The sequence below is a fragment of the Papaver somniferum genome, chromosome 7 (assembly GCF_003573695.1).
Source record: "Papaver somniferum cultivar HN1 chromosome 7, ASM357369v1, whole genome shotgun sequence".
Classification (NCBI taxonomy): Eukaryota; Viridiplantae; Streptophyta; class Magnoliopsida; order Ranunculales; family Papaveraceae; genus Papaver; species Papaver somniferum.
The window spans coordinates 74117991-74190079 of NC_039364.1; the positions used below are offsets into that span (position 1 = coordinate 74117991).

Consider the following 72089-nt stretch of genomic DNA (forward strand, 5'->3'; position numbering starts at 1 on the left):
AAAATAAGCTTGGTTAGAATATATTTGAAAGAATAACAATTACAAAGCAAGGGGAACTGTATCGACAATTTTATATAGTAACAACAAATAAATGATACGGGTCAAAATTGACATATGAAAAAAAATTAATTATTATGGAGGTCGTGTCGTTACGACACGAGTCAAGCTCTAGTAAAAATTAAAATATGCAATTTCTTTTCCTAATAAAATAAGGTTGGTCATTTAGAATGGTCGGAGCCCAGATGGTGGTTAGGCTTCAAGACTTTCTTGTTAAGTATTTATTAATGAAGTTTTTTTTTTTTTAAATTATTATTATTGTTAACCGGAAGTCTGGTCACTAGTTGGGCTCCGAAACCCTTTTGAATAACAAGTCTTACTCTATGGTGGAAAAAACTATCCGTTTTTACAATGGCGTAGTGAATAGCTAGACAGTTCTTCAATCCCTTGAGAAAAGCTACATGTCTTTACCAAGCTCTCCAAAAGTCGAGAAATTTAGGATACTAAATCCATAACCATGAGATCTGCAAATATCATTGTATTTGGCGCATTCTGGGTAACGACATTAGAAACAACAAGTATCTGTGTGTAAGTGCAAACTCCTCTACCAGTGAAAGGTGACGGCCGCAAGTCACTACCTTCTTCGAAGAGAAACCTCGTAAGAACTTCTTTTCGCGTTGATGCACCTGATTTAAAACACATATCTGCAAATGCATCTCGTACTAAGTCATGCCGAAATTTAAGACCCACCACCTCACTCGCACAATGTAAAGCATAGTCACCAAAAATGCCTATTGCTCTATCACAACTGAGATAGAAAATTCCATCTGCGAATAGAGGGATACCGAGTATGCAACACAGGATTGTCTTATATTGGCTATGTTGAATCCACTGATTAAGCTCATCAAAATGGATAGCCAAAAGATAGTCCTATGTATGTTGTTGTTTGTTACATTGGATATATCCTTGTGACGCTCAGACATATGGTACCTTGAAGGTAAATTCTTATTTATGGTATCGAAGTATGGGAATGCTTAAGATTTCATGGGATGAGGGGAAATGTCGTCAATGCATAATTTGGAGGATAAATACCACATACATGTAGGTAATTCTCTAATGCATGTTGAAAACCAGATCCAGTACCAACAACTCCAGAGTTTAGCAAGATTGTACTTTGCAAAGTCTGAGTTTGAAAGCAGGAGGCTAAGAAACAATACTGGATGGTATCAAACATGGAGTATATGCCAACCCATCATCCTTAATCGCTAAAAAGATAATGCGTTGTTGCAAGGGTCCAAACCGGGTCCATCACCAGCAACCAACTATAGTACATGCTTGAAAAGGTGATGATCGAAGTGAGGTTAGGCATGTTCAACAGATGAAGGGAATGTATGCACGATGTGAATTAGAACGAGATACACTGATGCAATTGCAGAGGAGCATCTTGAAGTTTCGAGTAGACAACATCATCCAGATGTTTTTATTGACTCCTTCCATAATCATATCATTGCAGTAATTAATGTATACACTCACATGACCCAAGTAACTTGACACCCGTTATAGCTTTACTAATATTGGTATGGAAAGCACCATTCATAGAGATCCACACGTTGTTAGTTTTCCAGCATAGTTCAATTTTAGAAATATTCAAATGCAGACCTAGAGCTAGACCTTCACTTTGTATAATCTTTAGTGTTTGAGATACTTTCATTGTGTCACTTATGGTTGTTCTATCGTATAAATACCAAGCCTGGAGAGCGAGTATATACAACTCATCAATTTTTTCACCAAAAGGTATAAGGTTAGGCGAAAAGAAGAGAACCCAATAAGTCTCCCTGCTGGACACCTTGAGCAGAAGAAATGATAGTCTATGTAGTACAACCTAGACGGTGTAACGTCACAAAACTCAACCCACCAACGAGATTTACAGGGTAATTGCATCTTACCCGTGCAATCATGGCTGATCAATCGAAAAGTATGGAGGCGTTTTGGAAATCTCATAAAGAAGCTTTGACATGGAGTTCAAGTGACCTTTTGCTTTTAAAGGTCTGCTGACAGCATGTAGAGTGATTTCTCCACCAAAAGGGACACCTGCGCCAAATTGAAGATCACCTAAATAAGTCATCATTCCTCTAACCACAGATGTAGCAGCAATTTTAGAGACCAACCTTCTTCAGTAGGTCCAACTGGCTTGAAGTAAATGTTTATTAATGTCACCTCGTGGCTTGATTAAGGTTGTAAGAGGAACAATAGCCACATGCTCACCCAACTAAGACGGGCATTTCCCTGCAAGACATAAATTGATGACACTGGTGACAGATGTGAGCAGTTCATCGGCGAAAGCACCAGCTGAACCACTAAGAGCATAAAGTAAATGTTATGCACGCAATCAATCTCTTCCGCAAGATGTACTCCTTTGGAAACTCCTCAAACAACTAAAAACAGTGTCAATGGTGACAAGAATTTCTTCTGCATCGATCGAAGATGGGGGTGTGACTTGTGGTGTAGTTTAACGTTTTCATTTAAAAATTGAACAATGATCAATTTTAAGCTTTTGGCCTCATTTAATAGCATTTCGACCAACGAAAGGTGTGCTTTTATAGGTGGTTGTTTGGGTACCACTTTAGAAATTGCTAGTAAGTCGAAAAGTAATAAGTGTGGCTAGATTTCTTACTTTAAATCCACTTATGGAACCACATAGATGGTTTTTTTTTTAAAAAAAAATTATAGCTTTTTGCTTCACGAAAAGCTTTTCTTATTTCTCGTGTAAGAATAAAATAATCATATGGTATGTCTTTATTTGTTATCTCTTCTCATCTTCGTTTCCTATTTCTCTATTTCGACCCATTTTTTTTTCTCTTAGTTGATTTTTAACCCGAATTATTTCTCGCATGCAAAATCACACCAGAAACCCATTGAATTAACCCTCTAGCAAGACTTTTTCCAAAATGTATTTGTCCCTTTGTTAATTTCTATTGGTAAACTAAATTTTTAAGACTAGACTATGAAGTTTCATATATTGATCCAAACCTTGAAAGAAAACAGGTAATTATTTAGGCCTTTGGATAAAATTCCCTAATCATGTTCTACACTCGTGTTGAGACGTTAGATTCTATCTATAAAATATCAAATAATAACTTTATTTTCCATCATGTTTCTTATTAATTTCTTGATAAAACGCACTTATCAAGTCCATCTTATCTTTCTTGATTTCTTTTTGAGAAACCTTTGCTTTTCATCTATAAACCTTTATTTTGTAAAGTTGCAATAAATACCCTTTGATCATACGAAATATTTGTCCTAAAACAAGGTGATTTTGTAAAGAGTTTGAATAAAGAGTAACTCAAATGTAAAACCCTTTCTGAGATTATATATGAGAATTCCTCTCAAATGATAATATAATGCATTGATTATCAAATAAAATATAATTACAAAAGAGAAATAACGCTAATTAAGTTAATTAACCCATGAACAAACTCCAATCCTCTTAACACTCAAATCATGGACGGTCACCATCACGGGAATTTCTTAATTTGTCTCTGAAATTGAAATGGGAATAGCAGGCTCTAGGATTTTAAGATATACTAAGCTTAACAACTGTGCTTAATTCATAAATATATTAATGGGCTAAAGCAAGCTTCGAGAGCATGATATGAAAAGTTAAGTCATTCTTTATTAGAGGTGTAAAACGTGTCGGCCCAGCACAGCCCAGCCCACGAAATCACGTGTTTAGTGTGTTATGTGCCTGATGTGTTGTGCCGGAGATTATAACGTGTTGTGATGTGCCATGTTAGAAGGCGTGTTGGGCTGGGTTGTGCCAGAAAAATAAACGTGTTGTGCCGTGCCAGATACATTTATTTTATATTTTCCAGTATAAATGTATTCCAAATATTTATAGGGGGGTAGTCAATTGGGATTAGTAGAGACACTTAGAGACTTTTTATGCAAGAGATTTTGGGTGACTCTTCGTGAGTTTAGAGATTTTGAGAGACTTTCTGAATGATTTTCAATGAATTATGGCGATTTATTGAGACAACAAAACATATATGAATGATTTTTGTTAAAAGGAAAGAAAAAATGGATCTGAGGAGTGCGAGAATCGTAGTTGACTCGGTAACTACGCCGATTCAGTATATTTTTTTCTAACTCGGACAAATATATCCCCACCATTGACCACAAAATACACACGTATTACCTGAACAATTTCACTACTATCATTAGTTTCGTATGTAAATTAGGTTTAAACTCCATCATCACGATCCTTCTGCGGAGTACTATGCATCTTCCTAATTTTTGCGTCATGTAGAAAAGAATCCACGTACAGTATTTCCCCAAACTTTCTCATCGAAGAACATAGATTATTATTTAGGAGGAGGCTAGGACCTCATCCATGGTTATAGGTTTTCTTATGATACCTTAACAAGAAATTAAGTGTAATATGTTTTTAGATTTATTGGGGTATGCTTATCCGAGTATGTTGGAATCAATTCATGGTGGAGGGCCATATATAACAGACCCTCCTCCTCTGGTGAAGGCATTTTTTGTTACCCTATCATTATCAAATCTGATCCAAATCAAAACTTTGTCATGGGAATTATCTCTTTTCAAAGGAACTGAGAGAAAAAGCACGCCATATCATCTTGTTCTCGTTTAACTTTTCTAAGTAATTAAAATCCCACCATAATTTGGAGATGCAAAAAAAGAATCTTATCTCATGCATTTTGCAGCTGGAAGTGCTTAGATGACCGTTAATGGTGGTGGTAGAGTTGGAGATAGGGTGTGAGTTTTTGTGGTTAGTGGGCGAATTTAGTAGCGTAAATTTGTCCCGGTTAGAAAAATGTACTGAACCCTTCCTAGTTGACGAGTCAACTACGATTTTTGCACTCCTCAGATCCATTTTTGCTCTCCCTCTAACAAAAATCATATGAATTTCATCTTACACACATGAGATAAAAAATATATTTATTTATTTTAAAAAATGAATATGGATATTTCAATGAAAATATATTAGTCCGTGCATGGCTAACAGAAATTGTAACCATTTTGTCAATAAAATCAAAACGAGACGAACAAAGGGGATTTGAATCTCTAGTAAACTTATTGGGTTTTGGAAGACAATAATTGTTTGTTTTTTTCATTATATTGAATTGTGGCTTATTTGGTTATTTTTTTTAATATGTTGATATTTAATCCTAAAGAAAAGAGAAAGAACAAAATCTCTCAAAATATCACCTAAGGAGAGACTTCTTCTTAGCCATTTATGGTATGTTTTGTAATAAAAGTCTCTACAAGTTTCTCAAAACCATAAGTCATTGATTTCATATTCAAAATCCAATAATAGAGAATTCTTAAGACTCTTAGAAAGTCACGATCCAATAACAAAGATTCTTTGAGATTTTAAAGAACTCTCTATTGACTAACAAGAGATTTTAGAAGTATCTAAAATGCTTTCAATATCTCCACAAATCTCAATTGACTAATTATGTATTGTATGTGTTATAATGAAAGTCGATTTAATTTAATGGCTATGATATTTTATCTACAACTGATATGAAAAGTTAAGTTAATTTCGTCTACAACTCTTTTATTATTTGTCTACAAGCTCAGTTCCCTATCAAGCAGTAGGGAGTCTTACACTATTTTTTGGGTTTACGGGTAAAACAAAATAATGGTGATTTATTTACTCACAAACAAAATATGTTGTGGAATTGCTGAAGATGCACGACATCGAGGGTGCAAAACTTTGTCATACTCCTATTGCTACTTTGATAAAACAAACCAAAACTAATGTCACTAGTACAAATCTTCACATAGGCCAGTTTTTTTGTTTACAGCCCAGCCACGTTTCAGGTTATTTGTGTGACTACATGTCATCAATATAACTATAGCCACGTTTTGTGTTACCATGTAGCCATAGTGCACCATTTGGTCATGGGTTTAATCCTAAACCCATCAACTGTATCCATAGGGTATCGTTTGGTCATAGTTTTCAGTCTAATCCTATCATATGTAGCCATAGATGCGTATATGGCCACATTAAATAATTATGTATGTGTCGAAATTGTAGGATGGCAATAGACACACCTATTAATCCGTGGCGGAAAAAGGATTTATTTAGTCACATTGGTTTGTTTATGTGTCCATAATATATGGTTTATTAGACACACATGTACTGACGAATTGATACATTTAATCAAACATGACAAAACATTGACATATGGTTACACCATTTCTTTATTTTTTGGGAGGATTATGATATGGCTATATGAAAAACAAATTGTGACCATAGCGTCGGATCCATTAGACACATGAGATTGAATTTTAACTTTTAAAATACTAGCCATGGTTGTAGTCATTAGTAGATGGCAGGTGGTATAACCGGTTACAAGCTACTTTGAAAATCAAGGTATAACCGATCACAAGATACATTGGATGCAAGTTGTAAAAAGGTTTTGTTTAAGGTTTCGATCTCGGAGCAACTTTTTTTATCAAAGTCGCCAAAAAAGGGTTTGTTCAAGGTTTTGAAAAATGTCTCGATGGAATCTTACCTACGAATGGTTGGATTCATCGTTTTTACTAAGTTTCCGACTTATAACAGTCAACTCCCAGCCAGGTTTGATTTAACTCCTAAGTTTCATATATTATCGATTTCGATGATGTATCCTGCTACTTTTGAAGTCAGAACCCTCCCGGATCTTCTTGGTTCATAGTTCGTATGTCGTTATACCACATTTGAAGTTTAAATCGACATTGAGCTTCATATTTATCGATTTTGATGATGTATCCTGCTAAGTTTGAAGTCTGAACCCTCCTGGAGCTTCTTGGTTCATAGTTTGTATGTCGTTGTACCACATTTGAAGTTCTAATCGACACTAAGCTTCACATTTGTCGATTTCGATGATGTATCCTGCTAAGTTTGTAGTCAGATCCCTCACGGGGCTTCTTGGTTCATAGTTTATATGTCGTCGTACCACATTTGAAGTTCGAATAGACACCGAGCTTCATATTTATCGATTTCGATATGTATCATGCTAAGTTTGAAGTCAGAACCCTCTCAGAGCTTCTTGGTTCATAGTTTGTGCGTCGTTATACCACATTTGAAGTTCGAATCGACATCGAGCTTCATATTTATCGATTTCAATGATGTATCATACTAAGTTTGAAGTTAGAACTCTCCCACAGCTTCGTAGGTATTGCTTGTATGTCGTTATACCACATTTGTAGTTCGAATTAACGTTGAGCTTCATATATATCAATTTCGATGATGTATCCAGCTAAGTTTAAAGTCAGAACCATCCTGAATTTCGTGGTCCATCTCTAGTAATCTTATAACCTGAGTTTACCAGTGTGAACTTAAAGCTACTTCATGACCTGTATGACTTGTCAAAATTACTTCATGACCTATGCGACTAGTCGAAATTCAAACCGGAAGCACAAAGAGAAAGCAGAAAAACACAAAAAGAAAGCACAAAGAAGCACACCAATTATCGAATTCATTTTTCATTTTCCCGATTCATTCTTATATATTTTTTGGATTTTTTTATATCTGAATGTCGATAACAATGTCCTAAATTTATTAATTTTTTTTTTGAATTTTTTTCATGTCGAGGTTGATAATTAAACCGAAAACATGAGTTCTTATTAACACAAAGAGAAAGCACAAAGAAACACACTTTCCTTGATCCGTATGACAGTCTTAAATCAAATCTTTACCGTCTATAGATTTTTCATAATCCGTATGAATGCATTTCATCAAATCTTTACCGTCCAATTCCTTTATACAAAACGATCAATATTTTTTTCTCTCGGTTCCCTCAGTTTTTCTAATCTGTTTCTCCCATCTCTTCCTCCCTTACTCTTTCTCGTCTTCCGCCTCCTAACAGAAGAAAACCCTAACCCACAAATCTCTAACTACCGCCAAATCTCTTTTTCGCTCTCAATTTCTATGTAAAAAACGTATGGAAGTTGTAGATTTCAAACCCTAAATTCCAAAACAAAAGTAAAAAATGTTGAGCTGAAAAAACAAACCCTAGATTTCAAAATCAAAATCTTCGAAAAAAAATAAATCTTTGGGATGGGTTTTACGCGGATTTCAAATTACATCAGATCAGTAATGTTGGGTGGTGGATGAATTTGGATTTGAGTGCAAACACCAGCAACATCTGGTCTTTATAAACCAGAAATCCACCCATATAATAAGTTTGTGCCTCAAACCCGTTCTTCTATTTTGTTCTTTTTCGCCGGATTCAATTCAACTCAGCGCTTTGAATAATTCTCAGATGATTTCTCAAGCTCCTCCCAGCAGCAACACTATCAGTGAACCCCAACTCTGTCCATCACCAGGCCTTCGAATTCTTCTCAACAAAACCTTGTAAATCTAGAAAACACAGACCCACTTCGTTGATGAAAGGGAAAGAAGAGATGTTACAATTGGTTTAACAATTTCAACTTCAACTAGTTCAATAAGGGTTCAATGCTTTTCTGGACAGTTATGAGCAGTTTTTTTCTGGAATCTCACAGAACAAGGTTGCAAAAGTCGCATAGAAAAGACTCAAAATTAGCAGGATGATCTCATTTTGCAGATGATGTATATATTCGAGAACTTTTAGGTGCCAAATCCAGCTCAGTCTGGAAATTTTTGTGTTAACTAACTGCGGTTCTTCCGAGCAGGTGATTTTGTTCCAGTGTGTTCGCTTTTGAATCTGTAATTACATGAAACCCAGTTTCATACTTGATTGGGGGAGGAATATTAGTCAATAACAGCTCTTGATTCAAGGAGTTTCAAAATCTGTATGGTATGTTGCTGTATTTAGTTTTACTGAGTCTGTTATTTTTCTATTTGGTGAGCTAAATTTTAGAACATCTAGAGGTTATTAAGATATAAGGTTCTCGGTGCTTGCTTTCAGTAAAATCCAAGTTTGAAACTCAGAACTTGTCTCTTGTTTGGAAGAATTTTTTGATCCCCAGTTTCACATTTCTCTTATCTCTTACTTTAAATTATATTATTTTTCTTTTTTGAATGATGGGTTGATTGTTCTGGGGATTTGTTTTCCAGACTCCAATGATGCATCTGTACTGTTCAGCAAGAGTATTTGATGTGTATTTAAATATAGATCTTGCTTTTGAAGAATATACTGAACGCATGTTGAGAAACCAGACTGGCCTGAGACTTTTCCATCCATTTTGCGTTCTTAGTACGTTGTCTTACATTTACTGTGGCCACGCATCTTTTCAAGATGCTGAAGTACAGACCCAAAGACAAGGATGTTAAGAAGGGGAAAGTCTACTGATCTCTTGTGATTTTTTATTGCCCACTTGCATAAATTATATCTTTGCAGTTTTTTCTACTGCTTATACTGACAACATCTTTTTAGCGGGTATGAATATACATATTTAGCTATAATGCAATTTTCTTATTTTGTTTTACGTGACTTTGGCAGTGCTGATGTTGAGAAGCTGGAAAAGCTTGTGCTGCACAGTCCAGTTATTTTGACTCTTTTCGAAGTTGGAGATGTCAAGGATGAGATGATTCCAAAAAACGTTCAACAGTTCTGGGTGAGCCAGTAGTTTATTAGTATTTCTATTTTAAAAGAGTAAGGGTATGCCACACATGAAGATGAAATCTTAGAACTCATCTTGTGCATCTTTTGCTGGCAGATTTCATGCAGTACTCGTGATAAGCAACTCTACATGCTGTCACTCTTGAAGTTGGAACTATTGATATGGGTTTCTGAAGCTCTTTCTAGAACAGGTAAGGTGTAAATCTACTCCAAAAGCAATTTTTCTTGTTTTGTTGATACGCTTTCTTCACTTCTTCGGTTATAATTGACTCAATCACGTATTGTCACAGTTTGGAATCAACAGCTGTTTTAAATGCTGAACTGCCACAAAATTCGCGTCTACACAGTGTCTTTTTATGCTTGAAAGAGGGATTACATCCCTATTTATTGAACTACCTATTGACCGACAAAAGGTTATAAAACTAAATGTATCTGCAAAAGTGATTCGAAGGTTCTTTCTTTAGCTGTTTAAGGTTCAGCTTAGGTTAGGCATAAATTGGATAGGTATATGACACAAGTTATAAATCAGATTGGGGACCCAGAAACCAATGAACTTGATCACATGAGCGTCAATATAAGGAAAAATCCTCCAAGAGTAGGGAATTTTTGAAGTTCAGGCTTGGTGTTGTAGGTTAAAAAGGTAAAGATATTCGTTGTGGCTTTCTATAGTTGTCTAAAACATACATTACGCTTTGTGTGCACATCTCACTCTGAGAAAAAGGCCTCTGTATATAACGCATCCTATAGATAGTTGGTCTCTCTATAAATTTATACTTGATCTTTTTTCTATCTCATTTTAATGTAGGGATTTTTTTGTGTCATAGAGGGGGAAGTCCCTGTGTTGCCAGATACCGTCCCTCGCAAAAATAGGTTTTGGTCTTGCTTTTTCTCCACTACTAGGCGAAAGCATTTTTCCATATTTATGCATTTCTGATGGTTAAAAATTTCAAGCTTACAGAAGAGGTCAGTTCATGTTGTGTTCACTCCAACTGTTTATGTTGCTCTTTTGAATTCCTTTGACAACTTTGGTAGTATGCATGCAATCTCTCTTATTTATATCAAATCTATCTATTTATCTGAAGTTCTCTTTCGGCTATGAAGGGTTATATATAATCATATCGATGTCATGCTTTAACAGGAAAATCAAAGTTAGACACTAAAGAAAAAGGATTATGTAGATATATGTCATCCACTCAAACATTAGAAATCGGGAACAAGGGTAACTTCTTTATCCTTTTTGGTATGTGAAACACCCAGAGAATCGTTTAGTAGAACTACGATGGGTTAAATTGATCATGGTGTTGGGATATTTATGTTTTAAACATAAAACTGTAAAGGGAGGGTAAACTTAGAACATATATATTCTGACTTGTATATTCTGGTTTTGTCATTAGATTCAACTTCCGAGAGCCGTGTTAAGTTACTTCCAGAACTTATTGCAACACCTCAAGGTTAATTTATTGAATCTCATCGTCAAAGCAGACCAAGCTATATCCTAGAGGTTTACTGATCTATTTTTCATAGGGAGGTATGTATATATTCGACTGTCTACCCATATACATGTAATGTTCAATCAGTTTGTCAAGATGGATACTTCATTTGGTAGAGTTTGTCATTTCCATGTGGGGATGGTGTTTTTTTCAGATTCGCGCTCTCGTCGTCTGTATGACGACATAACAGGTAATGCACCAACAGGATGAAGAACTTTTGTTCTTAGTTTTGCTTAACAGCGGAGAATGACATTCGAATCTATCAGTTTCAGTAGTTTATCATACTCTATCTGTAGTCTCAAACTCTCATATTTTTTCCCTGCACTTCTTCAGGCCCAGCTATCCCAACCTTTCGTCTGTAAGGAACCATGTTCCTGGGATATCAGTGTTAGCTTTGACTGGTACAAGTGCTGGCTTTGATAGCTACAACTGTTCCAAAGTAATGAGTTATAATTTGAGTTTCATGATGATGTCAATAGAGTGGACTAAAGCTTAAGAACACTAAGAAGATAAGTATGATGACATACCCAAAGACCAAGAAGATTAAGAAGATTGCTAAAGCTTCAGATCTGCATTATGGGGAACTGAAGAATATGAGAAATAGTAAGAAAATGAAGAGTACAACAGTCTAGTTACAGATAAATATATAGTCGTGGTACTATGGATTTACTATGTGAATTATTAATTATTGAATCTCCATCTGAAATGGTGATTTTTCCGAGTTCTGCTTACTACTAAACTTATCAAAGATATGTGATGTTTTCCTCATGTGATTAATAAAAGATATTTTATATCAATTTTGATATATTAATAATTCTGACTACATATTCTCTCAGATAAGGGTAGGTAAAAGTTAACCATTAGCTACATTAAAAGAGGGGCCAATAGGTCCCTGAAGATAAATTGAGCAATAAAATTGCAATTTTCTCGAGTGACTAAAAGCTAATATTTTCCACGTTGAATACGTTTTGTGTCATTTTATAAAGGTTATCACCATGGTTTGTGGTATCCTATGTGTCCAAAAGGTGAACAATAGCTACATTGAAAACACTTGATGTGTCCAAAAGGTGAACAATAGCTACATTCAAAACACTTGATGTGTCTTTCGAAAAAATTTAGCCACGATGCTACAAATATTTAGTGGCCATAACTTATTAATTGGCCATGTAAAATGTTTATCATGTGTCCAAAAATATGGATGGCCATGGTACCATAGATTAAACATGACTACAAATCATGTATTAGCCATGTTAAATTATTTTCCGTGTGTCCAAATGATAGAGATGTCCATGGTTGAGAAAAATTAGTGTGACTGCAACTCATGAATTGGCCATGATAAAATGAATTTTGCGTGTCCAATTGATGACAAAGGCCACGGCTATAATAAAATTCACGTGACTTTAAGGTAAACTTTAGCCACATATAATTAAATTGTGTGTCTATAAGGATCCTATGGCCATGGTGATAGTGAAAATGCTTAACTACAAAAAAAAATATTGAGTACCATATAGACACGGTTTTAGAGTTATGGCCATGGTAAATCATATTTTATAGCCACTCAAAGTTTATGTAGCCATAGGGATACCTTTTTGTCTCGGCACCTGATGCCACATTTTTGGAGTGAAAAAAATCCATGACCAAAATCCTATGGACACGGTGATTAAGTGTGGCCAATGTAAAGATTTGTACTAGTGTGGTGACCTCCTTGAGAATCCAATTGAACATAGATCAGTTGTTGGAGCTCTACACTACCTGACATGGACAAGAACATAAACTTCTTTTGATGTTAATCTTGTTTGCCAACATATGCAGCATTCTAGATTCCTCATCTGGTAGTTGCAAAAGAATTCTGAGATATATAAAAGGAAGTCTCATTCATGGTCTACATCTTGCTAAAGGTGATGAATTTATGTTGGGATTTTTTTACGCTGATCGGACAGTATTGATGACATGATATGTATTGGGGGTTATTTTCTTTTTCTTGGTCTACAAAACAAACAACAAAAGATTGGTACATGTCATTGAATAACGCTCCCCAGAAGCATTATTTCTGATGACCAAAGCATGACCTTGATGCCAATTGTGTGGGATACATTATTTATATGTCCCTACTTTTGACATCCAATAAATATATCCTTATACAACAATAAATATGTCCCTACTTTTTAATAATTTTATCCATTTAAAATTAGATTACCTTAATACCCTCACCCATATGATATTTTCTTTATTTCAAAATGGAAAAAAATTCTTCATCTACCACTTCACCACCACCACCACCACTAACATTCAACTACAATTCCACCACCACCGTTGAACAACCACCACCTACCAACCTCCACCACCACTAATATTATACCACAACTCCTTCACCACCACCAGTCCTCCATCACCTAGTCCGTCGCCGCCACCACCACTAGTTCGCCGTCGCTGCCACCTTCGCCGCCACCACCACCACTAGTCCGCCGTCGCCGCCACCTTCGTCGCCGCCGCCACCATTGGTTCAGATATTTTTGTATCAACAAAAGTAGTTGATGCAAATAAAAATAGAACCAACAGTAGAAGTTGATCCAATTTAGGGGATCAACAACGGTAGTTGATCCAAAAAAAAAGGATCAACAGTAGAAGTTGATCAATGTAAATGGAGTGAACTTGGCGTGAGTCGAACATGCATCATCTGAAATGGAGTCATTCATGCTACCATTGCACCACAAGTTCAACATTGGAAGAAATTTACATGATTTAAACTACAGGCATGATTATACTTATCCAAGAAAATATTGTCAACAATAGGAGTTGAAAGGATCAACAACAGTAGTTGATCCCATAAAAAATTGGGTCAACAACAAGAGTTGATCCCATAGATGGACCAACAACAGTAGTTGATCCCATAAAAAATTGGGTCAACAACAAGAGTTGATCCCATAAATAGGATCAACAACCGTAGTTGATCCATAAAAACCGAAGTCTATCCATTTACTTATCACTCCAACACACATCTCCGGTGTTCATCACCGTCAACACTCTTATCTGCAGCTCAGCCATTTCCTTGCTGCTCAAACAATAGCAGCATACACAACATCACAACCACCATCATCTCTGTAACCGACTTCATCACCACCAACATCTACAATCAAATCCATCTGAATCTTCAAACAGAAAAACCACTTCAAATCCATAATCATCTGAAACCCTAGCTTCCACAAACAAAATCAATTCCTTCTGAATCTCGAAATGAACCAAAACCCATCTTTCAATTTCATAAACCTCTTCCTAAATCAAATCTCCATCTCGTCAGATCTGATTTTGAAAATTAATCTTCAAAATTCCGAACCAGTTAGCAGCGACGAAGGTGGTGATAGTTGCAGAGCTGGTGACAATGAAAATGGTGGTGGTGGGAGTGGTTTAGTTTGATTTGATTTTCAATCACAGAACTCTCTCTCTCTCAAATCTCAAATCTCAAATCTAATGAAACGAAGAAGGGAAGAAGGGAAAGGTTAAATAAGAGATATTGCAAAATATATTTGTAGGAATTACCTATAGGTACTAATATAGTGGTAATAGTTAGTGGCAGGTCCACCCACTAAAGCCCAGTAACCGGAGGTCCATAATTAAAAGAAAACATAAAAATGGATCCAATTTTTTAAGCCCAGATCCTGTACACGTGCGGAACTAATACGACGTATTTTAAAAATTTCCAAAGCACCCTCCAGTATATAAAAGCACAAGAACCATATCTCTTTCAATTCTATTCGTTATCTCAATTTGTGTTTCAGAGAAGAGCTCCGGAAATGAAATCTTTTGAGATTCTCGCTCGATTCGTGAATTCAAACTCACATCTTGTAATTGGTAGGTCAATTTTCTTATTGCTACTCCTAAAGTTAGTCAATTTCATATTTGATTGTTTTTTGTTTTTCATTTTTGAATTTCTTTTAAATCTAAATCATCTTGATCGTTCTGCTACTCATTAATCATTCGAATCATCTTCATCTATCATAGTTGGTGATCTCCATATATATGGTCCTTTTTGATGTTTGGTTAAATTTTCGATCTCCATACTTGGTTAGTTCATTTTTGTGAAAATAGTTCAGATCTAGATGGATAATCACGTTTTTTGTTTATTTCGTTATGAGATTTGACTATACTAGTTTCTTTTTATTAGTTCTAGATTATTTTTTTCAGTTGGTTCTGTAAGAACCATCAGTACGTATATGTTGTACTGACAAAATACCTAGCTTTTTTTCTTCTTAGTATCATGTAAAATTCTTTCGATTTTGTTATATATGTATATTCATCACTAGGTTTTTGAACTCAAGAGATTGAGATTTAGTTTTTGAGTTCGGTGATTTTATTGTTGATTTGTATTTCAAGAATTAGGTTTTTAATTAGAAGAAGGATAGATGGTGGAAAAGGGGGAAGAAGAAGAAGAACAAGAGTATAAGAAGAAGATTCAAAGAATTGACGGTTTGTATTTTGTGTTTTTCTTTTATTTATGTTTCTTTTTGATCCACTTCCTTATAAACTCACTCATAGTTACTTAGTTTGTATGTTTTTTGAGATTGTTTGATCCGCCAGTACATATATGGTATACTAAAAATAAATGTTTTGATTTTTTTTATTCATAGATTCATCACTTATTTCTATGATCCAGCAGTACATATATGGCGTACTGGAAAAAATAAGTGTTTTCATTTAGTTATATCTATAGATTCATCATTTACTTTGACATGCAGTTTAATTTTAGGTTGTGAATCAACACTACATATGTGGAATATCGAAATAACATGATTTTTTTTGTATTTATAATATTTTCATGCTTGATTAGATGCTTTATGTTGAAATTTTTACTAGATCTAATTATTTTAGCTTCATTTTGTTGGTTTGTGTTTGTTTTTAGTTTACTACACTACATGAGCTATCAGTACGTATATGATGTACTGTTTTAATTAAGGGTAGGTATATTTAAGATATATTGAGAATATATTCGATGTACTGAGAATATATTGAGTATATATTTGGTATATTCGATCTACTGAGAATATATTGAGTACATATTTGGTATACTGAAAAATCAGATGCTAGTAATCTCCACACTACTATCCAACGCAGTATGTTCGAACTAGAATAAAACATGCAGTACATAGCGGTTGTACTGGATTTTTTGAGCAGTGCATAACAATTATATTGGATTTTATTATTGGAGTAATTTTTTTTACTGCATACCCTTCTTCCCACTACTACCCGACGTAGTATGTTCGAGACTAGAATAGAACATACAGTACATAGCAGTTGTACTTGATTTTTGAGCAGTGCATAACAATTATACTGCAGTTTTTGAGGTTGAAGATGTTTCTGATATTGCATTTTTTCTTTCTTTACAGGCATGGAGAGATAGTCCTTGTAGTTCCCGCCTAGATGCCATCTACATGGATCTGAAAGTTCAGCAACAACAAATCAATGTGTACTAAAGTTGTATTCGGAAAGCCTTCATACACAGGTTCGCCTAGAATTACAATATTTTAGAAATTTGATTAGCAAGGGTAGTAATTTTGTGAAAGAGTAATGTTATGGAGTACTAGGTTTAACCTTGTGCACATGTTAATGCCAATATTGCCACAATCCTAAATCTCGTTTAGCTTATATTCGATGGTCACAGTGTATATATATGAGTGAAGCCAATATGTATTGACGATTGTGGAAGGAAGAATAACCATATTAGCATAATGCATAGGTTTTTGATGGAATTAGGTGTGTTTTTGAATGCAATATCTGTTAGGATGCTTAAAATCCACTGAAAATATGAGTGTAGTCAATATGTACTGATGACAGTGAAGAATAACCTTCTTAACATTATGGATAGGTTTTTTTTTCATTTCTTTCATTAGCTGAAATATTTTGTTTTCTCTTCAATAATGCTCTGGTATTAGTTGTTGTCCAGGGAACATCACCAATGATGCTAAAAAAGTTAAGCTAGGGTTTTGGAAGAGCACTGGGTATTACTACAGGTTCACATTGTGAAAATTATGGAGAACGGTCTTAATACGTGGAGTCAAAAGTGAATGAAAGTATTTTCTGTCAGTTTTTTTTCTTCGGTGTAGCCATTATGCATAATTTTCTCAGTATATATCATATGTACTCTTCTTTTTTTACTGTGTATTTGAGAGTTTTCTTAGTATATATCAGATGTACCCATTTTTTGTACATATGTACCCATTTTTTGTATATATCATATATCAGATGTATTCATTTCTTGAATATCTATTTAATCTGTATTTAGGAAAAAACACTTGATAGCTTTTGCTCAAGTATATAAATTGTTAGTTGATATCGATCTATTTTAGTTTTTAGTACAACCAATGTATGACATTTCTTAATGTCAAATTTGCACTTTTAAGTACAATTAACATATGTAATTTCAGTACAACATATACGTACTATAGGATTATACTGTAAAAATCGACATAGTTTTTGTTTTTGTAAGCCATAACATAATGGAATCAAAATCTATAGAATCGTTGAATAAAATTACTATTATTCATTGTATTACTTATGTTCTTCTACACGGTTAAACATAAGAGTAAATAAAATTAGCTTACCCCAACATTGCAGGTACATTAGCAACCAAAATTTACATCACGGGTCCAAGATTATAACAAAAAAGAAGAATAGAAAACAAACAAAGAGGAAAAAAAATTAAACATAGAACTAAATCTTCCACTCCAGTGCTACCAATACCAAGACCACCACCGCCAATACTGAACTATGTTTCCCGGAACCACTACCTGCTGGATCATATTGTAAAAGTCAGTTTCATGTCAAAATGAGTATGTAACGAAGTTGGACAAGATCTAAATAACTTTCTACTGGATGTCATGACAACCTTACATGCAAAATTAACTAGTTTTCTTTCAGTATAACATTTATGTACTGCAAATTCATAAAACACACAAAATCATATATGTAAGTATAAATATAGTTCTTTTTATAAGTATGGGTGTTATGTACTGGAAATTTATAGTGCTTCACACACCTACAATTATATACAAAAGCTTATTGTGATGTTCAAACATTGTTTTTTATCAGTATGAGAGATATGTACTAACTCATATTGTCTAACAGGTATATATACAATCATAAATGAAAGCATAAACAAAGTTGTTTAATGAGCACGAGAATTATGTACTGCAAATTTACAGTGGATGATACACACCTACAATCATATATTAAAGCATAATAGTTGTTATTTAATTAGTATGGAAGTTATTTAATTTTAATAAATAGTGTCTAAAACATACACAATCACATATGTAAGCATAAACATAGTTTTTTATATCAGTATGTGAGATATGTACTCAAATCCATATTGTCTAACAAATATACAATCATAAATGAGAGTATGTTAATGCCTATTTCATTAGTATGGGAGATATGTACTGATGAGTCATTGTCTCATAAACCAAAAATATCAAGCATCAATGATTTTTTCCAATATAAATTTTTTTACACCAGTATAGCAAATATGTACTGGTAAATCATGGTCTGTGGAAACAAAAATAACAAGCTGCATGTTACTTATTCATGATTTTTTCTAGCATTTTTCCCCCACCAGTATAAGAGTTATGTACCGGTGGATCATTGTCTTATAAACCCAAAATAACAAGATGCATGTAACTTTCATGATTTTCACCAGTATGTGAAATATGTACTGGTGGATCATTGTCTCTTAAACACAAATTACAAAGAAAATTGAAATAGAACACATCTAGTACCTTTCTTATTTGAAGCCGATACTCCTTTGTTGTTGTTTTTTGTTCACGGATTTGGTTTTTCGTCTTGATGATTCTTCAAAATCACCTTCTTCCGATCTATGAGCAGTGATATCATCCCCGTATTGCTTCTTGATCTCATTTTCTCTATTTTTTTTCACCTAGATGGAATCTAGGTATTTTTCTGAAACTTTTCTGACCTAGATAAGAAATTAGGTATCATAAATGATATACGAGTGATTATCGATGATTTTTTAGTTGTTTGTTTTCTATGATTCAATTAAAAACATTCAATTGAACGTTTCAATGGATTTCATCAAATGTTTTCTGATATTGGTTCTGTGAAGAGGAGAAATAGGATATCGGGAGAAGGCGGCTGCTTCACACGTTTTGTTAGAAGGGGGGGTGTCTTTTTCATGTTTCAAAGCATATTGGACCTCCTAATAACAATAAAATCCGGTTGGACCCTACTATAAATAACCTTATGGACTTAGGACCAAACAAGAAATTTTCCATTATATTTCTATTAATAATTTCAATTATGCCATCAGGGATATTTATAAAGGAACCATTTTTTGGGGACCACTCAAAAATGGTGGGGGACTACTTTGTGATAAGAATGTCTACCCTATATTATAAGGGGTGTCCTAAAGTATGGAAATGACTAACCTACCCTATATATAATCACCTCCTCCCAACACCACCACCACCTATATATATAACCACCTCTACCCATCACCACCGCCGCTCACCACCACCAACCACCACCTACCACCACCGACCACCACCACCACCGACCACCTCAAATCACCACCACCGCCACCTCTATATATAGCTTAATTTAAATCATTAACAAAACAAAATCAAAATTATAACAAACCCATTACTTTTCATTCGTTTTCCTTTGAAAAAATGAGATGTTATCATCAAAATGAGTTGAAAATGGAAGCTGCAGATAAAAGTTCGGCTAGGAATTATCTGAAAAACTTTGTCGAACTAGCCGAACTCAACTTTAATGGAGGTTTTTTCTTTCAGAGAAAAGTTCGGTTACGTCGCAAAATTTTTTTCCTTACGTCGCAATTTTTTTCTCCTAACCGAACTTTTCTCTGAAAACCTATATATTGAGTTCGGTTACATCGCAAATTTTTTCATTTTATTTTCCCAGACGAACTTTTAGTTCGGTTACGTCGCAATTTTTTTCTCCTAACCGAACTTTTCTCTGAAAGAAAAAACTCCATTAAAGCTGAGTTCGGCTACCTGTGTTTTTAGAAACATTAACCGAACTACACTTGCAGAATGAGTTCGGCTACCTGTTCTTCAAATGTTGTAACCGAACTTTGTTAACGAAACCGAAATCAATTTGTAAATTGTTCATTTTTAGGAATATTTTGGCCAATTCAAGCACCATTAACTAAATTTGAAGTATCCGTGAGTACCCAAAACATCATACTCTTGTTGTGCCTCTTAAAGAAAAAGATCTAAATTTTTTTCTTCCAAAACCCTCATCTTCATTATCATCTTCATCTTCTCCCTCTCTACAATTCTTTTTTTGAAAAAAATCAAATTATTAATTTAATCTCACTAATCATTACACTAATTTAATTATCAAGGGTAAATTTGGTATTAGAAGAAAAGTTAGATAAGGGGTGACTCATTATTACTTCTAATATCCACCCAAAAAAAATGGAGAGTAGTCTCCTACCATTTTTGAGTAGTCCCCAAAAAACCGTTCTTATAAAGAGGCTTAGGGATATTTGTGAAGGCCCATCAGAAGGAGGGACAATAGTTCAATTTCCACAATTTTGTGTGGCGATCAGTATTAATCCCACACGAATCTTGCAGTTGTAGCTGAAGAGGAGCACTAGGCTCAGTACAACAGATTGCTATCTAAGTCGATCTCATCTGGTCTTAACAAAGCGTGAGACTTCAAATGACAAAGTCGCCTTAATATGACTGTGACATTACCACTAGAAAGCATGATATCCAACCAAACAACAAATTCTCACCAAACGCTCAGAACTTTAGCAATGAAAGAGACACCTAAAGAGAAACTGGATATGCAATTTGAGACATCTAAGAAGAAACTGGATTCTGGATATGAAGTTTTCAACCATGTACAAGGGTTATTACACAAAAAGGTTACATTTTTCATTACTTCCAATTGAAAGATTCATAATACAAGCTCGAAAAAAATTTAGAAATCAAACTACAGTGAATAGAAAGGAAAAAGCAAATGACAAATTCTAACTCGAGGTTATACAAGTACCTTCTTTTTCTTTTCAAGAATAGGAGGGTCGACGTCAATCCCCATATTAGCAGCAGTTCCTGCTATAATTCTCATTGCTGAGTCAATAGTTGTACAGTTCAAATCTGGTAGTTTTTCAGTTGCAATTGCACGTAGTTGGTCGACCGTGACTTTCCCAACTTTTTCTAATTGTGGATCTTTTGATCCTTTCTCCACTCCTAACAAACACCCAAGAACAATAGAAGTCAAGATCCACCAAGTGTTATTCAAATTAGTCAAGAAGTGAAGATATGATCTTCCAAATTGTATAACAAAAGACAACTAGATCAGCAGTGCAGGTAGTGGAACTCCTAAAGCATTAGCAAAAAAAAAAAATCCTTAAGTATAGCAAGGGAATACATCAAGGTAGCTTGAAAAAGAGAAGAAACTGACCGAGCAGGGCAGGTGCTACCGAACCCATACACAGAGTTGATAAATACTCATAGCTAAAACATCTAATTTTACAAATGAAGAGTATAAATATTTCTATGTAAAGAGCCAGATAAGTTTCATATCTTGATCATTAGCCAATATGTTGATATGCAGTCGGTTTTCTATAGTACAACCATGAATCTATGTGATAAGGCCTCCCTTTAATCTTTATGTATCATAGCCAGGCCATACAAGTCTTGATGATCCTGGGGGAAAAGATCATATACTGACGCCCAAGAATCCGTGGAGACCGTTGGATGTGCTGGCCAAATTAACTTGTGACTAACCCATCTTTGTCCACTAGGGTTGGGTTGCTTTGAATGTCATGATCTAGAATCCTAGCCCACTTAGGTCAGCGTTCTGTACCTAGGTTGAGTTCTAAACCTTGGGTTGATTCATAGATGAATCAGAGCACAAAAGAGCCCTAACCACCATACTCTCAAGCCCAATACGGAATGAATATGGAAAAGTGAATCAATGATGAACTTAGTAAGCAAGAACAGAAGTAAACTGGACTAAGATGAAATAGAATGTGACATGTTCCTTATTGGAAGGGTAACAAACAGTCATCCGTAGACTGACCCGATAGGATACCAAACCCAACAATATGGTATACTAGTATAAGAAGGAAACTACAGCCAGATGTAGGTGTTTGACAAAATTTAATCGAAAACCACTTCCACCATTATCATTACTATAACCCCGGCACAATGTGGCATCATCATCGTCAAGTTCAACACCATTACCATGGCCACGAAACCACTATTTATTTGATTTATGTTTACCTAACAAACTCATTAAGTTTTTTATTTTATATTGTAAGTAACTTACAGCACTAAACTACTATATTTTTTGGTGTAACAATGGACGAGCTCTCAGTTTTGGTTCCCGAAAGGATAACAGGAATAAAACGAAGATCACAAACTGCAGCTGCAGACCACTTGTCAACCTTAAATCACCAAGAAAAGTACAATTTCAATTGGCATTTTATGTCATGTCGCCTAACAAACCCTCGAAAACATTTGTTTTAAAATGGAACTAACTTTCAGAACTTAAATCCTAGATTTTTTGGAGTAAAAGTGGATGAGTTCTCAGATTTGGTTCCTGGAAGGATATCAGTAACAAAATAAGGATTACAGCTAAACACCACTTGCGAACCTTAAATCACCACGCAAAAGTACAATTGGCCTTTTATTATGGTGCCCAAAAACTCTTAAAATTTTTATTGGAAACTGGAAATAACTTTCAGCACTTAATTACTAGAGTTTTGGGGGTATTTGTAGACGAGCATTTACATTTGGCTTTCGAAAGGTATCATATAACAGATAAAAGAGCACAGACTACAGCTAAAGACAACCTGCGAACCTTATATCACCAAGGATAAGAACAATTTTGATGGGCCAATCATGAAAGTAGAAGATCCATCGACAATGACTACTGATTTCAAATATTTTAGGCCAAGAAAATTCACGTTTATCAGTTCAGTTCTTAGATTTAAGTTTCAGATTCTGGCTTCCTCAAGAGTAGAATATGAAGGGTTTATATATCCTCTAGGCCAGAAAAGATAAATGCATTGCTACCGAAAACATTAACCAAAGCAATAAATTTTCTTTAAACACAGGTAATGTGTATACTAACAGCAAGGAAAATGAAATATATCAAACAAATTAGTAATGATAGACAAAAAGGGAATACCTGCAGCCTTTAGTAACAGAACAGAAGCAGGCGGAGTCTTGAGGATAAAGGTAAAACTTTTGTCCTGTCAATAAAAGATAAAATGCATCTTAATTTTCAGGTTTAGGTATCAGAATTCACTTTTGAACTACAACTCACACATCAATTCATTCAATGACTACCAACACAAATTCAAAATAAAAAGAATCACTTTAACCCCAATTTAGTAAGTTCTGAACTTATAAATGAACTTACATCAAAAACCGTAATCTCAACAGGAATAACATAGCCAGCTTTGTCTGCTGTCCTTGCGTTGTAATCCTTACAGAAGGCCATAATGTTGACACCCTTGGAACCGAGGGCTGGCCCGACAGGTGGTGCAGGTGTAGCCTTTCCAGCTTCTAGAGCGAGCTTAATCACTCCAATTACTGCATAATTAGGGCAAAAATCAGAAATTGAGACCTCATAAAACAACTAGTAGTTTAAAGAAATTGTAACCTCGTGTGCATATTCAAACTCAAGCAATGTTCATAACTTAGAAGGAAACTATATAAACGATGAATACCTTTCTTTGCTTTTCCTTTAGGAGGTGCCATGGATTTTATAGTGAGGGACCTTGGAGCAGCCGAAAGAGATGATTGTTTTTTGTTAAGAAATTGACGAGAGAAATTGGCATTTGAAGATAAATTAGTACACGAAAATGAGAAGAGAGAAGAAGAGAGTTTGACATTGTTTGAAGATGGAGATTGAGATAGAGAGAGATGACAAGAGAGGGAAGCCATTGGAGAGGTAGACACAAAACACCAGAGAATAGAGGAAAGAAACAGAGATAAGGGATAAAGTTCTTCGCAACAATTTCTTACTCATTTGATCCTTAACATCATGCCCGTTAAATGTATCTAGTCTGTCTCATGGCACATCGAAATAGCTCTTTCGCAGTTCTACATGGATGACACGTGGGTAGATTTATTTTGTTTTATTTTTATTATTTTAATATCTACTAAATTTGGCAGAGTTTTTATAGAGTTCTTAGTTGGCAACCGGGATAAATTTAGCAGAATTATACACCGAAATAAATTTATTTTAATATCTATAATTTTCTTAAAATTATTTTACAGAGTTTTTAGTTGTCAACCGAGCGACCAGTTAGGCACCAACCCCCTTTTGAATAGTAACACTCAATCTATGAAAATAAAACTTCCTAAACCACTACCAGCATCATGACTAACTAAACAGTTCTTCAAATGCTTGAAAAAACATATAGTAGTATCTTCACTGAGCTCTCCTAAGGTAGTGAAAGCTAAAACGCCAAACCATAACCATGCGAAACACATTCATTCAAATATTTAGTACGTTTACGCGAAATTGCTTTAGATATAACTTGGCCTGGGATGAAAGAACGAACTCCATCACCAGTGAAGGGTGAGACACCTGTGACATCCATACACACATCTTGGTCGTTTTCCCAATTGAGAGAAATTACATCCAACATATCTTAGAGAAATTGAAATCTAAAGCAATTTGGTGGAATACTATTCCACCCTTTCGAAAGTTTCTTTTTCTTTCCTAGTTACTTTATTTTTCTATTTTGGAACATAATAACATTTCCAAGATTTAACCCGTAGATAGATAATAATTAGTGGAAATTGGACAAATATTCTTATTTTTCATGTGCTTTCACAACTACTCACAAGAAACTTCACAAATGCCCCTAAGGGTGCATTTGAAAATTTCACTCACATCATAATTTTCGTAATCCCACTTCTAACTTTTGTATCCTATATACATTTTCTTCTTCATTTATATTAAAACATATATCAATCGCTCCCACCACCTCCACCATCTCTATTGCCGCCGCCAAAACCAGCACCACCACCTCCATCACGCGTGAAACTACTATCAAACGGGTCAAAGATTGATTTTTATTTATCTATTTCAACTGATAAGGTTAAAGATTGATTTTCGAAACCAGATCCAGAGATCGATTTTGTTGTTTTGGTTTCTGAATCAATAATTTCGAGTTGAAGATTCAGCTTAGTGATTACGTTTTTAAATTTCATATCTGGAAAACTAATGATATGGTTGGAAAATCGATTTTGAAGATATATAGATGCAATTTTAATACTAGTGGACATGAAGACTAAATCGAAAGGTAAACAATCGATTAAGTATCTAAACTTTTTTATATTTTTAATCGGTTACATGTTCTCTTTCTGGCCTAGACGTATGGCCTTAATATTATTGTGATGAACTTCATAGCTATGAGTAGCTAAAAACATATTATATTGGTTAAGGAATAAGTTGAAATTTTAAACATGATATTTATGCAATGAATTAGTTTTGTCGCCATGCTTTGTCGTTTATGGTTCACTATTAATATTGTCATATGATTTAAATGCTTGTTTAGTCGATCGAGTTTGTTTTATCTTTATTGCTATATTGGGGTTTCCAATATGCAAACATTGAATAATTCTAATCACAAGTAGCATAGTTTTGAGTATTGCTTGCAGTGATATATCATAATAGTCACAAGTGTATCATAAACTTTGTTAAATCGGATTAATGCTTTTACACGTTCATTTGCGTTGATTAACCTGATTTCATAAAACTTAATGAATCTAGGGAATTAAACTTGATTAGTCCATTTTTTGCATCAGGTTATTTTCTAGATAAAATTCATACTTGTATCGTTTTATGTAAGTATGATGAAATCAGGTAATTAGCGGGATATTTTTGCGATCAAAATATCCTTGGGATTTTGACAGAGTTAAGATTGAACTATCAATTATAGTTATTGTTTCAAATACATGTTTTTGAATGACAACAAATCCTTGACCAATATCTTTATCTTATTGATTACTGCCAACTATTTATTTTGCTTTCAAAATAGTTTTTATTACTCCTAAATTGTGGAAAATTCCCCTTTGGTTACTTAAGAAATTGAAATCGAATAACAACAATAACCTCTCATGGAACGAATTCCTTCTTACTTTATACTTCATTATGTCGTGAATCTAGCAGTAAGTCAGGTGTTACTGGATGAAAATCTTGCTAATGAGTTATAACATTGAATGCAACAACATCTTGTAAATTAGTAACACGATGCACTTAATTACATATGTTAACAACAATGTAACTAACAACCAGAAGAAGAAAAAAACACTAACATAAACTTTTGTTGCCTCTTGTAAGACTAGTATCTAGCACAACCACCTAGCAAACTCTTCCACCGATCACAAGCGACTCCTCTCTAGTTTTAATGATCCCAATTATCATCGATATTGTTCCCACTTTCCCAATGCGGTTATCCAACAGTGTGCGATTTTCATTAGCACTATTGCGGTTATCCGGCAACACCTTCAGGGGAGGTCACTCTCGTGACTACACCTGGACCGAGCACGCTTAACTGAGAAGTTTTTCTCATAACTCAGTAAAGTGTACCCATCAGGCCTCGATATTTTCAAAGATCAAACTATTATTTATATTCTATTCAATGAACCCTCCCTTCCAAATGAAGATATTATAATACCATCACCTTAAATTGGAGTCGCCCTCTGCTTCGAAACATACAAGCTTGAATCTCCACTGTTCACTAGATGCCACTCATGAGACCAGTACCTGGCCCAACCCGTATGACGTACCCTCTCACTCTCGACAGGTACCCATCGTCGGATTTGATACCATTTGTAATGAACATAACCTCCATCGATATAGTCTACACTTAGTCACTGTGGTCATGCCGAAGTGTGGGGTTTTCAACCGGCACTGCTACAGTTATTCTGCGGCAGTGTCGAACCTCCACCGATATAGTCCACACTTAGCCACTATGGTCATGCAGAAGTATGGGGTTTTCAACTGGCGCTGCTACAGTTATCCAGCAACAGCTTCCTTGGAGGTCACCCATCGATCTCCAGATTACTCCTGGCCGAGCATCGCATGGTGTGAGTGGTGATATAAGAGAAATGGTAGAGAATCTATAAAAATACTTACAATCACTGTGATTCATTTATCTTCTATCGTAATTAAAGCTAAACAAAAATCACTTAACGGAGAAGTTGGATATGTATTGATGTTGATGTTAAAGAATGAGGGGATAAAAATAAGGTTGAGTTCTAACTACCAGTGGAACCACGATGGTTTTACTTGTTAGGAAACTATCATGATGGTTGTTATTCCGTGACGCACACCATGTGGTTATAGATGGTCATGCTTAGGTTGGATTTGGCTTGCCGTGACAAATTGGTTGTCATAACAAATGCATGGTAATAGATTTGAGGCTTTGAGCTTAATATTGATTCATAATTAAAAATGTTTAAAATAGTACTACGACTCAAGTAATCTTGCATGTTGTTAGATTAATGAATTAGTCTTCTTCTTGTACTTTTTATCGATTGTGTATGTGACATTTCAAAATGTTTAATTCTGGGATCCAAATAAGCTGATAGTGGGAGAGAGATTGATATTTTTTATGAGCACGGTAACATGTTATTTCAAGTGCTTATGTTATTAGATAGATTCCAATGCTCTATATTATTCCTAAGAACAAACCCTTACCCGTCTCTCATATTTGACTTAAAGTAAGCAAGTGTTCGGTGCGGTTGTGTATAAAATATATATGTCTTTCGAATTACTTGATGCTAACATGGTTTAAAATATTTTATGTGAATGACTACCACCCACCGTGACTCAAATATCCCAAACTTACTAGTTGGGGACATTTCGATATACTGGGTTGTGTAGTAGTATATATTATTCTCTTTAATAGTATTTCTAAGTGTTGACGTCTCTGTGTGGTGCAACAGTAGATGAAATGCTAGAATTTGTTCTAATTCCATGTGACTGCAAGCCAAAGTTTTAGATTATGTTTAATGGATGACAAGTACCATTTACTTATTTTTATAATAAAATTAGAGATATATATCGGTTAATTGCACAACGTTTTAAAGGTTTTTCGTTTGATTACATGGGTGCCCCACTATTGTTAGAGCATAGTTCGGTTGAACTCACCAAGCGTTGGTATGTCAAGTTTAGTTGTTATATTTTAGTATCAAAACTCATCTAGAGTCGCCTGATTAAATATTATAGTCAACTTCATTTAGGTTAGACCAGATAGTCTAGGGATGTTGAGACATACAAGTATTACTCTGAAGACTTGAAGAATGTGAAGAAGTAGCGAACTACGACGACGACATCATCCTTCCACTTGAGGTTAGTAATACTGACTTGAACTCGTTTCATTCCTAACGTATCTTTCAAGTTGTGTTATATTGAAAACATAACTGCGAATCTGTATATATTGTACATATTGTATAATACTCTAGTGATGTGACATGACCATAGTATTAGGGAAGACTATGAAGTATAACGCTTATTTTGAACTTCGTAGATATGACATCAACATAATCTTGTATATATTTTTATGATTATGTGAATGGGTTATGGTGAAAATTTCATCCTAGGAATGTTTTACATTTTTTTAAAGGAAGTACATTCATGAACTTGTTTTATGAATGGAAAGGAAAATCGTTAGGCTTATTGGTCCGGCTATTCATTGCAAATATTTGGATGACCAATATGTGTGAGATGGTAGAACCGATCTTAACTTATGTTACGTATCTTGGTATAACTAATCACAATGCCTGACTTATGATTTGACATGACTGGTTTTTATTAATTGGTGTAACCGATCCTAAGTAATCACCATGTGATGGTATGATCGATCCTTGTAATTGGTGTGACCGATCCTAGTAATTAGTGTGACCGATCATGAGTATGTATAATCGATCCTAGTAATTGGTGTAACCGGTCCTGGTAACTGGTGTAACCGATCCTAGTGACTGGTGTGACCGATCACACGAATTTCCATAATTAGGTATAACTGATCCTAGTGATTGGTAGAACCGATTGAACCCATGTATGTGATTTGGTATTTGATCAATCACATAGTGGTCTTGGAATACAGGTGAAGCAATTATAAACTTGTTTGGAAGTGCGTGGTATAATCGATTCCTAGAATGCAAAATCATGTAATTATGAAATAAGGATTTGTAGTGAAAAGATGTCAACATACTTTGAACACGAGCAATAACTCTTATCATTTATTGTTCGAAGATATTCCTTAGTACTCAAGGTGATCTTGTGCCGAAATAAATTGAGAATCTTTTAATTAAGGTTTTTCGTTTTATATGCTTTAATTACCAGCAATTAAATGCATATCTCTAGAGAATAAAAATTAGTAATGTGCATTTACTAATTGGAGATCTTCTATTGAGAGATTTCGGAAATATTGGACAAGCATTTATTGGAATTATGAAAACTGTATTTTTCCATTCATTGCATATCTTGAGAATATTTCGGTTTTGGAAATTCCTTGGTGTCCAAACATCCTTGGTCTATAAATACCTAAGTTTGCATTTCTAGCAAACTATCCTAAGAGCCAGGAAAACTTCATTTCTTGTTGTTTCTGGTGGAGCCGTCTATTCAGAGAGAAAAGTATCCTAATTAGGTGAAATCTCTTACGACCGCTCGCTTAAAAATTTCTGTGGGATCAAGAAGCTCTACGAATACTGTTGGTGGGAAACTAGATAATTGCAGTGTTATTAGTTTTCAATTTATTTGATTGGCTAACGGTTGTTGAAACTTTGATTGCACCTAGTTTGTTTATTCTTGAGAATCTTCTCTTCTGATATAAGACTCACTCAAACTAGATCGAAGTATCGACGAGATCTTTAGAACTGTTGTTAGATCTAAAGACATCTTGTGATAATCCGTTGTTAGTAGACTATGTTCCGTGCGTGATTGATCACAAGATATCCAAGTGGTGTTGTGCAGGTTATTGAAGATTAAAGAAGATTTGAAGACGAAGAAGATTTCTTATTGGTTTTCGTATCTTGTGAATTTGTGTGCACAAACCTTGATCGCTTGGGATCCAACTAGAATCAGATTTATTTGATTGATTAGTTACGTGAGATCGGCATTCTCCATATATCTCTTTGAGATCTATTTTGATTGAGTGCAAATCTATACTTGACTATTTCGGTAGTTACAGTTAGATTGATCTAACCAGACAAAGGAGTTTATTAGATTAAACACAAGAGCCTTTGTCAATGACTCATCCATATCTTGTAGCAAAGATTGATTAGAGTGGTTACCAAACAGATTCTTCCTTTGCGATCCAACGGACTTGATATTCACGTGCGTGACTCTAGAAGTTGAACGCAGGGATACTGAAGGAACTAAGTATCTAGGGGTAGTCTGCTTGGTCTCAACTATACGAAGTTGGTTTAGATTTGTATAGCAGCTTAATTCTGAGAGTATTCAAAACTGGACTAGGTTTCGGGGGTTTTCTGCATTTGCGGTTTCCTCGTTAACAAAATCTTGCTGTGTCTTTTACTTTGATTTCCTCATTATAATTGTTATTATAATAAAGTAAAATACACATACGTTAACTCCGTTATACTTGATAGTGATCATATAGAGTTTGGTTATTACCGAAATTATTATCAAGTATCACACTTTTGATTGTCGTATTGTCTCGATTTTGTATCCATAGTCAATCACACAAGTTATCTTGTTGTCGTATTGTCTCGATCTCGTATCCATAGACCATCACACAAAGTGTGAATCCCGAAGTTGTTGTTTTGTATCGACTTTGTCCATAGAAGATTACACTTGGTAAGAGGACTTATAGGTTGAAACAAAAAGATTGTGGTGTATTTGGGTACCCTCGTCTTTTTCAACTATTGCGTAAAATGATCGGAGACTTCAATTACAACTCGAATATGACCTTAGCCACTTCAGGAGAGATTAGAGATGGTTTCTCTATACGCTTGACCGACTTATAGGATTTTTTTATCTACTTTGCTCTCGCAACACAGAAGGTTCAGCGGATTGTGGTTTAACACAAAGATCGTATTTGGTGGTTGTTTGTACCAAAATTTACTTTTAGGCACAAAACACGATTGATTTGATGATAACGATATAAACTAGGGTTAGAAAACGAATTAAACATGAATAAAAGAGACACGAATTTAACGTGGTTCGGCGAGTTATGCGCACATCCACGGATGAATCCCCTTAGTGTGAGATATTTTTGTGATATATGTATTACATTGGTTTTTCTTGGGGTTAGCTAACCTAGAATTCCATATCTCCTTAGGGTTTCAACCCATGTATTTATATATTATATGTATACCCTGATTATAATATAAACTTCTTATGCAAGTAACTTGCGCAACAAGACTTCTGGAACCTTCTCTCGGGCTTGTCAGACTTGATTGGGATGAAAGATTATTTATAGAAGGTACAAACATCGCCCCATGTTAACATCCAACTTGTTGGTGGTTAGGAAGTTTGTTTTTCCTTCTTCATCGACCATCGATGACGTAACTTGCCCCCAAGCGTGAGTTGTCATTGTTGTAGTAAAATGTAGCTCGCCCTATTGTTTGGAGAAATATTACAAAGACATCCCCAACTGTGGTAACCTGCAAAAAATTGCTCACGTGCTAGGCGAGATTTTTCGAGAGCTAGTCGAGACTTGAGTACAATTTAACTAATGTAGTGTGCATGCGACTGTGGAACAAGGATTTTTGCTCGCTACGGAACAAGTTTGTAGAGCTAGCTGATAGGTTAGGCCGAAATGTTGGCTGTGTTGAGTACGAGTCTTAAAACTAACATTGGGCGCCGAGATTGTGGCTGAGACGAGATTTTGTGCTTGCATAAGTGCAAGTATTTATACTCGCGTGCAAGGCGAGATTCTATTCTTGCGAAAGCAAGACTTAAGTGCTCACATGCAAGGTGAATCTTTAGGTGCTTGCGTTGTGATGCAAGGATAGATATTAAAGGGTCTAAGCAATCCTCATATGCAATATCTTCAATGGATCATGTTGCCGACGAACCTCAAGCAACAAATCCGACGAACCTCGAACTCGATCATGTTGTTATCCACGAACCTCAAACTCGATCATGTTGCTGCTCAAGTACACATGAAATTTTCTCGAACATAAAAAAATTTCGTCTCCATCTTGTAAATCTTCGAAAGACGATTCCAACGTGCCAAAACGAGAAAGTTATTAAAGAAACAAGATTTTCATGAACCAAGCGTGCTGAAGCTGCCGTAGTATGGTATCTAACGTGGCATGGTAACTGATGTTGCACTTTTGACGTGATCAATAACTGACATGGTAGTCGGTGACTGGATCAATATTGCTGACATGGAAGTGAACATCGCATGTTAAACCTCCATTACCTATATGGCAATAGATCTCGATGATGTGACGATCACTGATTGGATCACAACTGCTGATGTGGCATCACATGGATGACGTGCCAGACACTGGCTGGATCTTTTAAGATGATGTGGCAACTGGTTGGACCCGAACGGTATGGACCAGATTGACTGGACCGGTTTGGACTAGCTAGTGAACCAGCTATATGGCTTAGGCTTGGCTCGGCTTGGATGTGGCCTGGCTCGGTTGGAGTTGATCTTTCTGTCACGCTTTCTGTAACATATATTTATGTTACTCTTTTTCTGAATTTCGCCACACTTTCTGCTTCTGTTTTGCCATGGTTTCTGCAACTTTTTGCAACACTTTCTGCTTTTATTATTGCAACACTTTCTTCATCTATTTCGCAACGCTTTCACGTGAACCCTAATTATTTTTATTTTCTTTTTGTTGATTTTTGAATCTCATGCATGATTTTAAGCTTTTTGCCGCACCTTTCTCAATGGAAAAACACGATTGTTTTACACGATTCTGCTTAGTCGAAGCCAACATTTGTACCAAAAATTACTTTTAGGAGGAAAACATGATTTATTTGTTGATGATGATATAAACTAGGGTTAGAAAAATAATTAAACATGATTAAAAGAGACACGAATTTAAAGTGGTTTGGCGAGCTATGCCTACATTCAAGGATGAATCCCCTTAGGGTGAGATATTTTATTTATATATGTATTACATTGGTTTTTCTTCGGGTCAGCTAACCTTGAATTACATATCTCCTTAGGGTTTGGACCCATTATTTTTATGTAGTCTATGTATACCCTGATTCTGATATAAACTTCTTATGCAAGTAACTTGGGCAGTAAGACTTCTAGAACCTTCTCTCATGCTCGATTAACGGGTTTTCCATCTATATTATAGACAGTACAAACAATGGTATTGATGGGGTTTTCGTGATATTATTTAAATATTCAGTTCGAGTTTTTTTGCAAAATTTAGACTAATAGGCCCAACCGAAGTCTCGGCCTCTCGAGACTCGAGCTCCCAGCCTCATAAACATGACTCATTCTTGGCCTCTTAAAATTTGATTTACGACTTCAGGAATTCATCAAAACGACTCTTAGTACCCTGCGAGATACACTGGTCATGTATGCCCAATATTCTCATGTCCATGCTGATTCCAGAAGCATGAGTAAGATTTAGGTCTCTAGTAAGCATGACTCAAGATTTGAGCCTCATGAGCATGTCCCAGTTGACTCCATGAGACTTGAGATCCACGATCTTATCTCAATCTCGTACCGACACGAGATTCAGGCGTACTAACAAGACTCGGGCAAAGCCTCATCCTCAAGTGTATGCCTGAAATATTTCATCAAAATAGATCACTCCATCCTAATGACACTGGTTTGAGGTTAGATAGTTCATCTATAATTAAGTCATCAACGAACCCTACTAAACACATCGCGCAGAGCATTTTTCTGCAAACTATAATTACTCTGATCTCCCTCTTCTATGAAGGCATACTGATACCACTTCCCTTTTGGAGAGATGACCTTGATCCAAGGATATGCTCTTAACATTCTAGGCCTTGAGGTAATCAGTAAGCTGTTTCAGAAGGAGATAATTGTCAGGACTTAGAATGGGGCAAGTTACACGCTTTGACTAACAAGTTATTTGGCTGGGAAAAATATACCTCAATTGCAAGCTTCTACGTATCTGGGCCCTCTAAGACATTAGAAAGGGACAAAGATGAAAGCCTATGACATTCGTCTTGAGAATTTCGAAGCTGCATTGTTAATTGGATCTCGCTCCAATAAGTAATATTTGTTGTGATTATCTTAGAGCTTTCATTCTTTGCATTTTTGGTTCATAAATTAATGTGTTCTTAATGTAGTAGTCTAGTTTTACTTTAGTATCGTGTTCAGTATGCATTCTAAGACTATAATGTACGAATTTCTGAACTAAATTAGTAGTTGACCGACAATGTATTTTTGATCTAAAAAAATGTCGACTTTTGTAATCGGTAAAAATTGTGAAATTTTTGTCCAAAACCAACACATTGTCGGCATTACATGTACTCATAACAAAAAATGTCAATTCTGAAGGATTTTGAAAACCAATTTTGTATGGCAGCCGACATTGTATGTAACATAACAAACAATGTCGATCCTGGAGGATTTTGAAAACCAGTTTTTTTCATACTTCCATTCTCTATTGATTCAAATGCTGTACATGTACCTATGGGATAGGGGTAGAGGAAAGGAAAGAAGATTTCACATAGTACTTTTGATCAAAAAAGAAATCTGATTTATTTCGTATCCTTCGCTCGATAAGAAAATTGGTCAGATTCTACATGATCAAACCTATAGGACTAAAGAAATGATGGATGCGAATAAAAAGAAAATATAGATAAAGAAGTAAATAAATAAGTAGGAAAACCCAGATTCCAAATGAACAAATTAAAACTCGAAAATGATCTTTCTGATCCCCGAAGAATAAGGGGCAAAGGGATTGATTGAGAAAGATCTCTTGTTCGTATTATAAGATCGTGATTGGATTGAAATTTTTTATTATAGGGGGGAAATAATGATGTGGAAAACAAGACAAGGATTCTCTACAATGACATTGTATACCAATTGAAAGGGATGTAGTGCAGCTTGGAAGCACGTTTGTTTTGGGTACAAAATGTCACGGGTTCAAATCATGTCTTTCTTTTATGACTTAGGAGCCGTGTGAGATGAAAGTCTCGTGCACGGTTTTGAATGAGAGAAAGAAGCGAGGAATCCTCTTTTCGAATCAAAACCGTGCAGCGAGAAATCCTTGAACAAGAAATCAGAGAAAATCCGCCTACCATAAGCGATCTCATGAAGGTCCAGGAAGTTCTCGCCAAGAATCAAACTGACATGGCTGCTACTCAGAAAGAACTATTTAACTATCTCAAAACTCTCACTGACAAGATGTCAGACAAAACTCAAGAGAAAGGAAAAAACAAGGAAACATCTCCAACTGCTGATCCTGAAGTTATTCCAGTCCCCGACGATGATGAAACCCGCAAAGCTGCAGAACCTGAACCTGTCAGTTTCATCACCCGAGAAGACCTGGAACGTTTTATGGAGAATCGAGGAAAAATCCATGCACCATCCGTGCACCGTCACCAACCTCCATATCCCAAAGCTACACAAAGGATCCCTCTCCCAAAAGGTTACACTTCTCCAATGTTCACACTCTACAACGGAACGGGGAATGCCCGAGAACACGTCTCTCGATTCTTGGAAGAATTAGGAGAGCATGAACACAACCATGTTGTCCGCTTGAAAGAGTTTTCAAAATCCATGACGGTCGAGCGTATACTTGGTACAACAACATTGCACCAGGGAGCACAGCTAATTGGGGAGAAATGATCAATGCTTTCTACAGGAAGTACTTCTTTGTCTCTGAGAAAATTACTCTTTCTGACTTGGGAAGGATGGCTCAGAAGACTGCCGAAAATCCGAATGATTATGTGAAGAGGTTTCGAGTTCAAGCTTTGGATTGTCATGATCCCAACGTTACTGAAAAACAACTGGTGGACTTGTGCATCAATGAGATGATCCCAGTTTCAGAGCTTTGCTGGAAAATCTTCGTTTCCAGACCTTCTCAGAACTTCATGAAGCGGCCAAGCGATCGGAGACTACTGCTCCAGTCTTGCTGGAAAGAACTAAAACTATCAAATTAGAGGAATTGAAAGACACTCGAAGTAATACTGCCAGACGCCTAATCAAAAAGCAGTACAACGTTGAAGCTTTCATGAATGTCGCTGAAGGGAGCAAGAGAAAAGAAGAGGCACAACAACATAAGAATGCCTCTCCGACGTCTCACCCCCCGATAGCTCCAAGAAAAGACAACCAAACTAGAAACGCACAACCACCGAATCAACAGGATGATCAGGAAATGCCTGACTTCCCTTTTCCCATTGAAGAAGTGATCGAGTTACTAAAAGTCTGGATTCAAGATGGTGCAACCGAATTGACATTCATCAGGAGACAACCAACTGAAGAAGAAATGAATAATCCTAGGGGAAAGACATGTTCAAAGCACCAAATTACATTGTGTCAGACATCCGTCCATCTCGGAAATACTCCTTGAACCTTCATCCACAAACAAGGATATGCACGACTGGGGACTGCTTACCAGTCCATCTCAGAGGAAATGAATTCAAAAGAATATTGATCGATACTGACATTATCATCAACATCGTTCCACTGAAAACCCTGAGAGCCGCTGGCAAACTTTGACGAGGTTGAAGCAAGAACCTGCTAAAAATGTATAGACATTCATCAAGAGGTTCCGCACTCAGGAAAGTCTCATTCCTTCCATGTTTATGCCATTTATTTCCTCACATGTTATCCTAGCATGGGGACTCAATTCTGTTAGCAACTCTGCAATACGTCATGAATGGTATCTTCACCGCATTAGTATTTCACCAAGTGGTTGAATCTGACACCACTTCGAATCGAGCATCTCACCGAGACATTCACTACTGATAGATGATGGAAGCATCGAAAAGAATACTTTGGGCATTTCTCCACAGACTTGTAGGAATGTCCACACGTATCAGAAATCTCTGATGTCTGCATAAGTGTTGAATCCCTCTATCGCAGCGGAATGCCGAACCAATAGAATATACACGGGCCGAGACGATCAATCCTAAGACATTCGACAACGCTCAAGCATCTAAGAATCCTTCGAATTGTATTCTCAATCAAAGAGTACACCTTCGATAATAACGCCTCTAGCTTCAGCAAAGTATCTCAACGTGACACACTATTTCGACATGATCAAAGTATAGGTGAATTACAATCGATAAGCCTTCACTATCCCATGATAAGACTTCTGAAGCAGATGCAACATCATTCATCAATGGATGATACAAACTCCTTCAACTCTGCTAAGTGAATGAGGGATGCACCGGGGACTTGATTTTATTGGAAATATCAATTCAATATATTTCAATAAATATTATCCACATAACAAGTCATTGCAACCTGATTCCATGAAACATCGTCAAACGGAGCCTCTCTACATCACAAGCCCCTGCACGACTGGGGAACTTCCTCTCTTCACCAATCATATCCAGAATGAAGATTGTTGCTGCTATCTACCGCGCAATAACATCGATTCCATGACGAAGCCACTTCACAGTAAAGTCCTATCAGGATAATTTGGGTTGAAATCCTAATACACCTTCATCTTAGGAATGCTCAACTCACCAATTAGTTCGTGCATGTAAATGCTCACTGGATGGAAGAGCAAAGACTATCATCTTCGGTCTCTGTATCAACTCAAATCATAGTATCGACATCAACATGTGGAAGAACTCTATTCATGGTCTCAGCATCGACAAGAATTTCTGGAGAAAATTCAATTGTGGTCTCATCAGCCTCAGACACAACATCCGGCTTCATCAATTACCCATTCTCTGAAGCGTTAATCTATGGATCGTACTTCTTCAAGCTCTAATGATTCATATCAAGATGTTTATACATGAAAACATGGTAACATTAACATCTTCCCAAAGCTTACACGACAGACGGGCATAAACCAAAGTCTTCTACAAGATGTTCTCATCGCCACCACAAAAGAGATACAACACATTTCAGGCCATGGGTTTACAAAAACGTACCAATGGGTGAAGAATGGGACGATACTTCATGAACGAAAGATGTTCGCCTATGTCTCTTCTACAACATACCAAAAGGGCGCATCAATCGGACATACGAGCTGAAAGATATGGCCTTTACCGCCAGGTCTACGAAATCTGAAAATTTTGTACGGGATTACAAATTACAAATGTGCACGCTTCGTTGGCTGACCTCTGCAACTCCAAATTGAGTGATTCTTTTCTCATGTGATGACTCAGTCTCTTAGCTTCAAAAGTTGGGGTTAATCATCGAATTCTGACGTCGTATGAGGTTCCTACAGCTTCCAGAGCATACAACATGCAAGCAGCAATTCTCAGACGGGATTCATAACTTCCACAGTCGATCGATGTTCATCAGGTCTTTCCGCTAAGTCCTTCATCAAGGTACCTCCAACTTCGACCACCTAGGTCTTCAAATCATTTTTTCTATCTGAGTCCTCTATCTAGGTCTCGCCAGAAGAAGGGAAAACGAAAAGGAGAGATTTGACAAAATACTAGGGATTGACGGTTCACTGATCATGTCGTTTAGTTTCACAGTCCAAAACCCGTGGAAGCAGACTCTCATGTGTTGATCGCTCATCATAAAAGTAATTATACCACCGGTACATGCAACGATGGTCATTACATCACCCTCTCTTGGGAGCAACCTTATGGTCCCGTGACCAGGGTTTCAGAAGCGATATTCTACGACTGACAAAAACAAGATGACACTGCAAGCACCATGTATCAATCAAGGTTTCCTGATCTCATATGAACCAATGACATTAGAATCCTTCACCAACTGTTCAAGACACAAGCGAATGGTCTAAAGACACAATATGAGTGTTTTGCGACAAATCCGTCTGAAGTAATTTTACACTGCCCTGTACAAAGCGACGATCTGGGAGCAATTGGTGAAGAATCTAGGTATGGGTCATATACTATTCTCTTCGTAGGTATGTCCTCTACAACATATCCAAAATTCACAGCAGTTGGAGAAACGAGCAAAGAGATGTGGCCAAAACATTGGACTACATGCCAGCTGAAAAATTTTTGGAAGTCTCCTGGAAGTTTACTGTTTCTCCTTTTTCATGCCCTAAACATGCCCAAAACTCAAAAATATTCTTCGTTAAAGCTTGGAAAATTTCTGGGCTTGAATATATATATGCAGATCGCGAAAATCCGACTTCGAACGAAGATTCTACGGTGTTTTGGTTAAAAGGCTGAAGTCTGAAATTTTCTGGTGACGTATTTCAGCAAAATTACTCGTATGCTCACATGGATTCTCATTCATTCATTCAAAAATCAGAAATTTCATACTTCTATGAAAAGATTACAGGAGATATGCTTACTAGGGGAGTCTCTGAATCATTTGAAGGCTCGGCAATGCCGGAATCTCCATTGGCAACGCCGCTATCTCCATTCGGTTCAGGATTTCGGGAATTCTCCATATTCCCATATCTCAAAGAAGAGCACGCTTCATCAACGTGCTTCTTATCTACAATGATTTCTTCCTGTATTCATCAACAACAATTAGTATTATTTCATTCAAGGAGATGCCACAATCACCTGCACGAAAGAGATACTTACATCGATTTCTTCATCCGATTCCTGAATTGTTTGGCCGTCAATCGATGGAGCAAAAGTATGAAAAGAAATAACAAACCTTGGTCTTGTGATCCTAATTGCACAGTCAAAGTCATGACACAAAGAGCGCTAACAACTCACCAAAGAAACGGTTGGGGACTGCACGTCATTTGCTAACCTCATGTAGTCCTTACTTCTGGGTTCTCCGCTCCCCTAGACTTTCTTCCTCCGTGGAATCTACATTGATCCAGGATTTCACTATACGATCATCCTGGGGTAAATCTAATGAAATAACCATAAGTACAACTCAGTATGAAGGATCTCTCACCATCACTCAGAGATCCCAGGGGTACCATTTCTTAAAGTTTCATCCATAGAGATGTCATATCTGGAAACACCATCTTTAGAAGTATCATCCTGGGAATCAATCATTCTTGCAAAGTGGCTATTTCAGCACATCGTTCATACAAAGCGCAGGATTCGACAAAACAATGAATCATGGAATAAAGGTGCTCACAAACACGCAACAAAAATGGTAATCCTCAACTTTTACCTATTTACGGTTTCACGAACTTAGTGATAATAACGTAAAAACCTCATAAAACTTGCTCGATTCTTCAAACTTTCCAAGACGAGCAAAGTTCATTATTTGAAGTCAACACCTGACTTTTCATGAAACTATGAATAATTCACATAACCTTTCATGTGAACATTCGCTGATTTTCTACATGTGTGCATACACTATAAAATCTCCAAACTCATACATATATTATGTCATCACGTATACAATTGTTTGCTTTCAGCAATTGCTCAAAAATCATAAATTGGTTTTCATAAAACCGTGAACAACCCACGTAAATTTTTACTGAGTGAACATCCACCGGTTTTCCGAAAATTGGACAAACGTCCATTCTACAATTGCGAAAACTCACATACAGATATTATTTCACCGTGAATAATTGTCTACTTTCAATAGTTATTCAAAATCAAAACATTGATTTTACAAAAATATATAATGTAAAACTCACGTAACTTTGAAAATATGTATTTTCTTGGTCCCTCTCGTGAGCATCCGTCTTTGAAACGAGAGTATATTTTCAAAAAAAAAAAAATTCGTGAAAGCTCATAGACAAAATTTTATTACTAACAGACGCGCATGTCTATTCAAAAAAAAAAAAAAAAACTTTTCTCTCGTACGAGCATCCATCTTTGAAATGAGGGTTTATACACTTTGTGAAATCTCACATATTTAAAAAATAGAATTTTGGTTTTCATGAAAGCTCATAGACAAAATTTTATATCATTAGACTCAGTTCTATTTGTTTTGTTTCTTAAACTAACGAACGAATGCCTGTTCTTAAAACAAGGATTTCCTTTTTGGGGTCGAGCCCGTAAACGCTAAACTGACCAAAACTGGACGTCCGACCGACCAAATCAAATCAGCAGTGCCTCATCTCTCCGTGCTCATGGGATGACACTCTATCACACTATCAGAGTCCTCACCCGAACATTTGCTCGTCCATGACACCATTTGGGCAAATTGAGGATTCTGAAAACACCTTTGTAGACTGAGTTCAACCACCGATCTCATCGACTGAAAATCACCATTTTAATGCTTACTGCGGAACATGACTGTCCCTCACTAAGCAGGGGACTTAATGTTGATGGTGGATTTTCAACAAAGGGAAAAACCGTAAAATCATGAGGCATGTTTTTGACACGGCTTTCAGGCATGCAACGATTCATATTTTACGAAGCCATGATGAATATATTTTCGAAAAATCCCACCAGCTGAGCAATTCGAGTCCTGGCATTTCATCATGACCTCTATGCAGAATAACATAATTGGGCGGTTCTCCGTAGATTGAGAGCTTAATGCCTTCAGGACGTCGGTGACACTCACTGTTCCCTGACTGCATGAGAGATACCCACCTAAACATAAAATAATAGTTGGGCGGAAGACGCCTTCAAGACGTCGGTGACACTCACCGTTCCCTGATTATGTGGAGAGACCGTGTATAGATTCAGGCGGTTCTACATAGATTGAGAGCACTAACGCCTTCAGGTCGTAAACAACATCGTGACTCCCTGACTATGCACCATTCATAGATGTGACGCTTTAACTGGCTAACATATTTTCTGCAATAGGTTAATTTTGTTGTGACATTCACTACTGAACTCCCAGAATAATCTATTATTGCTCCAATTCCATGGTCGAATCCATGGCCTGATCCCATGGAATGGCAATAACAATTGCTCCGATTTTATGATCGAATCCACGGCTTGATCTCATATAATGGCAATAAAACAACTGTACTATCTCATTACTCCGATTTCATGATCGAATCCACAACTGATCTCATGAAATGGTGATAGATAATTTTAATTACTCCGATTCTATGGTCGAATCTACAATCCCATAGGGTGGTAATGCTTGTTTTATTATTCCAAATTCGTAGTCGAATCCACAGCTGATCCTATGAATTAATAATGAACAATTATTCATTTTTATTACTCAGTTTCATGAATTATTCTCCACTGAATTTCATAAATTAGTAATAAATACTCAACAACCGGGTATCTGGACCATCACTAAGTAAGCCCCACAAAAATGGTGCGAGTGTACTCGAAAATGATGCACGACCGAGCATCCGGATGCACGAACGAGCGTCCAAAATTATGAAATAATGAGGAATCCTTCGCAGAACAGGAGAAAAAAATAAAAAATAAAAAAATAATAAGAGGCGCTCAGGGTGGGCCCACCAGCCGGTCGTGCCCTAGCCATGGTCGTTCCATGCCTCTCCCATTATTTTCTTTATTCTTTGTTATTACATGAACTCATGGAAACTCATTGGTTTTAGTAATTTTCCTTGTTTTTGCAAAACTCGTGAATTCTCCATAACTTCGTGGATTCACGAAAAATATTATAAAATAAGGAAAGGTGTGCGGGACCGGGTAACCCAGTCGGCCGTCCATGCCCGAGCCGTGGTCGGTCCAACACCTCACAATCCTTAGCTTTTTATAATTATTATTCCCTAATCTCATGAAACTCCTCCGTTTTCGTGGATTCTCCATAACTTCAAGGATTCTCCGTAACTTCAAGGATTCATGAAAAATAATAAAATAGGGAAAGGTATGCGGGACGGACGACCTAGCCGGCCGGCCATGCCCTAGACGTGGTCGGTCCTACACCTTACAATCCCTAATCTTTCATAATTATTATTTTCCTCAATTCATTAAACTCCTGGGATCTGAGCAAAATTCATGATTTCTTCATATTTTCTCAAATATTGCTCAAATCACGAAAAACCAAAAGCCAACATAGTCACACGACTAGCTAACCTCTCACGGCAATTCTAAATATTAAAACATTTTATTTTAATATTTTCAAAATATTGATGAATTGAGCATACATGCTCATTCCAACAAAGAATCGAGAATTCTCAGTCAAGATGAAACTCTTCTGAAAATTCACGATGTTGCTCAAACGCGTATCAAAAAATAATGAAACTCTCAGTATGGAAACACGGACACCACGTCAACACGTACATGCCTTCATGATCGACCAGAGTCATTCCTAGGGCTTGCACGAAGCCGGTCCCACTTGTTTTCATAATTCTGACCTAATTTGCTCAATTGCTCATACTGGGCCCGAACTCTCTCCAACCAACTGGGGAATCCTTCAAATGACCAACAACTGGTCTCGTGATCACCAAGAAACGGTCCCATGCTCTCTTGGTCGGTCCCTATCTCTCATCTCTAGTTTTTATCATCTAATGCTGAATCCAACAATATTTCAATAAATGATGAAACCGACATTTAATCATCGTTCTTCCACCAACCCTCAAACTGACTGAGAACCCTGGTGCGTGCTCACTCGAGCACTGGGAACCACATGGACGCTCATTATCCCATGTGGTCGGTCCCTCTTCACCCATGACCAATTTTCAACAATTCACCAATAGTTGAAGGATTGATCAAAAATTAGGATTTTGAACAAACGCTTCACGAATCACCATTCTGAGCAATTTCGAACACAAAATTATGTTGATTCAGCAATCAAAATCCAAATTAATGATATTTGTAATTCACCAATATTTTTGATTAATATTTTATTGGGTCACAACACCATTAAATAATTCATCGAATTGAGCAATACTTGCTCAGTTTCTCGAATATTGATCCAACCATCAATATTCAGTAATTCATCAGTAGTTTGTCGAATTGAGCAACACTTGCTCAATTTCACGTCAAATTACCAATATTCAGTATTTTGTTGAATTGAGCAACACCTGCCCAGTTGCTCGTCAAAATTATCAAATTCGTCGAATTGAGCAATACTTGCTCAGTTGCTTATCAAACTCTTAATATTCAGCAATTCGTCGAGTTAAGCAATGCTTGCTCAGTCGCTCTGGTCAGTAATTCATTGACATCTCAGAGAACTACATGTTCAATCCATGAATCGCTGAGCATTCACCACTTATGCTCGATTCAACAAACCTAGACCCATTGTTTAATTAGTCAACAACCGACTAATTAATACACATCTGCTTGCAGACTCCACGATTCGTGAGAAAACAATCACTTCACAAATGGGGGATATCACTTAGGGTTTTGGTCTGGCGGTCTACGGCACGTGGATTCATCCACAACGAGAAATGTGCGTAAGTCGTGCAAACGGTTGAAGGAGTTAGAAAAGTAGTGGGTGCACGATCAGTCAAGTCTCCACACGAGGTGGAACTGACTTTACCACGATCTCCCACTTTCCCACTCTTTCACTCAAGAAACCATCACACTTACAGGGATCAGTGGTACATCATTCTTGCAATATAAATAAGTCTAAATCGAGGACATCAGGATATCATCGATTATCATCGTCATCTGTCAACAACTCGATAAAACTTATTCACAAAACTCAACTTCAGCAGTTCACCAATATTGCAGAAATCTTCAACACACCCACAATCATCGATCATCATTGATCCCACACAATTCCCAGCTTCCCTCCTACAGACCAACCCATCTCCCTCTTTGCGACCGAATTGACTCTGGAATGGCTATTTTCTTGGTTTAGGCCGGAGTCCTACAGATTGATTTCCCGAATCTAATCACCCCCTTTGCAACAGTTTTCTCGGTCGAGAAGTCTCGAAAGCACGCTCGACTCTCCACTTTCCTAGAAAACCAGAAAACCGTTTTTCCCCATCCACACCTACATGGTATCGAGAAGAAACCTAAGGTTAAAGGAGAATCGACTCTAGTTATGCAACTAGTAGCACACACGAGGTGTGGGTATTAGGTTTCCCAGTTGCTAGAGTTCTCCTTTATATAGTTTTCAAATCAGGGTTTGCAATCCAAGTTACCTTGGTAACAAATCATTCAATATTCACCGTTAGATGAAAAACATGATTCAACCAAGCTAATATCTTTCAACCGTTAGATCGAACTTAGCTTGTTACACAGAAATAAAATGTACCCTCATTTAGGTTTATGTAACCCTAACCAAACGTGTACACCATGTTGGTTCACAAATAGTTAACCGAGGTTAGCCATATGATTACTCTCATATCAACCTTATTCATCTTAACCATAACTAGTTCAAATGATTCAAATGAAATTAGTTAAAGAGTTGTTCAATTGCTATATTATCATGGATTTATACAAGATCACAATTGAAGCAAAGTCGGTTTGATTTACTCGAATCAATACATGAACATTATAGCCATGGTTTGCAAAGATTGCATTCCTTATTGATAAATGTTTTAGGTTCATGTATAACCGATTTTAGAAAGTAACCACTTAAGTATGCGTACTTAAGTAACCGGATTTGAGTTTGTTTTAGTTTTCAAACTCAGCAGAAATTCACGGACGTGAAATTTTCGCCAGTATGCATACGGGTAAGTGTACTTTAGGTAACCAAAAGAGTTTGGTTTTGGTTTTCAAACTCAACATAAATTCACGGACGTGAACTTCCGCCAGTATGTGTACAGGTTCGCATACTTACCCAGTTGTTTGTGGGTGAAAACTATTTCTGCCGATTTTGGTAATTTTGGGTGTGTGGATAAGAAACGAATCTAAATCCTAAAAAATGCACTGCACGGGAGTACTTTTGATTCGAGAGATTAATCTGTACAATCCTGGCCTAAACCAAGAAATGGTCGTTCCAGGCTTGCTTCGGTCACAAAGTGAAGGAGAAGGGTCAGTCTTAGGTAGGGAAGCGAAGAGAGTGTTGAGACCAGAATGGTTAATTCTGAAGATGTTGCTTGTTTTATGACTTGTATCAGAAAGCGGAACTGGCTTGCAGAGTGAAAAGCTATCAGTTCTTGGTGAATTCTCGATACTATGTTGTTGCCGACCAAAAAATTGTTGTTTTGTGGAAAAGTAGGTGAAGCCTATTTATACAAGTCATATTTAAACGTACTCTGGTCTCGTAGGAAGTGGGAACGATTGGGTGATGAAAGAGTGGAGTAACTTATAACCGTCAGAAACCCATGCTTCCATGATAAAGGAAGTGGATCCATTTATACCCGTTACTTCTTGCCGCCACTAATTGTCCCGCTTCATGACACTTTCTTATAACGGGCGTATTGCACGCCGCACGTTGTAAACCGCCAGACCAATACTCTCACGAGTATTCCCCAGTTTGTGACATGTTTGATGTCTCTAGTATTTTCGTGGAAAACGTGTAGCAGGTTGCTATGTGCGGCAAGTCAAAGTCAAGAGTCTTGCCACAGGAAAATAGCATGTGATGCTATTAGGCACGTCTTGGCTGGTCACCTAAAACTTGCCACAAGTCCGTCAGTTCAGTGGCGAACTTGGATGGCTGAGATTGCATCCCATGAGGAACGGTAGCCGTTGATTATGACTACCTTCTGTTGGCGCCTGGTAACGACACAGTGGCGTTTTTGGTGTATGTCAGTGGCACTACGGCATGACTAGTATAGCTCGTGCATGCCAGTGACACGGTGGTATAAGTGGCGCCTGGCGTAGCCATAGCCACGAGATTTAAGCGGCTGGTCGCTTAAAACTGGCCGCAAGTCTGTCAGTTCGGTGAAGAATTTGGATGGATGAAATTGCATCTCATGATAAAGGTTGGCCATTGATTATGGCCATATCTTATTGTATAACAAAGTGGCGCCATTAGCATAGTGGCATCTAGCATAGCCATGGCATAACGACATGCCGGTGGCGTAGCCATGGCAGTTGTTTTGGCATATTGGTGTTAGACCCAAATATGGCTCTGGCAACATTGGCCCTATTGCTAAGTTAAACTTAAGGCCTTAGGAGAATCATTTAACCTAGTTCGCATGGCGACTTTAGCTAAACTAGGGTTTGGTGTATTGAAACCTTAATTAGCACGTGCGTTGCGGCACGGTGGCGTGGCTGACATAGCTGGAGCATGCCAGTGGCACGATGATGCAAGTAACGCCTAGCGTAGCCATAACCGCTAGATTTTGTCACATTGGTGTTAGACCCGAAATGTGGCGTGGCAATATTGGCCTTGTTTCCTTATCAATCCGAATGCTCTGGGGAACGTTACTTGGCTTGGTTGGCGTAACAACTTTGCCTAATTTAGGGTTTGGCATGCCGAAACCCTAATTAGTGTGTGTGGCATGCAGACGTGGCATGGAGACACTTCTTGTGCAAACGGTGCCATAGCTGTGCCAAGGGAACTATAGCAAGGCCATGGTGTGGAAACGGCCACACGAGTAAGGATTGTCGTGGGTGGCTATGATATGGCACCATTCTTAGGGATTTATGGGTCCCACACGGCTCGTGGCATGTTGTAGGGTCGAAGTGGCATAATTTGTGTCACGACTGGAAATTAAGGCTTTGGTTAATGCAGAGTCTTGCTTCTGACTAGAAAATCTTAATTTAAGCTTATCATGGCGTTGGCCACGAACAGGAGGTAGGTTAGCACGCATGGCGCTATTTATGGCATGTTTTGGCATGCTGCTACAAAGTAGCATGCTGCTCATATCATTGGCGCAGCATGGCACCTTTGGCATATTGGCGTGGTTTTTGGAAAGCCAATTGGCTTCGTGATCACCTGGCGCAGTTTCCCCTTTTAACACTGTGGCAAGTTTAGAGCAACCTGATTGGTCAAAAAAGAGGGTCGTCCAAGCATGGGCGTGGCTACACTTTTGGTGTGAGTGTGGCGGCTTTAGAGCGACCTGATTGGTCGATGGGAAATGGGGTCGGAAAGTATGGGCCCAGCCACAACTTATGTGCGTGTGGCGAGTTTAAGGCGACCTGGTTGGTCGAGGGAAATAGGGCCGGTTTAGGATCGGGCGTTGGCTTAAGGCATGGACACGCCTCCCTTTGTTGATCCTCCTATCCTACGGCTCCTTGTTTTCTGATTCTGGGCAAGATTTTGCACCCACTAATCCATGGTGGATTAATCACCTAGTTTTTCTAGGCTTAATTTCGACAAGTAAGGTCTGATATACTGCGCAAGGCGTAAAACCCTAACTTTTGCAAATTAGTCAGGGTAGTTGATTGAATTCTATGTGTTGAAACAGAGCTCTTTAAATTTATTGCCAGAGAGCGGCATGCTTTCTGATTGAATACCTTATGCAAAGACGTTATCCTTGATACTTGGAAATTCGTGCTACTCTGCTGCGAATGAACACAAATTTTCATGCCATATCAACATTAAGGGTCCATCCGGGGAACATAGTACATAAAGCATTCAAAGAAACTTATATTAAGTGAATATAGGCAAGGTGCCAAAATTTACAGAATATCTGGGATTGTTGCTACATGCACCATTCTGGGTAAATTTCATGAGAAAATATTGAGTTTTCTCAATAAGTGTGCCAGTGAAGAGGTTTAACACTCATCACTTTTACATGGCTATGTCTCTTTGCAGAGTGGCGGCCTATTAAATGCAGGGTTTTATAATTTTAGCCCTGAACTAAAAGCCACCATCAACAATAAGTCCCCTGCTTAGCACGTAATAGTGGCATTGTTGCGGGGTAAACATGAGATGGTGATAGACAAGAGTAAAATCAAAAAGGCAAGACATGAAGAGATTGCCAGGGAAATTCGACTAACCTTTGACGGAAGGCATGAAAAATCCGTAATCCTTGTATTGGCGACTCTGCGTAATTACGGCTTGGCCATAGGGTGCTGGCGTTGGCGTTGGAATTCTGGCTACTGATCGGCAGAGATGGCGCTGCGACTTGGTCCGTGAATCGGTGGATGGCGCTAGCCGGCTAGGTCACAGAACGTATGTAGATGGCGCTTGGCTTCAGTCCATGGAATGATGGAAACTGTCTTCAGTCCGTGGAATGGCGAGAACATCATTTGGAACTTTGGCTACCAAACAGTGAAGATGGAGCCGGCTAGGTCGCAGAATGGGCAGAGATCGTGCGACTTTCATCACGGAGTGCTGGAGTCATGGCGCTGCTTGCTAGGCTGTAGGGTGGGTGGAGATGGCGCTTCTTTGAGCGGCGAAGGTGGCGCTCCTTTGGCTACCTGACTGTTTTCTCCCGATCCTCATTAGGGTTTCGACGAGAGACTTCATCTGGTTGAGGATGATTTTTGAGCCACCGTGTAAACTCATTGTGTTTGCTCAGCATCCGTTTCTCTTTAGGGTTTCTACAGTATATATGCTGGCGCAATTAGGTTTTCCTTCTTAGTTTAAAACAAAGACTTTCTCTGTTGAATCCATATTTCCTTCATCATGTCGAGCATAAGCGAATCATCTTCGAGTCAGCTAGATTCTTCAGTTAAACGCAGGCGGCTTGCATCCAGAGTATGTCTCTAACCATCCCTTAATTTTTGAAATGATGAATCTTATTTTCCCATGACATTCATTCTCTCTTCTTTTCTCAGTGTGGACAAATACCTGATTCTGGCGACAACTCCCCCGTCCGGATCATCCGAATTAAGAAGATCATACCGGTACGTTTTTATTGACCAATAGATATTTGTTTGTTACCACCAGCGAGTGAGAAAGAGAGAGTTTCTTTTGTGCAGAGATATTTATCTGGAACATGTGTGACCATTGTCGATGATGATGATCTGACCACCCCCTTCCTTCAAACCCGAGCACACCAACTGCTGCAGATCTGGAAAATGCTGATTTGGGTATTTCTTTCCATGAATATCCCAATGCAGGTTTGTCATTCGAAATCCGCATGAAGTGTTTATCTTCTAGCTACCGAAAAGTTGGTAGATTCCTAGTGTGAAAGGAATTCGTGACTCTGTACACGAAAATATGGAGAATATATGGCCATATTTCCACCAGGAACGTGGTGCAGCATTGCTCGTCTGCCTTGGTTACCACATTGAACTGTCTCCTGCCCATGATTGTTGAAATGAAAGGCACGTCCATCCGAGACGTCATGGAATCAACTATTGAAAAGTGGGAAAACATGGTGTCTACCTGTGAATCCCTTGAGTTTAACGCAAGTTGGCTGCGGCATCACCTTGACATTGTGAAGGTTGATAGAGCCGGTATCATTGCCAACGTCGTTCCTGCCACAAAAACCATTTTGGAAGAGGAGAAGGCTCTGACCGTGGAATCCCAAAAGGTGGAAAAGGAAATCCAGGACATGGAGAGTAGGACTGAAAGATATCAAAACAGGTTGAAGATAATGCTTTCAAGGAACTACAATTTATTGGATGGGATTTTCTGAGTTATGTAGTTGTGAGACACCTGGTTTTCTTTCTGGGTCTCGAATGTTTTTTTTTTTTTTTGTATTGGTTTTGGAGAAATAAGAGAATTTTCATTAATATGCTTCGATTAAATGAAATTTGATAACTGGGATGTGAAGGAAACGGACAAATGCCTGGCTAGCCATGCTATGAGACGGCGAGGGGTGGGGTAATAATTAGGCGTAGTATGCCTTGAGACATTTTCCATTGATGACTGCTTCCAGTTTTCCTCCATTTTCCTTGATGACCTTGTAGTATCCACTGTTATACGCTTTGGTGACCACATAAGGCCCTTCCCATTTTGGGGAGAATTTTGGTGCTGACATGTCTTGTTGGATGTGTTTGGCGGTCTTCAACACCAGATCCCCTACTTGAAAAACTCGAGGTTTCACAGCTTTGTTATATGCTCGGGAAATTCTATTTCTATATGCTTGCGCAGGATCTTCTGCTTTAGCTCTTCTGGAGTCCAAAGTGTCTAGCTCCGTTACCCTGACATTCGATGTTTCAGCTTCATTCCATTGGACTCCACTTGCCTCGGCAATCCTAGCCGATGGGATTTTAATTTCTGCTGGGAGAATGGTGTCTGTGCCATAGACGAGAGAATAAGGGGAGGCTCCAATAGAGATCCTTGGTGATATCCGATAAGTCCAAAGCGCCATTTGCAGTTGTTCGTGCCATGTCCTAGGGTTATCGTGCACTGTCCGGTTGAGGATTCGAATTAGAGTCTTGTTGGTGCTTTCGGCCTGCCCATTCCCTTGGGGGTAGTAAATGGTGGGGAAAACTTGTTTAATTCCATATTATTCAAGTAACTCTCGTACTTTCTTGTTGGCAAAAGGAGTGTCGCTGTCGGTGATGATGTGTTTAGGCACGCCGAAACGACAAATGATATATTCCTTAATGAACACCGTAATTGTGGCTCCAATAGTCCCTCGTAAAGGGATGGCTTCGACCCATTTGGTGAAATGCTCTGTTGCGGTTATTATATACTCATGCTCTTTTGATGACGGCGGGTTGATCTTCCCAATGTTGTCGAGTCCCCAGCTAGAAAACGGCCACGGACTACTTACCGAATGCAGGGTAGTAGAGGGTGCGTGGATAAGATTTCCATGAATTTGACATTTCTGGCATCTTTGAACAAATCAGACGCATCGTCCTACATGGTTGGCCAGTAGTATCCCTCGTGTATTTGGAGAAACAACTTTTTTTTTCCTTGGTGCTCGCCTTCGTGCATTTCTTTCACCATGATTGGGATTTCTGCCTCGCCCAGGCATCGTAATTAATCTCCTCCAAAACTTTTACGATACAGGATTCCTTCATGGAGTATGAATATCTTGGATCTTTGCTTCACCTTGGTTGCGTCTTTCTTTCTTGTAGGGAGTACGCCGTTGCGAAGATAACTGATATACGGCTTTTGCTAGTCCCCAGCGTGGTCAACATTGAAAACTTCCAATTGATGCGGCGGTGCTTGGCAATTGGAGAAAGATCCTTGGAACAATCGAGATTGAGCCTCCATTTCTGGCCAGTAGTATCCAAGGCGTTGCAGACGACGATAAAGTGTTACCACCAACGTTTTTCCGCAAATTTCGCTATGATTACGGTTAAGCTGCTGATGTGCCTCTTAATCTCCGAGGCATTTTGACAGGGAACCATCTGGGTTCCGGCGGTACAACATCCCATGAAGCATGAAAAAGTTTTGTAAGGTTTTGAGACTGACCTTTCCTTGGGAAAGAGGGTTGTTAAGTTCTTGAATAATCGGTGTTCTCTAGTCGCTGCCTTCAGTCTCCTTAGATTTCGAAAGCCATGTTGATGCCACGGTTCGTCTTTTCACCGTCAGGGTTTCTTCCAAACCTTCAAACTGCAGCTTTGATGCTAATGTGGCTAGGAAATCAACATGTCTGTTGTTGCTATGGACAACATGTGTTATGGTCGCGTCAGCGGAGTAATTTAGCAGCTTTTGCGCCTCGGATCTATACGGGGCCAGCGTTACCTCTTTCAGTGCATATACTCCACTCATCTGGTTAACCAGTAATTTAGAATCACCTCTTATTTCCAGACGTGTGGCTCCGTCTTGCTTGGCCAATGACAACCCTATGAGAAAGGCTTCATATTCTGTTGAATTGTTGGTGCAATAAAAGTCTAGCTTGAAGGAATGCGAGAAAACTTCACCGGTTGGGGATACTAGAACCACGCCCGCTCCTCCGGTATTATCGCTAGGGGTAGCGAGCCATCGAAAAATAGTAGCCACGTTTCTTCTTTGACAAAAGAGATTTCCGGAAATTCTCCAGGAAGGTCTTCGTGCAGTGTTGTGGTATCCTCTCATGGGAAAGCTGCTAGTAACTCTGCGACCGCTTGTCCTTTGATAACTCTTGGGGAAGCACACGTTATATCAAGACCTGACATTTGAAGGAGCCATTTGGCTGGCCTTCCTATCAGGGCCGATTTTGAAAGCAAGAACTTCACAGGATCGTACTTAGATATCAGCACCACTTTGTTTGAGAGCAGATAGTGCCTAAACTTTTGGATGGAGTGAATCATAGCTAGGCACGCTTTTTATGCCTTAGGGTATCTGAGTTCATCATCCCTCAAAGTCCGACTGAAGTAGCATATAGGGTGCTCAATTCCTTCATCATCTTCTTGGGAGAGAAGAGCTCCGACAGCAGTATCACTAAAAGCAGTGTAGAGACACAACGGTCTTCCTTGTACAGGAGATTTCATGACGGCTGGGGATGACAGTATCTGTTGAATCTTCCAAAAATCCTCTTGTTGTAGCGTCATCCAAACAAAACTGGCCCCCTTCTTCAGCAAGGGGGTGAATGAAGCAACAAGCTGAGCTAAACCCGGTATAAAACGTCGGATGTAGATTACCTTACCCATGAAGCTCTGGAGTTCTTTCACAGTTTGTGGACGTGGCATCGTGAGGATGGCTTGGGTTTTGGCTGGGTCGACTTTGATTCCCTCGGAGGTCACCTGGAAACCTAGAAATTTTTCCGAATAGACGCCAAAGGCACACTTAAAAGGATTCATCTTTAGTTTGTATTCACGACACCTTTCAAATACCTGTCGCAGAACCTCTGTATGGTATGCCCGGGTTTTTGACTTAACCACTATGTCATCCACATAGTCTTCAACTTGCTTATGCATCATATCATGGAAAATTACGGTCATGGCGTGTTGGTAGGTGACGCCAGCATTTTTCAAACCGAAAGGCATCACGGTATAGTAAAAGTTTCCGAGAGGAGTTCGAAAAGTTGTCTTACTTGCGTCGTGCTCGTACATCTTTGTTTGATTGTAGCCGCTGTACCCGTCCATGAAAGAGAACATACCGTGTCCACTGGTGGCGTCTACCAGCATATCAATTTTAGGAAGAGGAAAATCGTCCTTGGGGCAGCATTTTTTCAGATCCCTAAAATCAGCACAACACCAGATTTGGCCACTCTTCTTCTTTACTGGAACCACATTGGCCAACCAGGTGGGATGGTGAATGGGTTTGATGAAACCAGCGGCTAGTAATTTTTGAATTTCCGTCTTGATCTGTTCTTCCACATCGTGTCTGAACTGCCTCGGAGATTGTTTGACCGGTTTGGATCCGGGTATTATATGTAGATGATGAGTGACCAGTTTCTCATCCAAGCCAGGCATTTCCTCGTACGTCCACGCGAATACACCTTGATATTCCTTAAGAAGGTCCACAAGTCTTGCACGTTCGTCGGCACATAGAGTTGAGCTGATGGAGACAGGCCGTGGAGATTCCTCGCTTCCGATGTTGACAACTTCGAATTCATCTGTGGTGGAGTTGGTTCCGTCTTGCAGTTGTCGTGGTGCATCCGACACCTCCTCTTGTGGCTCGCTGCTGTGGTTGCATTCCATTGGGCGGAGATACTGGGTGGTAGTCTCCCCTGCTAATTGCTAACAGCGGCGCCGATATACGATTTTCCCTTTTTCGTCACGACTTGCAATAAAAGCCCGCTCCCGCTTGGTATGAGTATGAGCCATATTTCCGTTTGATGAGGGGAAATTGGCGTGCTTTTCCTTTGGAGATATGGCGTGAGATTGGGTCTCTTTGTGCAGTGATGCGAGACTGTCCTCTTCTTCGATTGACGTCCATGTCGGGAGTGGAGTGCAGTGGGATTTGCCTGACGAGTCCCGCGAATATTCTTTCGGTTCGAACATCTCCATACCACAGATTGGTGTATAAGGAGATAATGACGCGGGAATGCGAATAACTTCTTCATTCAACATGGTCTTTAGGCACTGGTGATATGTTCAAGGAATGATCCTGTTATTGTGGAGCCACGGTCTTCCCAGTATCATGTGGTAGTCTGGCTCCTTCTCGATTAATTTGAACTTTACCTTCGACTGGAGTGGTCCCACTGATAGATTCAGGTTGATGTATCCATACGTGTTGGTTTGGTTGCCTTCGAAATCTATCATCATGGTAGGTTACCGTATAATTTTGCTCGGCCGCACCTTGGCTGTCCTGAGCGTTCTGAGAGTAATAACATTGGAGGACGCTCCCGTGTCGATGAGGGCCCTTTTGAACTCCGAACCCTGGATACGAGCAGTGACGTGTAGGGCCCGGTTATGTCCTTCTTCTGCCATCATGTCGTCTTCAGTAAATGTAACATTGTTGACGGACATCTCTGATATTCTTGAAGTCTCCGAGCGTAAAGAAACCAAACACGCGTCTAGGGCTATTTGATTAATCGTAGTAAATGTCTCCGCTCGCTGGTCCTTTGAAAGGTGCAGAAGTTCACATAAACTTTCCACCAACGCGGATACTTCCTGGTTCACCGGTTTCTGATTGGTGGTGAAGATGTTGACCTGAGAACGATCATTGGGGACGTCAGTCCCCAGTGCTGGAATTTCCGGGGTGGATGAACCACTCAAATCTGATGTAAATCTGACAAGAAAGTTGAGTATGCTATTTATCGTCTCCTTTATCAGGCTCATGTTCCTTGTGTAGATCTCCTGAACCCGTGCCAATTCGGCCAACCTTGGAATTTCTTCATTGGCTGCGCCATTAGGTGCCGTGTTGGGAGAAGAGACATCGCCATTCGCCAGAGTGTGAGTGGAATTTGGGATCATGGACTCAGTTCTAAGACCGACCATCTTCTGGAAATTGGAGTTGCAACCGAGAGATTTAATCTCGCACCGTGGTCGCCAATTGTTTATGGGTGAAAACTGTTTCTGCCGATTTTGGTAATTTTGGGTGTGTGGATGAGAAACGAATCTAAACCCTAAACAATGCACTGCACGGGAGTACTTTTGATTCGAGAGATCAATCTGTACAATCCTGGCCTAAACCAAGAAATGGTCATTCCAGGCTTGCTTCGGTCACAAAGTGAAGGAGAAGGGTTGGTCTTAGGGAGGGAAGCGAAGAGAGTGTTGATACCAGAATGGTTAATTCTGAAGATGTGGCTTGTTTTATGACTTGTATCAGAAAGCGGAACTGGTTTGCAGAGTGAAAAGCTATCAGTTTTTGGTGATTTCTGGATACTATGTTGTTGTCGACCAAAAAATTGTTGTTTTGTGGGAAAATAGGTGAAGCCTATTTATACAAGTCATATTTAAACTTACCCTTGTCTCGTAGGAAGTGAGAACGATTGGGTGATGTAAGAGTGGAGTAATGTATAACCGTCAGAAACCCATGCTTCCATGATAAAAGAAGTGGATCCGTTTACACCCGTTACTTCTTGCCGCCACTAATTGTCCCGCTTCATGACACTTTCTTATAACGGGCGTATTACACGCCGCACGCTGTAAACCGCCAGACCAATACCCTGATGATTATCCCCCAGTTTGTGACATGTTTGATATCTCGAGTGTTTTCTTGGAAAACGTGTAGTAGGTTGCTATGTGCGGCAAGTCAAAGTCAACAGTCTTGCCGCATGAAAATAGCATGTGATGCTATTAGGCACGTCTTGGCTGGTCGGCTAAAACTTGCCACAAGTCCGTCAGTTCGGTGGCGAACTTGGATGGACGAGATTGCATCTCATGAGGAAGGGTAGCCGTTGATTATGGCTACCTTCTGTTATCCCCTGGTAACGGCACAGTGGCGTTTTTGGTGTATGCCAGTGGCACTGTGGCATGACTGGTATAACTCGTGAATTCCAGTGGCACGGTGGTATAAGTGGCGCCTGGCGTAAAACTTGCCACAAGTCTGTCAGTTCGGTGGCGAATTTGGATGGCTGAGATTGCATCTCATGAGAAAGGATGTTCATTGATTATGACCATATCTTATTGTATAACAAAGTGGTGTCATTGGCATAGTGGCGTCTGGTGTAGCCGTGGTAGCTGTTTTGGCATATTGGTGTTAGACCCAAATATGGCTCTGACAACATTGGTCATGTTGCTAAGTTAAACTTAAGGCCTTAGGAGAATCACTTAATGTAGTTGGCATGGCGACTTTAGCTAAACTATCTAGGGTTTGGCATATTTAAACCTTAATTAGCACGTGTGCTGCGGCACGGTGGCGTGGCTGACATAGCTGGCGCATGCCAGTGACACGATGATGCAAGTAGCGCCTAGCGTAGCAATGGCCGCTAGATTTTGGCACATTGGTGTTAGACCCGAAATGTGGCGTGACAACATTAGCCTTGTTGCCACATCAATCCCAATGCTCTAGGGAACGTTACTTGGCTTGGTTGGCGTAGCAACTTTGCCTAATTTAGGGTTTGGCATGCTGAAACCCTAATTAGTGTGTGTGGCATGTGGACGCGGCATGACGACACTTCTTGTGCAAACGGTTCCATAGATGTGCCAAAGGAACTATTGCAAGTCCATGGTGTGGAAACATCCACAAGAGTAAGGATTGTCGTGGGTGGCTATGATATGGTGCCATTCCTATGGCTTCCTGGGTCCCACACGGCTCATGGCATGTTGTGGGGTCGAAGTGGCATAATATGTGTCACGACTGGAAATTAGGGCTTTGGTTAATGCAAAGTCGTGCTTCTGACTTGGAAAACCCTAATTTAAGCTTATCATGGCGTTGGCCACGAACAGGAGGTAGGTTAGCACGCATGGCGCTATTTATGGCATGTTTTGGCATGCTGCCACAAAGTGGCATGTTGGCATGCCGCTCATCTCATTGGCGCAACATGGCACGTTTGGCATGTTGGCACGGTTTTTGGAAAGCCAATTGGCTTCGTGATCATCTGGCGCAGTTTCCCCTTTTAACATTGTGGCAAGTTTAGAGCAACCTGATTGGTCAAAAAAGAGGGTCGACCAAGCATGGGCGTGGCTACACTTTTGGTGTGAGTGTGGCGGCTTTAGAGCGACCTGATTGGTCGATGGGAAATGGTACCGGAAAGTATGGGCCCAGCCACAAATTATGTGCGTGTGGCGAGTTTAAGGCGACCTGATTGGTCGAGGGAAATAGGGCCGGTTTAGGATGGGGCGTGGCCAATGGAAAATGGTGTCGGCTGGCTTAAGGAATGGCCACGACTCCCTTTGCTGCTGCTCCCATCTTGTGGCTCCTTGTTTTCTGATACTGGGCAAGATTTTGCACCTTCTAATCCATGGCGGATAATCACCTAGTTTTCCTAGGCTTAATTTCGACAAGCAAGGTCTGATATACTGCGTAAGGCACAAAACCCTAACTTTTGCAAATTAGTCGGGGTAGTTGATTGAATTCTATGTGTTGACGCAGAGCTCTTTTAAGTTCATTTCCAGAGAGCATCATGCTTTCTGGTTGAATACCTTATGCAAAGACCTTATCCTTGATACTTGGAAATTCGTGCTACTCTGCTGCGAGTGAACACAAATTGTCATGCCATATCAACATTAAGGGCTCGGCCAGGGAACATAGCACAGAAAGCATTCAAAGAAACTTATATTAAGTGAATATAGGCAAGGTGCCAAAATTTACAGAATATCTGGGATTGTTGCTACATGCACCATTCTGGGTAAATTTCATGAGAAAATATTGAGTTTGCTCAATAAGTGTGCCAGTGAAGAGGTTGAACACTCATCACTTTTACATGGCTCTGTCTCTTTGCAGAGTGACTGCCTATTAAATGCAGGGTTTTACAATTTTAGCCCTAAACTAAAAGCCACTATCAACACCAGTCTCCTACAATATTTTTTTGTATGCACACAAGTATGCATACTTTAGGCTCCCGGTTTTGGACTTATACACTAATGTGCGAACACACTATGCTTATATCCAAAGATGGTTACATGATTCTAAACTCTTTATTTCAATCATTGAAACATTCTTCTATAATGACGATAGCCGTTTTCACACACTACTAGCATCAAAGCAATTTTCAAGATATTGAAATGATCATTATCGAAACATTCCAAGTCTTACACCAAATGATTGTAGCACACAAACCATGTAAGATGTTACTCGGCAATTTTCTCATTATATAAGATGAACTTGGTCGAAGCGAAAGCTTACCAACACATATTTCGAGAAATATGTAAGCGAGATATACTCAGCTCGAAATCTCAAATGTGTATAGAGAAAACTATATCGTAACACGACTTATGTCTCAATATAGGAGATAGAGTAGAAATAAACTTTCCAAGTGAAGATGAGTTTAAGTCTCCACATACCTTTTGTCGATGAAGTTCCACAAGCTCTCCTTAGTAGTTCTCCGTCTTCAAGTGATAAGCGCCGTGAAATCTAAGCTCAACTACACAAACTATGTCCTAGTCCTAGACATCTATAAATAGGTTAGAAATCAAGACTTATAGTTTTGATCACTAACATTGACAAACATGCTTGAGATAGAAACGCATGCGAGTTCGACCGTGCAGTGCTCTAAAATCTCCCCCTTTGTCAATTTTAGTGACAAAACTATCAATACATATGGATTACAAAATAAATAAAGATTGTAGCTTCTCATCCAAATGCTTGATCTCCTTGGCATATTCAACGCGACTCGAAATCTTCGTCACTTCCAAGTACTCCATGATCCTAAAGGTTGTAAGTTCAACATCATAGTTGTTGAAGATCTGTGGCGATAACAATGAGAAACAAAATGCTCTCAATCATTGTTAGACAATGTCATAGTATTATTACACAACATCAAAGTTCAATTGTATCACAACTTTGACAATAATAGTATGGTGATATGTATCACTCCCCCTTAGTCAATACTTCATCTCGACATGAAAACCACTCCCCCTTACATAATGATCTGTAAACCATATGTATTGTAGTATCACACTACACATTAGTTCTCCCCTTTTTGTCAATATAAATTGGCAAAGGTACGAAAACTAGTGGGATCCTCATGAAATTTTCATAAAGATACTTCATGACCAAAAGAGAATACCATATCAACTTATTTAGATGCCATCATAAAGCCGAATCTAAATGCATTCATCAATGAGTTTATAAAGATACAAGATAACCCCTATAATATTCCATAACCGCACTCCCCACAAAGATTTGGAAATTAAGCACAAGTTCAAAAAGAACTCTCCCCCATAAAATGTCATTCCTGAAAGAACAACAAAGGCGTCCTTGCTTTTACAAGAAAAGAAGGATTTCTTTGGACATAACCAAATCACATGAAAATATGAATTTGAATCCAAAGTATTCAATTGAATTATCCACAAAAGTATTCATGATTAATCCAATCGAAGTGCACAATTAAATTAATCACAAGAAAACCCATGATTAATTCAATCGGAATTTCACAACTAAATTAACCACAAGAAAGCGATCAATTCAATTGGTTATACTCGTCATAAGAAAACTTACGGAGCAACAACTAAACTGGCCACAAGAGAATGATCAATTCAATTGGTCATGCTCAAACATAAGAAAACTTATGGAGCAACACAGTAAATGCACAAAAATGTGGATTGGAGATCGACCAATAGTGCGGAATAGACAATGATTCATTCTATTTTCCATCACTATTTGCACAATGACATACAATAGACTTAATCCATGTAAACAAAAGTTTTATCCTTTCTTCCATCAAAAAAATGACATAAAAGGCTTTAACTTTTGTAAAGTCAAAATTTCATTCTATCTTCTATCAATACTTTTATACCGACATAATAGGGATAACTTTTGAACAAGTATGAGACAGTCACAGTTTCATGGACGTAAACAACATATCCCATAACAATTTCCAATATATAAAATCATAAAGATTAAAATTGCAAAAATCATCTTCCAAATAACTTAGAATTTAAATAAATAAATCTAAAAACATTGAAGATGAAAATCGTTGGACATATCTACGTGTACTCACAATAATGGCTATTCCAAACCTTAGTTATTCTTCTAAAAAAATAAAAAGAAGATCTACTAGACAATCAAAGTTCCTTGAGAACCTCATACCTTCAATGAATCCATCATAGAAGGTGTCACTGATTTCCTTCACTCTTCTGACCGTAGAAACTCCATGTTCGTGACTAAGCACACAAACTTTACGATCAACAACCCGAGTAAGTTATCTAGATTTGACACAGTCCATGATGAGCTTCTTCTGATTCCGTATCAGAATATTTTTATTTGCAAGGATTTTGGCCTGACCATCTAAGAGTTGGTTTATTTGCAGTTGAAGATTTGCAAACTTGACCTTTGAATCGTTCTGAAAACGAGTTAAATCCTTGACACAATCATCAATCCAGGAGTTGTGGTCCTTCCTTGCAAGCATCTTCTTTAGAACCAGCTCTTGAATTGACTCACGTCCTTGAGTGTCTTCCTCCATATCAAGATGCACAATCTCTTGAGATTTTGCAGAGTTCTCCATATAATTTTGTTAGGGATGGATTAATACAATATAAGATGTATATGTATTAAGAGAAGACACTTTTCATTAAGGAAATCCTATGAACTCAGAGGATTGTGACACGGACGTTCATGGACCAGATTGACGGACAATAACATACAAAAATGTACAACAAATCTTGAGACTCCCATAGTCATCATCCTTGTATCTCTCAAGATTGATTCAAGGATGAGGTTACCTACAGTTAGGTAAAGGAGTGACAAGTGATGTCACTACCAAGCATGGGAGATGAGTTGTACAAGTTGTTTGACCGTTTCACTTGTATATTCCCTTCTTTTAATCGATTATAACGTATTCCAGAGGAATTTGTCATAAACCACTTCAAAAGTCCATCTGAAGGATTTTTCTGAGGATTGAGTCTAGGACCTCTAGAAATCGGTTCTAGAAAAGGGAATTTGGAGGATTTCCAATTTCTTGAACTAGACTTACCAGACTTGTTCTTATAAACACAGGGGAAGTTTTCATTAGTGGCACAAGAGTTTATACCATAGTGAGGAACATGCAACCTGTGATGATTTCCTGAAGAGAGATCATTTTTATAAGATTTCTGATTTTCTGTCGGCAAGAGATTCACTGTAGATGTCGTCAGACGATTTACTCTATTGATAGTAGAAAAAAGCAAATTACGGAGATTAGAATTTTGTTTCCTCCTAGAAAAACAATGAAGAGCATAGTGATTATTTTTCCCACAGAAGGAACAACATCGTGGATTAGAGACATGATTGCCTTGACCAAAAACTTCTCCCTGCACATGCAACTTTTGCAAGTGCTTCACCGTAGGTAATGGAGGAATTTTTCTTTATGCTAGGTAAAACTTTGTGAGTGTCAGGAGAAGTTGTGGAGGATGACTTAATCATCAAGACATAGTTTTCCTTTTTCAAGGTGTTACACTGTTCTCGGGCAAGTTGAAGAGATGCAACCAGTTTCTCTTTTTCAACACGATAGTTGTTTATTTCTGATGAATGAGCCTTGACCAAATGATTTTCTCTAATTGAGTCTTCTCTAACAGTATCTTCAAGAGTACTAATCTTTTCACGCTGTAGAGTAGTTTCTTGAACCAATGTTTCGATGTCGTTAGAGAGAGATTGAATGAAGATGTAGAGTTCACGTTCCCTTTCAAGAGAAATCTCAAATTCATCCATAAGCGGATCATTCTTTTCTTCAAGAATCTTAATTTTAGAAGCTTGAAGATCAACACAGTTTTTTAAAGATCTGGTGAGTTCCATTTCAGATTCTGACACTAATTCAGAGAACTTGTTTTTCCCTCGGGATTCGGAAGAATCTACTAAGGAGCTATCCTTTGAGGCAAACCCAAGATTTTTGTAATCAGAATCTTTGGAAGACATATCAATATGCGTTATCTTGTGAGATACTTCTTAGGTCCTCAGAACACAGATTGCTACAAACACAGAATTGTAAGGTCTTTAACGTGTTTGCCTGCTCTGATACTAATTGAAAATGCGGGGGTCTAACAACCACACCCAACAATTCGTTTGGAAATCTTAGAGGACTTACTCCAATACACTTTCTAGAGAATCAACTAGACAGTCAGACTCAATCTAAAATAAAGTATATCAAAGAGTTTAATATCTCTAACTCTTAATTCAATCTGCAATCAACAAATAGAAATCTGCGAGCCCGATTGAATATAAGAGGAATTACTTGAACGGTACCAAAGACCAATGTTTAAGTGTCAATCAATGTAAATCAACAACCCAAGGTTGGATATTCTAATTGATTGATATTAACGCACAACCTGTGATATTTCAATTATATAACAAAATATAATGCGGAAAAGAAATAACACAGACTCCAGAATTTTGTTAACGAGGAAACCGAAAATGCAGAAAAACCCCCGGACCTAGTCCAAATTGAACACCACACTGTATTAAGCCGCTACAGACACTATAACCTACTACCAATTAACTTCGTACAAGACTGTAGTTGAACCCTAATCAATCTCACACTTATTTAAGGTACAGTTATGCTCCTTACGTCTCTGATCCCAGCATGATACTCTACACACTTGATTCCCTTAGTTGATCTCACCCACAACTAAGAGTTGCTACGACCCTAAGTCGAAGACTTGATAAACAAATCTGTCTCACACAGAAAAGTCTATAGGATTGAATAAATGTCTCCCACAGAAATACCCAAGAGTTTTTGTTTCTTCTTTTGATAAATCAAGGTTAACAGGAACCAATTGATAAACCGGACTTATATTCTCGAAGAACAACCTAGTATTATCAATCACCTCACAATAAACTTAATAGACTAGCGAAACAAGTTATTGTGGAATCACAAACGATGAGACGAAGGTGTTTGTGATTACTTTTCTATCTTGCCTATAAGAGATATAAATCCCAAGCCAATTTTACAATTGCACTCAATCACGATAGAAATAACAAGATCAGATCACGCAACTACAAAGAGAATAGTTGGGTCTGGCTTCACAATCCCAATGAAGTCTTCAAGTCGTTAACCTACAGGGTCTCGAGAAGAAACCTAAGGTTAAAGGAGAATCGACTCTAGTTATGCAACTAGTAGCACACAGGAGGTGTGAGGATTAGGTTTCTCAGTTGCTAGAGTTCTCCTTTATATAGTTTTCAAATCAGGGTTTGCAATTCAAGTTACCTTGGTAACAAATCATTCAATATTCACCGTTATATGAAAAAACTGTTTCAACCAAGTTAATATCTTTCAACCGTTAGATCGAACATAGCTTGTTACACACAAATGAAATGTACCCTCATTTAGGTTTATGTAACCGTACCCAAACGTGTACACCATGTTGGTTCATAAATAGTTAACCGAGGTTAGCCATATGATTACTCTCATATCAACCTTATTCATCTTAACCATAACTAGTTCAAATGAATCAAATGAAACTAGTTAAAGAGTTGTTTAATTGCTATATTCTCATGGATTTATACAAGAACACAGTTAAAGCAAAATCGGCTTGATTCACTCGAATCAATACATGAACATTATAGCCACGGTTTGCAAAGATTGCATTCCTTATTGATAAATCTTTTAGGTTCATGTACAACCGATTTTAGAAAGTAACCACTTAAGTATGCGTACTTAAGTAATCGGATTTGAGTTTGTTTTAGTTTTCAAACTCAGCAGAAATTCACGTACGTGAACTTTCCGCCAGTATGCGTACGGGTACGCGTACTTTAGGTAACCGAATGAGTTTGGTTTTGGTTTTCAAACTCAGCAGAATTCACGGACGTGAACTTCCGCCAGTATGCGTACGGGTTCGCATACTTACCCAGTCTCCTACAACATTTTTTTGTATACACACAAGTATGCATACTTTAGGCTCCCTGTTTTGGACTTATACACTAATGTGCGAACACACTATGCTTATATCCAAAGATGGTTACATGATTCTAAACTCTTTATTTCAATCATTGAAACATTCTTCTATAATGACAATAGCCGTTTTCACACACTATTAGCATCAAAGCAATTTTCAAGATATTGAAATAATCATTATCGAAACATTCCAAGTCTTACACCAAATGATTGTATCACACAAACCATGTAAGATGTTACTCGGAAATTTTCTCATGATATAAGATGAACTTGGTCGAAGCAAAAGCTTACCAACACATATTTCGAGAAATATGCAAACGAGATATACTCATCTCGAGATCTCAAATGTCTATAGAGAAGACTATATCGTAACACGACTTATGTCTCAATATAGGAGATAGAGTAGAAATAGACTTTCCAAGTGATAGATGAGTTTAAGTCTCCACATACCTTTTGTCGATGAAGTTCCACAAGCTCTGCTTAGTAGTTCTCCGTCTTCAAGTGATTAGCGTCGTGAAGTCTAAGCTCAACTACACAAACTATGTCCTAGTCCGAGACATCTATAAATAGGCTATAAATCAAGACTTATAGTTTTGATCACTAACATTGACAAACATGCTTGAGATAGCAACGCATGCGAGTTCGACTGAGCAGTGCTCTAACAATATGGTAGAAAGAAATTAATATTTTTCTACCATACTACCAGATCTCATATGCTGCTGATTCTAGTCCGCTCATTTCATTTAAGACGTGGAATTAAAATCCCATTTATTTCTTCAATCATTTATAAGAAAAAAGAAGTCAAGGTTCATTCCAATCTATTATTTTGACTGATTGTTTTTACGTAGATGATAAGTAAAAAAGCAGCATGAACTAGAATGAACAACGCAGTAGCAATAAATGCGAGAATATTTACTTCCAGCGTATTCTAGTAGCTTTCAGGGATGTATTCTATGCCATTTCTCCAAGAATAATGTACTCGATATGAACAACAATCCGGGTGAGGAATTGAAGAGAGAAGAACGAGCAGACATCGAACGATTGATTTCTATTTCCTGTTATCGTGGAATTCGTCATCAAGAAGGATCGCCCTTACGTGGGCAAAAAACTCACACTGATGCGAGGACATTCTGCAAGAAAAATTGGAAATGAAAGAAGTACCAACGATGATCCAATCCTAAAGGTTCAGAAGGAGTCTTAGGTGGGAGATCCCATATAGTTTAATTTAATTTTCGTTAAAAGTATACTTTTTTTATTTTGATCAAAGCAAGATACGAGAGGTCGTCAAGTTTACACTTCCCACGTGTAAGTTTTGAAATGAATGGAAAGGTAATCTACTTTCATTAAGTGATTTATTAGATAATCGAAAACAAAGGATCTTGAGTACTATTCGAAATTCAGAAGAATTACGTGAAGGGGACATTGAACAGCTAGAAAAAGCTAGGGCCCACTTAAGAAAAGTGGAAATGGAAGCTGCGTCTGGTTAACTAGTTGATGAGGCAATATCTTACCAAGGGGATGATCAATAGCTGGTCCGAGAGGATGATCATCTACACTGGGACTGAGACGCGGGCCAGACTCCTACGGGAGGCAGCAGCCGAGAAGCTTCTTCTGGATCTCAGCCATATGCCTTTCAAACAAGAAAATTAGTCCCGGTTCGTACTTCGGGGACGGTTTCATTGATGCACTTATACCCCGTCCCCCGGATTACAGGATGAAACAAACCCAAGATAGTAAAAGACTACTTCTCGTCTCTACTTTAAGAGGCTTTCTTGTTGGATCCTGGTAACTTAGGAAATATGTGCTGAAACTTAGTTTAGGTTTGAGCTAGTTGGGAGTACCTTTTCCAATAAAGAAAATCAGGTGAAACGGGAATTTTAAGCCATTTAAACCATCTAAATCATGTGGATCAGTCGACCCATAGCTGGAACATATCCTTATGGGAGCTCCGTTGGTAGGGTTGGCTATGGAAGTTGATCCAATCAAATAAAAGAATTCGGGAGCATATATTCAAGAAGTAGAGCTCAACCCAGCTGCGACAAGGAAAAGAATAGAAGAGGCATCTGACTCCTTCATGCATGCTCCACTTGGCTCGAGGGGGATATAGCTCAGTTGGTAGAGCTCCGAATAAACTAAGTAAAAGAAAAAAAGATATAGCATTGAAATGTATTTTTATTGACCAATCAGAATTGTCTCTCAGGATCCTAATAAACGTGATTGACCCAGTTCTGAATCATTTTCTGGAATCATATAGCTGTCAAAAGTGAGTGACTGCTCATATGAACTGTTATAGTCTGAATACTCGCAAGTCTGACACCATTGATATCCAATAACTTTGATAGTAATGGCTGAATCTACCACGACCTAGTCCATTGAGAATAGGAGAGCAAACGATGGTATAACAATGAACATGAGGATGATAGACGGAGAGATGGTCCAAAGAATCTCAATTGTTCCATGCAAAATCCTTTGCGAGATTGGATTAGTTTTATTATGGAAATGCCATAAACCTCGAACCAACATCCGAAGGTCAGAAAGAGGCCTCCAAAATCTGGTGCGTTAGGGCATTCTATGGGGTAACTAGCTTAGGCAATATCCCCAGATGAAGATGTTAGAGCATAGCTCGGTTGAACCCACCAAGGTTGGTATGTCAAGTTTGGTTGTCATATTTTAGTGAATCAAAACTCATTTTAAGAGTCGCTTGATTATGTACTAGAGTCAACTTCGTATAGGTTAGCTTGAAAGTATTAGGATACGAGACATTACAAGTATTGCGAAGACTTGAAGAAGTGAATAAGTAAGAATCTACGACGACAACATCATCATTCCACTTGAGGTTAGTGATATTTGACTTGAACTGTTTCATTCCCTAACGTATCTTTCAAGTCGTGCATATTGAAAACGAAACTTCGAAGCATGAACACTCTAGATAGACATAGTATTAAGGAATACAATATGAAGTTTATTGCTTAACCATTAAACTTTGTAGATAAGACATCGACATAATCGTTTAAATGCTATTGTGATTATGTATGGGTATGAGGTGAGGATTTCATCCTAGGAAACAATGTTTTACATGTGTTTTAAGGAAGTACGTTCATAAACTGGTTTATGAATCGAAAAGGAAATCGCCAGACGTTATTGGGATTGTTATTCATTGCATATATTGTGAACATCCAATATGTGTGATTTAGTATAACCTCTCACAACTTGTTTGTGTTCTTGGTAAAACTATTCACAAACGCCTGACTTATGTATTGGTATGACTTTTATTAGTGAAACCGATCTTAAGTAATCACCTGAGATGGAATGATCGAGTTTGTGTTTTGTTGAAACGAATCTGGGTAAAGGGGAACCGATCCTATGAAGAGGTGCAACACATCACAAAGGGGAATCGATCCTTGTATGAGGTGCAGCAAGTTTGTAGCAGAAAGGGGAACCGATCCTATGGACATATGCAACACGTTTTTAGGCAAAGGGGAACCGATCCTATGGACATGTGCAACACATATGAGTTAGATACCATATATATGTGGGGAACCGATCCTAGTACCTAGTCAACCGAATTTTGGAAAGCTAGTGTGACTATGCACAGTACTCACATGGAGGTAGAACCGAAACTTGTTTTGGTAGAACCGTTAAACCCATGATTTGTGATTGAGTGTTTCTTAATCAATCGCATAGCTCTTGAAAGTCAGATGAACCAATTCTAAACTTGTTTGGAAGTGTGGCAAATCGGTTTCAAGGTTGTAAGTATGAAAAAGGACTTACAAAGTAAGGATGTCGTTCTACTTTGAACACGTACAGTGACGTTTATCTTTTATTGTTCAAAGTTATTCCTTAATAGCTACAGGAAGAAAATCCCAGGATCGAAATATAAATAAGTTAAGAATCTTTTAATTAAGGTTGTTAATTTTATTTTAGGAAAATGAGAATTAGTAATGTGCATTTACTAGTTGAGATTTTCCAAAGAGATTTTCGGTCATTATTTTGGACAGAGCATTTCCAGGAATTATGAAAACCGAATTTGGAATATATTGAATATCTTTGAGAATATTTTCGGTTTTGGAAATTTCTTGGTGTCCAAACTTCCTTGTCTATAAATGCTTGAAGTTTGCATTTCTAGCAAACTAATCCTTCGTGACAGCAAATTTCCTCGGTTGTGTTGTTACTGGTGTAACCGCCTATTCGGAGAGGAGAGTAACCTAATTAGGTGAAATCTCTTACGGCCGCTCAGTTTAAAGTCTTCTTTGGGATTGAGAAGCTCTACGAGTACCGTTGGCGGGAAACTAGATAATTGCGGTTTATCTTGTGTTTTTGATTGATTTGATTGACTAATGGTGGTTGAACTTTGATTGCACCTAGTTTGTTTATGCTTGGGAATATTCTCTTCTGATATAAGATTCACTCAAACTAGATCGAAGTTTCGACAGGGATCTTTAGACTATTGTTAGTTCTAAAGACGATCTTGTGATAATCCATTGTTAACATACTCCTTTTTGTGCATGATTGATCACAAGAGATTCAAGTTGTTGTGTGCAGGTGTTTATTGAAGATCTAAGAAGATTTGAAGACAAAGAAGATATTGAAGATTTCTGATTTGGGGTTCATAATCTTTGGTGTGCACAATACTTGTTTCGGTGTAAGAGAATCCAACTATAATCGGTTTATCCTTGTGGTAGATTGGATTGATTAGTTGTGTAGATCGGCATCGATATAATTCTTTGTGATTCAAAGTATTGATTGCAAAATCTTAACAATTACCTTTGGTGATTGAACATAAGATAGATCTAAGAACCTGACGAAGGAGTTTATGTTAAGATAAATATAAGAGCCTTTGTCCGACTCACATCACTTGGTTGAATAGAGTTGATACCGAACATATTTGTTGTTCCTTTACTGTTTGGAATACGAACCAAATGAATTATTCCAAGTACGTGACTTATTCATAATTTGGAGGCGGAATACAAATGGAACTAGGTGAACTATAGGTTTAGTTACTTGGTCTCAACTATACGAAGTTAGGTTTAATTTTGTGTAGCGGCTTAATCCTGAGAGTATTCAATTCTGGACAAGGTCCCGGGGGTTTTCTGCATTTGCAGTTTCCTCATTAACAAAATCTTGTTGTGTCATTTACTTTATATTTCCGCATTATAATTGTTTTATTATAATTAGGGGGATTTTGTGTTTCCCCTCAAAATAAATAACTAATTTGCATTACCTCCTTTTATAATTGATAATAGGTGAAACCCCCTTTTTGTTAATTTTTCCGTAACCACGGTGTTAGCTGTGCACGTGAAGCTCACATGCTTTTATGTTTGACATCCTAAATACCCTTTAAGAAAAAGAAAAAGAAAAATAAAAATATATATCCTCCCTCTGTTCTAATCTGACAGTTTATAAAACAAAGACCTAGTCACTTAGACAAACCCTAAAACCGTCGTCTTCTTCTTCACCGACTGCTCCTCCAAGTTCTCCATCCCCGAATTCTCCACCACCTAATTCTCCTCCACCTTCCTCAGTGCATCACATGGTTTTTTTAAAAAAATTGGAAATTCTTCTTGGTACACGGATTGTCAAATTGAAATTTTTATTTTTCTAATTGTAATCTATTGATTTTTTTCTTGGATTCCCCACTAATTGTAATGACCACTGTGGTTTTAAGCTCTTGCAACAAACCCATTACAACTTCTTCTTCTTTTTTTTCTGATATTTTACTAACAAAATTGAAAAACAAAAAAGAAATGAAACTCGAATCGGTCATGATTTCCATTGATAAATCTAATTTTAGAGAGACGGATCTAAGGTTTTTTGTGCTGTAATGAAATTGGATTATCTAGAGAAACGGATCTAAGGTGTTTTTGCTCTAATGAAATTGGATTATCTTTTGCAACTAGTATTAAGACATTTCACTAATAAAGAAATGACAACATCAACTGGAAATAGAAATTTGACTGTGTTGTTAATGGCGTCTGTAGTTTCAGCGGTAACGGAGGTATCAAGGGTTTTTTTTTTTTTTTTAACCAAAAGATAATTTTAAGGTTTTAAATTTATTACGTCAAGTGCACGTGCACAGATAACAGCAGGGTTACGGAAAATTTGACGGAAAGGGGGTTTCACCTATTATCAATTATAAAAGGGGGTAATGCAAATTAACTATTTATTTTGAGGGGGAAACACAAAATCCCCCTTATAATTAAAGTAAATTACACAAACGTTAATTCCTATTTACTTGATCTGAATCTTATTGTGTTTGGTTAAGTCCAAACCTTTTTATCAAGTAAATATACTTCGTTGTTGTATTGTCTCGATCTCGTACCCATAGACGATAACACGAAGTGTGAACCGATTAGTTGCATTGTCTCGACTCAGTCCATAGACAATCACTTTCGGAGAAAGGACTTATATGTAGGAAAAGTTTTAGCTTGAGGTATATTTGGGTACCCTCTCCTTTTCAGAGGACATCAAGTATAGTAAAATATGTCCCTCTAAAGTAGGTCCCGCGTAAGTAAGGGCATTAAAATGTCTCTGGATTGATCGGAAAATCCTTTCAATTGGCTAGAATTCGTTACTTGAACGAAAATAGATCTTGTGGAATCATATTGAATATTTGACGATACATTCCGTACCTTGATAAAAAAAACGATCCTTGCTTATCAACCACACATTTTCTAATCAAATCCAACTCTCTCTCGATGCGTTCCACTAAAAATATGACTCGTGCAGATTCTTTCCCCAACTAATGAAGATACCTTGGCAGAATTTTTACATATGAAATTGAGCACAATTTTGTAAAGAAATACCCTACTTATTTCTCGAGAAGAGATGGGAAACATGTTCAATCTCATTTGATTGAATAGTTGACTCTCCTCCCTTACAATATTCCATATAATGAACAAATAAGAAAAAATAAGAAAACCATATTTACTTCTTTGGGATTCTATTGAATCGAGAAGTAGGTTTGATTGTAAATCTTTTTGATATATCTAAGATATTCTCCAGATAACTCAAACCGAAGCAATTGGATGTCCGACTCGGGCCTATATAACATGACCGATCGACATTTACAACACGACCCAAATAAGCTTCGCTCATAGGGATCTGAGCAATTCGTCCCGTTGCTTTTACAGAGCTTTCTTCTTGTATCATTAAACCGTCACCCATTAATACGACACCAACATTATTTGATTCCAAATTAAGAGCAATGTCTATTGTACCTTCTTCAAATTCTACTAATTCTCCTGTCATTACTTCATCAAGACCATGAATACGAGCTATACCGGCGCCTACTTGAAGTACGGTGCCAATATTCACTCATTAGAGGATGTTTCCAATAAATATGGTTTATTCTTGTATATCCCTACCGGTTCCAAATTAATCCCACAGGTACATATAATTCAGAAGAATATGTCAGTGATTCATACACAACATCTCTTTCTTTTATCAAGGGTTCTACCAATTGATAAGTTTCCACAAATAATTGAAATTCAATTTCTTGATCTATATCTTCTATTTTGGAAATTTATAAAGTTATAACATCAGGCCCTGATGAATGAACCTACAAAACCCCTCAAATTGTATCTTACTAAACCCAGGTATTGTAGACATTCCCTCATTTCCATCCCGGATCATGTTCTTGCCCAGAAAAAAGAGCCGCAACAATAAATCCATGG

The 72089-nt window shown here is 37.9% G+C and overlaps 1 protein-coding gene across 1 annotated transcript; it reads right to left on the reverse strand.

Moving 5' to 3' along the window:
• Positions 1–20885: 20885 nt before the first annotated feature.
• On the reverse strand, positions 20886–24056 carry LOC113297642 (50S ribosomal protein L11, chloroplastic-like). The gene is made up of 4 exons (XM_026546188.1): positions 23769–24056; positions 23459–23631; positions 23225–23288; positions 20886–21276 (listed from the first exon to the last, which is right to left on the reverse strand). The coding sequence occupies exons 1-4, from the start codon at positions 23983–23985 to the stop codon at positions 21068–21070; spliced, it is 663 nt and encodes a 220-aa protein (XP_026401973.1). The 5' UTR covers positions 23986–24056; the 3' UTR covers positions 20886–21067.
• Positions 24057–72089: the final 48033 nt, after the last annotated feature.

What these genes read in the sequence shown, in the direction of transcription:
- LOC113297642 (XM_026546188.1), bottom strand. Translation starts at nt 23,985, where the DNA reads ATGGCTTCCCTCTCTTGTCATCTCTCTCTATCTCAATCTCCATCTTCA. An exon ending in TAAAGGAAAAGCAAAGAAAG is followed by an intron (nt 23,632 to 23,768) that starts GTATTCATCGTT and finishes CTAATTATGCAG; the next exon opens with TAATTGGAGTGATTAAGCTC. An exon ending in TTGAGATTACGGTTTTTGAT is followed by an intron (nt 23,289 to 23,458) that starts GTAAGTTCATTT and finishes TTTTATTGACAG; the next exon opens with GACAAAAGTTTTACCTTTAT.